The sequence below is a fragment of the Arachis hypogaea genome, chromosome 18 (assembly GCF_003086295.3).
Source record: "Arachis hypogaea cultivar Tifrunner chromosome 18, arahy.Tifrunner.gnm2.J5K5, whole genome shotgun sequence".
Lineage (NCBI taxonomy): Eukaryota > Viridiplantae > Streptophyta > Magnoliopsida > Fabales > Fabaceae > Arachis > Arachis hypogaea.
Genome location: NC_092053.1, coordinates 101,594,707 through 101,666,795, shown reverse-complemented (window position 1 = coordinate 101,666,795; position 72,089 = coordinate 101,594,707). Strand labels below are relative to the sequence as shown.

Below are 72,089 nucleotides of genomic sequence, written 5' to 3'. Positions count from 1 at the left end.
TAGAAAAAAAGTTATCTTCCAATATACTCTAATCCCTAAGATGAAGAACGAAATCAATCTTTGAATATAAATCATTGTATTAATAAAAGAGTAAAAGAACAAATAATATTAATCCATCAAGATAAATAGAGCTCCTAACCTTAACAATGGAGGTTTAATTCCTCATAGTGAAAATAAACCCTAGCAGAGAAATGTTGTAAAAAGTGCGTAAGAGAGAAGAGTGAGCCCAAAGGGCTGAATCTTTTCTCTTTTATATCTAACCTAATTAATGTAAAATATATTTTTTTAGAACTAAATAATATCTTTTCCTATTTGTAAATAAAATAAAGTTTTAATCAAAATAAAATAAAATCTTCGAATAGCGCTTGGAGGACGAAGGGGACCACTTGATTCTTCAAGGTTGGCGCCTAACTTGGGATGAGTGGTGCATGAAATTGTGATCATCAACAATGGCGCCAAAGACTTGTAGCTCTCAAACGTGAATCACACTTTGTCACAATTCCGCACAACTAACCAGCAAGTGCACTGGGTCGTCCAAGTAATACCTTATGTGAGTAAGGGTCGATCCCACGGAGATTGTCGGCTTGAAGCAAGCTATGGTTATCTTGTAACTCTTAGTCAGGATATCAATAATTCTCAGATTTAATTGTAAAAAGTAAAAGAACATGAAATAAATACTTGTTATGCAGTAATGAAGAACAGGTTGAGGCTTTGGAGATGCTTTGTCTTCTGAATCTCTGCTTTCCTACTATCTTCTTCTTCATGCACGCAAGGCTCCTTCCATGGCAAGCTTTATGTTAGGCATCACCGTTGTCAATGGCTACTTCCCGTCCTCTCAGTGAAAATGTTCCAAATGCGCTGTCACCGCACGGCTAATCATCTGTCGGTTCTCGATCATGTCGGAATAGAATCCATTGATCCTTTTGCGTCTGTCACTACGCCCAACACTCGCGAGTTTGAAGCTCGTCACAGTCATCCCTTCCCAGATCCTACTCAGAATACCACAGACAAGGTTTAGACGTTCCGGATCTCAGGAATGGCTGCCAATAATTCTAGCTTATACCACGAAGACTCTGATCTGAATCATGAGGCTAAGAGATATGCATTCAATCTAAGGTAGAACGGAGGTGGTTGTCAGGCACGCATTTATAGGTGAGAATGATGATGAGTGTCACGGATCATCACATTCATCAGGTTGAACTGCGAATGAATATCTTAGAATAGAAGCAAGCGTGATAGAATGGAAAACAGTAGTAATTGCATTAATTCATGAAGAACAGCAGAGCTCCTCACCCCCCAACAATGGGGTTTAGAGACTCATTCCATAGAGAATACAATATGAAACGTGTAAAGTGTCATGAGGTACAAGATGAATCACTAAAAGTAGTTTTTATAGTAAACTGGTGACCTAGGGTTACAGAAAATGAGTAAGCTAGGGTGTTTAGTGTAAAAATCCACTTCCGGGGCCCACTTGGTGTGTGCTTGGGCTGAGCATTGAAGCTTTCATGTGTAGAGAATTTTCTTGGAGTTAAACGTCAGCTTTTGTGCCAGTTCTGGAGTTAAACGCCAGAATTCTTGAGCTGACTTGGAACGCCTGTTTGGGCCATCAAATCTCAAGCAAAGTATGAACTATTATATATTTCTGGAAATCCCAGGATGTCTACTTTCCAACGCAATTGAGAGAGCGCCAATTGGGCTTCTGTAGCTCCTGAAAATCCACTTTGAGTGTAGGGAGGTCAGAATCCAATAGCATCTGCAGTCCTTTTTCAGCCTCTGAATCAGATTTTTGCTCAGGTCCCTCAATTTCAGCCAAAAAATACCTAAAATCACAGAAAAACACACAAACTCATAGTAAAGTCCAGAAAAGTGATTTTTATTTAAAAACTAATAAAAACATAATAAAAACTAACTAAAATATACTAAAAACATACTAAAAACAATGCCAAAAAGCGTATAAATTATCCGCTCATCACAACACCAAACTTAAATTGTTGCTTGTCCCCAAGCAACTAAAAATCAAATAGGATAAAAAGAAGAGAATATACAATAAATTCCAAAAATATCTATGAAGATCAGTATTAATTAGATGAGCGGGTCTTTTAGCTTTTTGCCTCTGAATAGTTTTGGCATCTCACTTTATCCTTTGAAGTTCAGAATGATTGGCTTCTATAGGAACTCAAAATCCAGATAGTGTTATTGATTCTCCTAGTTAAGTATGTTGATTCTTGAACACAGCTACTTTATGAGTCTTGGCCGTGACCCTAAGTATTTTGTTTTCCAGTATTACCACCGGATACATGAATGCCACAGACACATAACTGGGTGAACCTTTTCAGATTGTGACTCAGCTTTGCTAGAGTCCCCAATTAGAGGTGTCCAGAGCTCTTAAGCACACTCTTTTTGCTTTGGACCACGACTTTAACCACTCATTCTCAAGTTTTCACTTGACACCTTCACGCCACAAGCACATGGTTATGGACAGCTTGGTTTAGCCGCTTAGGCCAGGATTTTATTCATGTGGGCCCTCCTATCCACTGATGCTCAAAGCCTTGGATCCTTTTTATTACCCTTGCCTTTTGGTTTAAAGGGCTATTGGCTTTTTCTGCTTGCTCTCTTTTTTTTTTCTTTCTTTTTTTCGTATTTTTTTTTGCAAGCTTTCTATTCACTGCTTTTTCTTGCTTCAAGAATCAATTTTATGATTTTTCATATCATCAAATAACATTTCTCCTTTTTCATCATTCTTTCAAGAGCCAACAATTTTAACATTCATAAACAACAAATTCAAAAATATGCACTGTTCAAGCATTCATTCAAAAAACAAGAGTGTTACCACCACATCAAAATAATTAAACTGTTTTAAAATTCGAAATTCATGTACTTCTTTTTCTTTTTTTTTTCATTTAAGAAAGGTGATGGATTCATGGGACATTCATAGCTTTAAGACATAAACTTTAAATTTTATTGATTATAGACTAAAAAATAAATATAATTGAAAATCAGATGGAGTTGTCTTGCACTTGTCCTTCCATTGACTTCTTGGTGATTGGGTGTTCGATTGGGATGAATTCATCTACTCCCATCCTCACTCTAGCATCTTTACATAGCAGAGAAATTAAGCTTGGGTAGGCCAGTTTGGCTTCAGTGGAGTTCTTGTTTGCAATTGTGTAAATCTCACAAGAAATCAGATGATGAATCTCCACTTCTTTTCCCAGCATAATACAATGAATCATCACTGCTCTTTTGACAGTAACCTCAGAGCAGTTGCTAGTGGACAATATAGAATGCCCAATGAAATCCAACCAGCCTCTTGCAACTGGTTTGAGATCTCCCCTCTTGAGTTGGTTTGGGACACCTTTTGAATTGGTTATCCACTTAGTTTCAGGGAGGCATATGTCCTCTAGAACTTGATCCAACCCCTTATCTACTCTCACCATTCTCCTATTAAAGGATTCTGGATCATCTTGTAGTTGAGGCAGTTTGAAGACCTCTCTTATTTTGCCCAGATGGAAGTAAATAAGCCTCCCTCTAACCATAGTCGGTAGGTGTGAAAGGCGGTTCCAGTTATTCTCTGCTTATCTGTTAGCCACATATTTGAGTAGAATTCCTGAACCATGTTTCTTCCAACCTTTGTCTCAGGATTGGCTAGAATTTCCCATCCTCTGTTTCGAATTTGCTCTTGGATCTCCGGATATTCATCTTCTTTCAAATTGAATTTAACTTTCGGGATCACTGACCTCAGACCCATTATTTTGTGGTAATAGTCTGCATGCTCTTTGGTTAAGAACCTCGATTCCAAAGACTCTTTGGAGTATTCTCTTTCTTGCCTCTTGAATTGGTTTGTTTTCTCTTAGGTGCCATGATCTTGATGAGTCTTAGCTCAGTGATCACGGAAAAACACACCAAACTTAGAGGTTTGCTTGCCCTCAAGCAAAAGAAAGGAAAGGGGAGAGAGAAGATAAGATCCAAATTCGAATGGTGGAGAGCAGGGGATGGCCGAATGTATATTTATAGGAGGAGGGGAGGGATTTCGAAAAATTGGAAAGAGATATGACATAGAGATATGATTGATGGAAGAAAATAAAATCATGAAATGAAAAAGATGAGATTTGTAATTGAAAAAGATATAAAGATGTTAAATCTGAAATTTTGGTTATGCATCTAAGAAATAAGAGATGATATGATGAGTTGAAAAAGATTTGGAAAGAAATTAAGAGGATAATTGAGTTTTTGAAAAGATTTGGGAAGGATTTGAAAGAAAATTGAAAAGAGATTTAGAAAATTGTTGAATTTTGGAAAATTGAGGGTGAATGATGAAAGTTTGAAACATGTTTATGCAGAAAATTATGAGTCAAAACATGAAAATTTGAAAAAAATTGAAGTTGGGAACAAAATCTCCTCCCCCTGCCTTTCTGGCGTTAAACGCCTAGAATGGTATCCATTCTGGCATTTAACGCCCAATTGTTGGCCATTATGGGCGTTTAACGCCCAGCCAGGTACCCTGGCGTTAAATGCCAGAAACCGCTATGAAGAAAAATATATATCAAACTTCTACAAGTATTAATTAAAACAAATAACTTGCTAATGGCTGGGTTGCCTCCCAGCAAGCGCTTCTTTATTGTCTTTAGCTGGACCTTTACTGAGCTTCATTCAAGCCTCAGTTTTGAGCATTCTTGCTCAAAATTGCTTTCAAGATAATGTTTGATTCTCTGTCCATTAACAATGAACTTTTTGTCAGAATCAATATCTTGAAGCTCAACATATCCATATGGTGACACTCCTGTAAACACATATGGTCCCCTCCACCGAATTTTAATTTCCCGGGGAATAATCTGAGCCTAGAGTTCAACAGAAGAACTTTTTGTTCTGGCTCAAAGACTCTGGATGACAATTTCTTGTCATGCCACTTTTTTGCTTTTTCCTTATAAATTTTTGCATTTTCAAAAGCATTGAGTCTGAACTCCTCTAGCTCATTTAGCTGGAGCAATCTTTTCTCACCAGCTAACTTAGCATCCAGGTTTAGGAATCTGGTTGCCCAGTAGGCTTTATGTTCCAATTCCACGGGCAGATGACAGGCCTTGCCATACACAAGCTGGTATGGAGAGGTTCCTATAGGAGTCTTGAATGCTGTTCTGTATGCCCACAGAGCATCATCCAAGCTCTTTGCCCAATCCTTTCTACAGGCAATTACAGTCCGTTCCAAGATTCTCTTTAGTTCTCTATTAGAGACTTCAGCCTGCCCATTTGTCTGTGGATGATACGGAGTTACTACTTTGTGGCTAATTCCATATCGAACCATAGCAGAGTAAAGCTGTTTATTGCAGAAATGGGTGCCCCCATCACTGATTAGTACTCTGGGAACACTAAATCTGCTAAAAATATGTTTCTGGAGGAACTTCAGCACAGTCTTGGTATCATTAGTGGGTGTAGTAATTGCCTCCACCCATTTTGATACGTAGTCTACTGCCACCAGAATGTAAGTGTTTGAGTATGATGGTGGGAAAGGACCCATGAAGTCAATACCCCATACATCAAATAACTCAATCTCTAAGATCCCTTATTGAGGCATGGCATAACCATGAGGCAAGTTACCAGCTCTTTGGCAACTGTCACAGTTACACACAAACTCTCGGGCATCTCTATAGAGAGTAGGCCAATAGAAGCCACATTGGAGGACTTTAGTGGCTGTTCGCTCACTTTCGAAATGTCCTCCATTCTGTGATCCATGGCAATGCCACAGAATCTTCTGTGCCTCCTCTCTAGGGACGTATCTGCGGATCATTCCGTCTGCGCATCTCTTAAAGAGATATGGTTCATCCCATAAGTAGTACTTTGCATCAGAAATTAGTTTTTTCTTTTGCAACTTGCTGTACTCCTGGGGTATGAACCTTACAGCTTTATAATTTGCAATGTCTGCAAACTATGGTGCTTCCTGAATGGCAAAAAGTTGCTCATCCGTAAAGGTCTCAAAGATCTCAGTAGGAGGGTGGAACTCCCCTGCTACTGGTTCTATCCGGGACAGGTGATCAGCTACCTGGTTCTCTGTCCCTTTTCTGTCTCTTATTTCTATATCAAACTCTTGCAGAAGCAACACCCATCTTATGAGCCTGGGTTTTGAATCCTACTTTGTGAGTAGATATTTAAGAGCAGCATGGTTAGTATACACAATCACTTTTGAACCTACTAAATAGGATCTAAACTTGTCAATGGCATAAACCACTGCAAGTAACTCCTTTTCTGTGGTTGTGTAATTCTTCTGTGCGTCATTTAGAACACGACTGGCATAGTAAATGACGTGTAGAAGCTTGTTATGCCTTTGTCCCAACACTGCACCAATGGCATGGTCACTGGCATCACAAATTAATTTGAATGGTAATGTCCAGTCAGGTGCAGAGATGACTGGTGCTGTGACCAGCTTGGCTTTCAGGGTCTCAAACGCCTGCAGACATTCTGTGTCAAACACAAATGGCATGTCAGCAGCTAGCAGGTTGCTTAGAAGTTTTGCAATTTTTGAAAAATCCTTTATGAACCTCCTATAGAATCCCGCATGCCCCAGAAAGCTTCTGATTGCCTTAACATTGGCAGGTGGTGGTAATTTCTCAATTACCTCTACCTTCACTTGATCCACCTCTATCTCCTTGCTTGAAATTTTGTGCCCAAAGACAATTCCTTCAGTCACCATAAAATGACATTTTTCCCAGATTAAGACCAGGTTAGTCTCTTGGCACCTTTTCAGGATAAGTGCTAGATGATCAAGACAGAAGCTGAATGAGTCTCCAAATACTGAGAAGTCATCCATGAAGACTTTCAGGAACTTCTCTACCATATCAGAGAAGATAGAGAGCATGCACCTCTGAAAGGTTGCAGGTGCATTGCACAGACCAAAAGGCATTCTTCTGTAAGCAAATACTCCAGATGGACATGTGAATGCTGTTTTCTCTTGGTCTTAAGGATCCACTGTAATTTGGTTATAGCCTGAATAGCCATCCAAAAAGCAGTAGTATTCACGGCCTGCTAGTCTCTCTAGCATCTGGTCTATGAATGGTAAAGGAAAATGATCCTTTCTGGTGGCTGTATTGAGCCTTCTATAGTCAATACACATACGCCACCCTGTAACTGTTCTTGTGGGAACCAGTTCATTCTTTTTATTATGAACCACTGTCATGCCTCCCTTCTTGGGGATAACTTGGACAGGGCTCACCCAGGGGCTATCAAAAATAGGATAAATAATCCCAGCCTCTAGTAACTTAGTGACCTCTTTCTGCACCACTTCCTTCATGGCTGGATTTAGCCGCCTCTGTGGTTGAACCACTGGCTTAGCATCATCCTCCAATAGGATCTTGTGCATGTATCTTGCTGGGCTAATGCCCTTAAGATCACTTATGGACCACCCAAGAGCTGTCTTGTGTGTCCTTAGCACTTGAATTAGTGCTTTCTCTTCATGTGGATTTAAAGCAGAGCTTATGATCACTGGAAAAGTGTCACCCTCTCCCAGAAATGCATATTTCAGGGATGGTGGTAGTGGTTTGAGCTCTGGTTTAGGAGGTTTCTCCTCTTCCTGAGGGATTTTTAGAGGTTCTTTTATTTCCTCTGGTTCCTCCAAATCAAGCTGAACATCTTTAAAGATGTCCTCTAGTTCTGATTCAAGACTCTCAGTCATATTGATCTTTTCCACCAAAGAGTCAATAATATCAGTGCTCATGCAGTCATTTGATGTGTCTGGATGCTGCATAGCTTTGACAGCATTTAACTTGAACTCATCCTCATTGACTCTCAGGGTCACTTCCCCTTTTTGTACATCAATAAGAGTTCGTCCAGTTGCTAGGAAAGGTCTTCCTAGAATGAGAGTTGCACTCTTATGTTCCTCCATTTTCAGCACTACAAAGTCAGTGGGAAAGGCAAATGGCCCAACCTTAACAATCATGTCCTCAATGATGCCTGATGGATATTTAATGGAGCCATCAGCAAGTTGAAGACATATCCGGGTTGGTTTGACTTCTTCAGTCAACCCAAGCTTTCTGATAGTGGATGCAGGTATTAGGTTGATACTTGCTCCAAGGTCACATAGAGCTGTCTTGGTACAAGCACCCTCTAATGTGCATGGTATCATAAAGCTTCCTGGATCTTGAAGCTTTTCTGGTAAGCTTTTCAGAATGACTGCACTGCATTCTTCAGTGAGAAACACTCTTTCAGTTTCTCTCCAATCCTTCTTATGACTTAAGATCTCTTTCATGAACTTAGCATAAGAGGGTATTTGCTCAAGTGCCTCTGCAAACGGGATCTTTATTTCAAGAGTCCTGAGATAGTCTACAAAGCAGGCAAATTGTTTATCCTGTTTCGCTTGGCGGAGCTTCTGAGGATAAGGCATCTTGGCTTTATATTCTTCAACCTTAGTTGCTGCAGGTTTATTCCCTACAGAAGTGGTTGGAGAAGCCTTCTTAGAGGGGTTACTATCAGCACTTGCAGGTGTCTGATTCCTCATTGGCGTTTGAACGCCAGGATTGGGTGCTGGATGGGCGTTTAACGCCAGCTTCCCACCCTTTTCTAGCGTTTGAATGCCAGAACTGGACAAGGAATGGGCGTTTAACGCCAACTTTTCCCCCTTTTCTGGCGTTTGAACGCCAGAGTTATTCCTCTCTGGGCTCTTGATGTCCTCAGAGGGATTTTGGGTAGTGGTTTCGTCATCCTCTGTCATTTGTTCCTTTCTTGACTTTTTGCTACTTTGAGCTGAGTTATTCAATGTCTTCCCACTCCTTAGTTGGACAGCTTGGCATTCTTATGTTATATGTTTAGATAGCTGCTGTCTTGTCTGATTCAATTGTGCTTCTATATTCTTGTTATCATTTTTAGTGTCTTGGAGCATCTCTTTGAATTCTGCTAATTGATTTGTCATAAGGAGTAATTGCTGATTAAGTTCAACAATCTGTTCTTGAGGATTAGGATCAGTAGTTACTGCCATAGCCTCTTCTTTTATGGAGGACTCACTGTTTGAGTACAGATGTTGATTTCTAGCAACTGTATCTATGAGTTCTTAAGTCTCTTCAATTGTTTTTCTCATGTGTATAGATTCACCAACTGAGTGGTCTAGAGACATTTGAGCTCTTTCTGTAAGCCCATAGTAAAAGATGTCTAACTGTACCCACTCTGAAAATATTTCAGAGGGGCATTTCCTTAGCATCCCTCTATACCTCTCCCAGGCATTATAAAGGGATTCATGATCCTCTTGTTTAAAGTCTTGGATATCCAGCCTTAGCTGTGTCATCCTTTTTGGATGGTAAAATTGATTCAGGAATTTGTCTGATAACTGTCTCCATGTTTTTATGCTTGCTGTGGGTTGGTTATTTAACTACCTCTTAGCTTGATCTTTTACAGCAAATGGAAATAGTAATAATCTGTAGACATCCTGATCCACTTCTTTATCACGTACTGTGTCAGCAATTTGTAAGAACTGTGCCAGAAACTCAGTAGGTTCTTCCTGTGGAAGACCGGAATACTGGCAATTTTGTTGCACCATGATAATGAGCTGAGGATTTAGCTCAAAACTGCTTGCTTTGATGGGAGGTATTGACAAACCCCAATTTGACGGTTTGTTTTGCATTGAATTTAGAACATCTTGATAACCTTTTGTCACATTTAGCCTAAGAATTAGCATGGTTTTGTTATCTCTTCCATAATTGTGCTTAAGTGTAAAAACATGCTTTTTAAGCCTTATTTTGGTGAATTCTAGTTTCTGTTTGATTCCATAAGATGCCTTGATGTGTTTGCTAGTAACCTCAGGTTGAAATAGGCTAGGCATGGATCAGAGGAAGCAAGGAAGGAAGCATACAAGTAGAGAGAAGCATAAAAAGTCAAAGAAGCAAAGTCAGCCATGCACGCGCACGCGCACAAGGCGCTCGCGCGCACATTGCAGAATCGACCAGGGACGCGCACGCGTACCATGCGCGCACGCGCCGATGCTGGCACATGACCTCATTAATGCAACACGTGCCTGGCGATTTGAGAGGGTTTTTGAACCCATTTTTGGCGCCAAATTGCTAGGGGAAAGGGATAAAAGGATGAAGGATTAAGGGGAAATCATCATTCATTAATATAACATCACTTCCAACTAACTAATCACTTTAGTTTAGAGAGAGAAGCTCTCACTTCTCTCTAGAATTAGGATTAGGATTAGGTTTAGTTCTTAGGTCTAGATTTAGATTCATGTTATTCTACTTCTACATCTCAATTCCTTGTAATGACATTGATTCTGCTTCCATTCTTTTATTGCAATTTCCTTCATGTTGTTCTTATACTTTGTTGTAGATCTACTATTGTTCATTCCATTTTCTTTCAATTCAATAAGAGGTAATTCATAATAAATGTGCTTTCTTTGCTTTTCTATTGTTGATCTCTTGCTTTTGTAGTTGTAGATTCCTTTAATTCTTGCAATTAATAATGTTTACTTCTATTGCACTCTATGTGTTTGTTGAAATGCTTCTTTTAGTTTTAGTGTAGATTTTGTTCCTCTTGGCCTAGGTAGAGTAATTAGTGACTCTTGAGTTATCTAATTCCTTTGATTGATTGATAATTAGAAGTTGCTAATTGATTTGAATGCCTCTAAAACTAGCCATTCCTTAGGAGTTGATTAGGACTTGAGGAATCAAATTGATTCATCCACTTGACTCTCCTTTAATTAGTAAGGGTTAACTAAGTGGTAGCAATGAACAATTCTCATCACAATTGAGAAGGATAACTAGGATAGGACTTCTAGTTCTCATATCTTGCCAAGAGCTTTTATAGTTGTTAGTTTATTTTCATTGCCATTTACTTTTCATGCTTCTTATCCAAAACCCCAAAATAACTCACAACCAATAACAAGACACTTCATTGCAATTCCTAGGGAGAACGACCCGAGGTCCAATACTTCGGTTTATAAATTTTAGGGGTTTGTACTAGTGACAAACAACTTTTTGTATGAAAGGATTATTGCTTGGTTTAGAAACTATACTTTACAACGAGAATTCATTAGTGAATTTCTAAACCGTCAAAAATCCATTCGTCAAAATGGCGCCGTTGCCGGGGATGAGCAATGGTGTTATGTTATTGGTTATTGTACATATGTGAATAGTGTAAATAGCTTGTCTTTTGCTTGTTTACTAGATTTTGTTAGCTTTATTTTTGTTTTTCCATTATGAATTCTCACTTTGGCTATGAGTTTGGCTCTAATTGTGTTGTAGGGAATGTGAACTTCAATGCTAACATGTACCAAGGCTGGAACACTCCAAGATGGGAGGAGCCTCAAGGAATTGATCACTCCTATTGGCATCAACCTCCGGACACTTATAGGTATAATTTCCATCCTAATGCATGCCAATTTAATGGCTATGGTGGCTCCTTTTATGACAACCAACCATCACCATATGCCTATGACGCGTACCCACAACATGAACCTCAACCATTCTCACAAGCCTTTCATCACCAAACACCACCCTATGATCCATATCCATCATATAACCAATCATCCACACCATATCCTTATGGCCATTATGAGCAAGAACCCTTAGAACCACCACCCTATCAAGATCACTACCAAGAACCACCTCAAATCTCACCATCTCCATACCTTTACCAAGAAGAACCACCTTCCTACTATGAATCCTCTCTTCAAAATAATGAACCTCCATATTCACCCCAAGCCCCAATAGACGAGCCTCTCACTTTGTTACTCCAAGGACAAGAAGCCATGAAGCGGGATACACTTGAGTTTGTGACCAATTTGACCAAGGTGGTGCACACTTTAGCCCACCAATGCTTGAATACTCAAGGTACTTCCGTGACCACATGTGAAAAGTCAAAAGAAGAGCAAAGTGTGAAGGAGAAATTGGAAAATTCGGTGGAGAAGGAGGAGTCAAATTTTGTGTTGGAACAATTGGAGGAGCCTATGATCATTGAAGAAAAGGAAGAGGTGGTTGAAGATTTAGGAGATGTTGAAAGTCCAAGGGAATGTAGCATCATGGAGAACTCTTCCAAGAAGCTTGATATTGATGTTGAGGAGGGTGCGCAATCTCCAAGGCATATCATCGTTGGAGACTTGGAAGAAGTTTATCAAGAAATGGATTCAATCATAGATGAATTGCTCTCTACAATGGAATCCTCACCCGTTGGACATGGAGTTGAAATTATAGAAGAGTGTGCACAACCTCCCAAGGAAGATGAGAAGGGCATGGTGTATATTGAAATTGAAGGATATGAAGAGGTTGATCAAGAGATGACCTCATTCATCAATGAATTTCTATCCAAAATTGAATCGTCTCTCATTAAACAAGATGAAGTTCTTGAAGATAACACCAAGCCAAGAAAAAGGGAAAAGGTTGAAATTGAAGAAATTTGTCAAGAGGTGGAAATACACAAAGAAGAGCACAAGGAAGTAGACCTTGCATTGTCTAAGTGTGGGGAAGCCCCTCTTCCCAAGTCACCATTCAATACAACATTCAAGTGGGTAAAACTCTTATCCCTTAGCTTCAATTTCTCACTTGAATATGGTTTAATTGAAAATGATGGTCAACTTAGAGCTCTTTGTGGAGTTAAAAGTATAAGAGAGTTGTGCAGTGGTTGGAAACATCATTCTAAGCTCATGATGGTTGTAAGCTCAACATTCAAGAACAATGGTTGGTGTAGAACCAAATTGCATGGGTCTAGGAAGTTGTTTGGAAGCTTCTTTGAGAATTTTACATGTCAACCACCCGGAAAGAAAATGTATGAAGATCGAATCGAAGATGGGTGTGAAGATAAGATATGGGATCCCGGTTCGCTATGTAAAGACCAACTATGGGGACTCATATCTTGGGTGGAACTTTGCCCAAGTTTGATGAATATGGTTGGAAATTCTGTCAACCAATTGAGGAGCAAAGATCCTTGGAGATTCAAGGATGAGTACAAACATAAGCCACCATGACAATAAGCATCTCAAAATGTCCAACTTAAGGACTTAAACTAAAAGTGCTAGGTGGGAGACACCCCACCATGGTAAACCCTTTCCATTCCCTTTTAAATTTGCCTAATAAGTGATTTGAGTTACCATTGTAGGTAGATGTTTCATACAAATTTGTTTGTACAATTTAATTGTTAGCTTAGTCACATGCATATTGTGTTTAGTAGTAGATGAATAATATCAAAAATTGCATTTTTTTGTGAATTCTATGATGGTTGAGTGAATAAGAGTTGTGAACACTAAGGGGAGCACCCAGCAAAAAAAAAAAAAAAAAAAAGAGAAGAGGGGGAGCGCAGACGCGCACTACGTGCGGGCGCGCCGACTGTTAGATCCTGGAAGTTCGCGCGGACGCGCACCTGCCGCGTCCGCGCCGATTTGCTGCTACAAATGATTGGGCCAAACCCCAGAGAGTTAAGCCATTTCTGGGCTAGCTCTAGGCCCCAGGCCCAACCCCATCTGCGCGAGCGCACGCATCGCGCCAGCGCGCCATTTCACAAATTCGTCAATGTACGCGGACACTTGCCGCGTGCGCGTCCTTGCACGGTGCCACCAAACTAGGCCATGGACCAGAGAGTTGGGCGTGCCTCAAGCCCATTCTAAGCCTAAGGCCCAATCTCATGTACGCGTGCGCGCATGGTACGCGCACGCGCCCCTGCCTCATATGCCACCCCACGTTAGCGCGCACTGTACGCTCACGCGTGGATCTCCATCCCCCTCAATTCACGCGGACGCGTACATGCCGCGTGCGCGCAAACCTCGTGGCGCGACTCCCAGGCCATTCTCTAGAGAGTTAGGCCTGAGTTGGGCCAACTCTAAGCCCCTGGCCCAACTCCATGCACGCGTGCGCGCACGGTACGCGCACGCGTCCTTTCCTCTTTCTGCTCATCCCCGCTTAAGCGCGTTGTACGCGCACGCGTCGGGTCCACATTCTCTCAATGGGCGCGGACGCGCAAGGTGCGTGCGTGCGCCAATTCAAAAATCGGGATAACCCTAGCTCGCGAAGCACACTGCGCAGTCGCGCTACCCATCCCCCAACCTCCATCTTCTTCTTCTCCTCGCCCCAACTGTCATCGCAGCAGCAACACCGGCCGCCGCCGCGCCATCTTCACCGCCGGCGACTCGCCCTCCCTCATCATCACCTTCTCTTCCCCCTCTCACCACCACCCATTCTCTCTCTCTCTCACTCCTCTCTTCCTCCTCCCGGCCGAACTCCCACCGCGCCACCGCCTCCGCCTCCGCGCCACCCTCACCGCCTTCCTCTCTCTCTCTTCCCTTCTCTCTTACTCCTCTGACTGACTCACCCTCTCACCATCGTCGTCCCTCCGCCCTTCAGTTTCTCAAACCACCGCGCCACCGTTCACGGCGGTGCCAATCTGTCTCTGCTGCCCTATCGTCGTTTCCCCCCTTTTCCATTTTCAGTTTTTCCCGGCTCCCAGGTTCCTGCTCCATTTCTGTTAATTCTTTTCTATTTTTCCTTTTTATTTGTTCATTCATGTTCGTTCCTAGAATTGCATGTTAGTTAGCTAAATTCAAATGTTGTATGTTAGGATTAGTTAGAAATACTTGCGGTTAGGTAGCTAGGACTGGATAGAGGATTCTAGGCCTGATAAGTGCTCTGTATGTGCTTACTTGCTGTTTGTCTGTTTGAATGTTGTATGCTGATTTTGGACTGCTTTTTATGCACTTCTTGTTGCCTGAATGCTGTACCACTGCTGCTGTGCTTAATTGATGCTGCTTTTTTACTGTTTGTGCTATTCTGCTATCCGGGAACGTCCAATTTTAAGCCGGAATGCTGCCCGATTTTCAAGGAAATTAGTTTCATTTTGACCTTTATTTCAGTTTTGGGCAAATTTTCGTTTCCTTTTTGACTTCCCGGATTTGCACAATCATCATGAACATGAACCGCAATTTCTCATTCAATTGGGCCTATATATCATCATATCGCTAATCCACTTTTCTAACTCACTAATTTCTTTCACCATTTTACTTACACTCACTTTTAACCCTCTTTAACAATTCTTTCATGAATATGATGATATTAGTGCCTTTTGCATATGAGGTGTTACCTTTAATGAGGATTACGGTTTTGGTTCATTCACTTATGCCTACTTGTTCACTTTTACATATTCAGTGCAACATCATGATTGCTCTTTGATAATTGTATCCTGAACATGCTTTCTCGTTACATGCTACATGTTTTATATATTCTATCACATTTTTTTCAGGATGTCGGTTAAAGGCAAAGCCATAGCCACCGCCTCTAAAAAGATAAAACACTCTACCCCCTCCATTCCTTCCATCTACAAGAACTATGCTAGGAATCCATTGCAGGACGAGGATAAAGAGAATCAGCAGTTGCCTTCTACCAATCCTGGCAAATTCCCCAATCTCTACTGTGAGCTTCGGTTCTCTAGATATCGAACCACGAAGCTAAATATTGAGAAGAAGTTGCTCCTACCTAATGATGTGAGACGGCGCATTAATGGTCGGATCCTTGAGTTAGGTATTGACTTTGTTGACCGGGATTTGGGTGACATTAATATATCTTGGGTGAGGGAATTCTACTGCAACTTCTTCCGTCCGACCTTGGATTCAGTTCAGCTGAGGGGTAGAGAGATTATGCTCACCGAGGCCGCCATTGGGGAGGCATTACATTGCCGATACATTCCGCATGACCAGTGTGCCCATCATCAGGCTGAGATAGCCATCCATACCATGACTTTTGATTATGAGGCGCTTCGGCGCGTGATTGGGATACCGGAGGCTTCATGGGTTATGGATGCGGGCAACACCAAGCCAAAGGGGATGTTATTCACTCATTTGACTAGGGAGGCCAGGACTTGGCAGATGATCTTCGCCCACTACGTCCTGCCTACCACCCACTTTTCTGAGGTCCCCATGGAGATGCTTCTGCTGATCGGGTGTGTTATGGAAGGGAAGGATGTCTCCTTCCCTAGACTTATCCGACAGTGCATGTGGCGGGCGCATATTCGTGGCCTACTTCCGTTTCCTACATTGGTCACAAGTATGGCAGCCCTGGCTGATGTCCCGTGGTCAGATGATGATGTGCAACCACCACCAGCTGATGCAGATGACAGGGAGATTACTATCCCCTGGGGTGTTTGGGTGCACGAGAAGCCACCTGCTAGCCGCCGCTCTCGGGCTAGGGCTGTCATAGGGACACCTTCACCACCAGCCCCTGCAGCTGGCCCATCCTCTTCTACAGCCGCAGCTCCTTCACCATCTACAGACCCTCCAGCAGCACCTGAGCCTACCTATCTCCTGGTCCAGCGTCTCTTCCGGTTCTTAGAGCGAGAGCAACACCATGTCAGACGCCGTTTGGATCAGATGGACCAGGCCCTTATCTCTCTGGGCGCTGAGCTACCTCCGCTTCCCGATTCTCCGGCCTCCGATGAGCAGGATCATCAGGAGGAGGACGCGGAGGCACCAGCTCAGCAGGATGCCCCTGACACTACAGAGCCAGCACACATGGAGGCACCACCTCAGACACAGGAGACTCAGCCGGTCCCACAGCCACAGTTAGAGCCAGAGCCTATCGTTGTACCTCCCACTGATCCTCCGGTTTAGCATCGAGGACGATGCTTGGTTTTAAGTGTGGGGAGGGCACCGGTAGCATTATTTGGGAACCGGTGAACTTTTTTTCGGCCTAGTTATCTCATTTTGCACATCCTTGTATATATTTTGATGCATTTGCATTTCTAGTTTGCTTTGGATACTTTTATTGCTTATTTTGGATTTTAGACATTTTGATGCTTCTAGATATTATTGGATGCTTTTGGATATTTTTAGATCTTTTGGATGATAGATTCCGTACTTTTAGTGGATTCTTCTTTATACATTTTGTTTATCTTTGTTTTTAGTTTGCGGTTGTGATTAGAAATCATGTTTTAAGTAAAACTTAGGCACCCTTTTTGCATATTATATTGATTCTAAGTGAAAAAGAAAAGGGTGAACTAAGAAAATTTTTGAACTTTTCAATCACAACAATGCTTAGTCAAACATTGAGGTTTTTCAAGGAGTTAAATATAGGGCATTAACCCAATTGATTGAAAAAAGAATTTTTGAACTTGCTTGAATTTCATACCTTGTGAAGCATGTATTGAATTGAGAACACAAGCTTGTGAGACTTGAGCCTATTGATGTGGTTACATTTTATAACCACCTATTTTCCATTCTTGTGTGAAATTGTTCTCTTTCCATGATTGTGACCCTTAATTTGCTTGATTCTATATATCCGTTTAATTCTTGTGTTTGTGCATTTATATGATTGAGGCCATTATTTCATTTGCCACTTACCCAAATAGCCAACCTTTTACTCTCCATTGTAGCCAATTTTGAGCCTATGCTTAACCAACTTATTCTTATTTTAGCACACTACAAGCCCAAGGCGGAAAACCAATGAAAAGTCCTTGTTTGGATCCTTGATTGGCTTAGGCTAGTGAGAGTGTTTTATTATTCAAAGTTGGTGAGGCTTGGGAACATTGGATGGGATAAAAAGGGGCAATACACTTTTATGTTTAGGAATTGGGCACATGTTCATGTATTGATTAAATGTAGAGACCTTATGCATTGATGTTCTCGTATTTAGTTTGAAAGAAGAAAAAGAAAAAAAAATCATATATATAAAGAAAAAAAAATGATGATGAAAAGAAAAGAAAAAAAATGTGTATAGAAAAAAAAAAGAGAAAAGCAATAAAGGGGACAAAATGCCCCAAAGTGAAGCTCACTAAGAATCAATGCATAAGTATTGAGAAATGAAAAGAAAATGCATGAGTATGTAAGAAAAAGTGAAGAATGGGTAGTTAGAATAGCTCGCATTTGTATAGGTCATTAGATAGGTTGGGTGGGAAAGTCTATGCTAATCAAAGATTCAAATCCTAGCCCACTTGACCATAAATGATCCTACCTTGACCCTAACCCCATTACAACCTAAATGAAAGACCTCATGATGAATGTATGCATGCATTGAATAAATGTTGATTGTTAGAAGAAAATCAAATTTTGGAAAACATGATTAGAAGAGAATTGAGTGAATTAACCCTTAAACACTTGAGTGAATAGAGCGGATACACATCCGGTGAGGGTTCAAAAGTTCAATCACATGTGTTCACCCACATTATCTATATTCTTGCAAGTTTGAACTCTTTTTAACAATTCAATACAATTGTGGTTTGGACTTGGTCCTTATTACTTAGCTCTTATACTTACACATGCTCTCTTGGGAATTGATTTGTTTGAACTAAGAATTTCCAATTGATTTAGATAGTTGCATTTAGATAGGACTCATATAGTTTAGTTGCATTCAATAAATGCCATACCCCTTAGTTCCTTCTTATTTTAGCATGAGGACATGCTAAGGCTTAAGTGTGGGGAGGTTGACAAACCCCAATTTGACGGTTTGTTTTGCATTGAATTTAGAACATCTTGATAACCTTTTGTCACATTTAGCCTAAGAATTAGCATGGTTTTGTTATCTCTTCCATAATTGTGCTTAAGTGTAAAAACATGCTTTTTAAGCCTTATTTTGGTGAATTCTAGTTTCTGTTTGATTCCATAAGATGCCTTGATGTGTTTGCTAGTAACCTCAGGTTGAAATAGGCTAGGCATGGATCAGAGGAAGCAAGGAAGGAAGCATACAAGTGGAGAGAAGCATAAAAAGTCAAAGAAGCAAAGTCAGCCATGCACGCGCACGCGCACAAGGCGCTCGCGCGCACATTGCAGAATCGACCAGGGACGCGCACGCGTACCATGCGCGCACGCGCCGATGCTGGCACATGACCTCATTAATGCAACACGTGCCTGGCGATTTGAGAGGGTTTTTGAACCCATTTTTGGCGCCAAATTGCTAGGGGAAAGGGATAAAAGGATGAAGGATTAAGGGGAAATCATCATTCATTAATATAACATCACTTCCAACTAACTAATCACTTTAGTTTAGAGAGAGAAGCTCTCACTTCTCTCTAGAATTAGGATTAGGATTAGGTTTAGTTCTTAGGTCTAGATTTAGATTCATGTTATTCTACTTCTACATCTCAATTCCTTGTAATGACATTGATTCTGCTTCCATTCTTTTATTGCAATTTCCTTCATGTTGTTCTTATACTTTGTTGTAGATCTACTATTGTTCATTCCATTTTCTTTCAATTCAATAAGAGGTAATTCATAATAAATGTGCTTTCTTTGCTTTTCTATTGTTGATCTCTTGCTTTTGTAGTTGTAGATTCCTTTAATTCTTGCAATTAATAATGTTTACTTCTATTGCACTCTATGTGTTTGTTGAAATGCTTCTTTTAGTTTTAGTGTAGATTTTGTTCCTCTTGGCCTAGGTAGAGTAATTAGTGACTCTTGAGTTATCTAATTCCTTTGATTGATTGATAATTAGAAGTTGCTAATTGATTTGAATGCCTCTAAAACTAGCCATTCCTTAGGAGTTGATTAGGACTTGAGGAATCAAATTGATTCATCCACTTGACTTTCCTTTAATTAGTAAGGGCTAACTAAGTGGTAGCAATGAACAATTCTCATCACAATTGAGAAGGATAACTAGGATAGGACTTCTAGTTCTCATATCTTGCCAAGAGCTTTTATAGTTGTTAGTTTATTTTCATTGCCATTTACTTTTCATGCTTCTTATCCAAAACCCCAAAATAACTCACAACCAATAACGAGACACTTCATTGCAATTCCTAGGGAGAACGACCCGAGGTCCAATACTTCGGTTTATAAATTTTAGGGGTTTGTACTAGTGACAAACAACTTTTTGTATGAAAGGATTATTGCTTGGTTTAGAAACTATACTTTACAACGAGAATTCATTAGTGAATTTCTAAAACGTCAAAAATCCATTCGTCAGGTATACAGATGCTACTCCCAAATGCAGCTGTAATGGGGTTAGCATATGACCCCAGAGTCCTTCTGGACTGTTCATTTCTACTTATGTCCATGATGGAGAAAAGGGAATTGATATGAATTCCAAATAAATTATATTTTTTATTTTTTTATTTATTTAATTAAAAGTGACCGAAATTAAAATAGAATAAAATAAAATAAATGGAAAATAAAATAAAATAAAATTTCAAAAAAAAAAAAAGCAAATTGAAGACTAAATTAATTAATTAATTAAAAAGATTTTGAAATTAGCAATCAAAAAGATATGATTGAAAATTATTTTGAAAAAGATTTGATTGAGAAGATATGATTGCAATAAATTAAAAAGATTTAATTTTTGAAAAAGATTTGAAAAGATCAATTTTTGAAATTAGAATTTTGACTTGACTAAAAAGAAAAGATATGATTTTGAAAATCTTTGACTACTTTAATGCCAAATTTCGAAAATTATGAGTAAAATAAGGAAAAGATATTTTTTTATTTTTGAATTTTAATGAGGAAAGAGAAAAACAACAAAATGAAACTAAACTTAGAAATTTTAGATCAAAACAGAGAGGACAAACAAGAAAACTTTGAATGTCAAGGTGAACACCAAGAACACTTTGAAGATCAAGATGAACACCAAGAACAAATTTTTGAAAAATTTTTAAGTAAATAAAAGCACAAAAACACACCAAACTTAAAATTTTTAGAAAATCAAACACAAATTTTCGAAAAATTAAAGGAAAACACAAAAAAGACACCAAATTTAGAAATTTTTTTTTTAAAAATCAAGAAAGAACTAAGGACATGGAATTTCGAAAAATTAAAAGAAAATAAAAGCATGCAATTGACACCAAACTTAAAATATGAAACTAAACTCAAATAAAAGACTCTAAACCAACAAAAATAAAATATTCCTAATCTAAGCAACAAGATAAACCGTCAGTTGTCCAGACTCGAACAATCCCCGGCAACGGCGCCAAAAACTTGGTGCACGAAATTGTGATCATCAACAATGGTGCCAAAGACTTGTAGCTCTCAAACATGAATCACACTTTGTCACAATTCCGCACAACTAACCAGCAAGTGCACTGGGTCGTCCAAGTAATACCTTACGTGAGTAAGGGTCGATCCCACGGAGATTGTCGGCTTGAAGCAAGATATGGTTATCTTGTAACTCTTAGTCAGGATATCAATAATTCTCAGATTTAATTGTAAAAAGTAAAAGAACATGAAATAAATACTTGTTATGCAGTAATGAAGAATAGGTTGAGGCTTTGGAGATGCTTTGTCTTCTGAATCTCTGCTTTCCTACTATCTTCTTCTTCATGCACGCAAGGCTCCTTCCATGGCAAGATTTATGTTGGGCATCACCGTTGTCAATGGCTACTTCCCGTCTTCTCAGTGAAAATGTTCCAAATGCGCTGTCACCGCACGGCTAATCATCTGTCGGTTCTCGATCATGTCGGAATAGGATCCATTGATCCTTTTGCGTCTGTCACTACGCCCAACACTCGCGAGTTTGAAGCTCGTCACAGTTATCCCTTCCCAGATCCTACTCAGAATACCACAGACAAGGTTTAGACGTTTCGGATCTCAGGAATGGCCGCCAATAATTCTAGCTTATACCATGAAGACTCTGATCTGAATCATGAGGCTAAGAGATATGCATTCAATCTAAGGTAGAACGGAGGTGGTTGTCAGGCACGTGTTCATAGGTGAGAATGATGATGAGTGTCACGGATCATCACATTCATCAGGTTGAAGTGCGAATGAATATCTTAGAATAGAAGCAAGCGTGATAGAATGGAAAACAGTAGTAATTGCATTAATTCATGAAGAACAGCAGGGCTCCTCACCCCCAACAATGGGGTTTAGAGACTCATGTCGTAGAGAATACAATATGAAACGTGTAAAGTGTCATGAGGTACAAGATGAATCACTAAAAGTAGTTTTTATAGTAAACTGGTGACCTAGGGTTACAGAAAATGAGTAAGCTAGGGTGTTTAATGTAAAAATCCACTTCCGGGGCTCACTTGGTGTGTGCTTGGGCTGAGCATTGAAGCTTTCATGTGTAGAGACTTTTATTGGAGTTAAACGCCGGCTTTTGTGCCAGTTTGGGTGTTTAACTCCAGCTTTTGTGCCAGTTCTGGAGTTAAACGCCAGAATTCTTGAGCTGACTTGGAACGCCTGTTTGGGCCATCAAATCTCGGGCAAAGTATAAACTATTATATATTGCTGGAAAGCCCAGGATGTCTACTTTCCAACGCAATTGAGAGCGCACCAATTAGGCTTGTGTAGCTCCATAAAATCCACTTTGAGTACAGGGAGGTCAGAATCCAACAGCATCTGCAGTCCCTTTTCAGCCTCTGAATCAGATTTTTGCTCAGGTCCCTCAATTTCAGCCAGAAAATATCTGAAATCATAGAAAAATACAAAAACTCATAGTAAAGTCCAAAAAATTGATTTTTATTTAAAAACTAATAAAAACTAACTAAAATATACTAAAAACATACTAAAAATAATGCCAAAAAGCGTATAAATTATCCGTTCATCAATGAGCCAAGTTAGGCGCCACTATGGCTGTATTTCTTTGATAGCTTTTGCTTTATCTGGTGCCTAACTTGGAGAATCCCAAGTTAGGCGCCACCAAGGCCGCATGGGTTGGAGGCTTTTTCTTCATCTGGCACCTAACTTGGAGAATACTAAGTTAGGCGCCACCAAGGCTGTATGGTTTGGAGGAAAAGTATATACTATTATATATCGTTGGAAAACTCTAAAAGTTGGCTTTCCAATGCCACTAAAATCGTATCAATTGGACCTCTATAGCTCAAGTTATGTTCGATGGAGTACAAGGAGGTCAGGGTTGACAGCATCATTAACTTTCTTCCTTTTCTTCTACATGAACCCTGTCAAATCCATCCGAATGCTACCAAAAATAAACCAAATTATACACGACCCAAAGTAGCATTCATAGTAGCTCAAAAAATACTTAAATATTGATTAAACTTAACAAATTCAAATACAAATTCACTAGAAAAAGATAGGAAAGATGCTCACGCATAAGGAGCCAGCATCAATCTTATGCCACTTTCTTTTATGAGAAAGCTCCAAATTGATAAGGTAAAACTCACTCATATTTCTCTTCAACTTGTTAACTGTTCAATTAAATTTTCTCTTGGAGTTGTTGAGAATTTACTTGTGAAAATAGGACCATTTATTTTTCCTGCTGATTTTGTCATACTGGATATGGAAGAGGACAAAAATGCCTCTATTATTCTTGGGAGACCCGTTTTAGCTACAGGTAAAGCCCTTATTGACGTTCAAAAGGGTGAATTGACTTTAAGGGTCAATGAAGAAGAAGTTGTCCTTAATGTGCTTGAGGCTTTACAACACCCTAGTGATTCTGAGGTGTGTATGAGAGTTGATCTTATTGAACCTCTGATTCAAGAGGTATTTGAACCTGAAGAGTTTGAGGATATTCTGGAATCCCCTTCTGAGGATGATTTGCTTGAGATTGATGAGTCACCTCCACAGAAGGAAAACCATCACACGCTTAGTACAGAGGAAAGGACTCCGAAGCTTGAGTTGAATCCCTTGCCCACCCCCTCTTTGAAGTATACATTCCTAGGTGAGCATGATTCTTATCTAGTGATTATTAGCTCCTCTTTGAGGCATGAGGAGGAGGAGGCGTTACTTGAAGTGCTCAAGATTCATAAAACGGCTCTTGGGTGGACTATTAATGACTTGAAAGGGATTAGTCCGGCTAAGTGTATCCACAAGATCTTGTTTGAGGATGATGCTAAACCGGTTGTGAAACCATAAAGGCAACTAAATCCAACCATGAAAGAAGTGGTCCAAAAAGAGGTAATGAAGCTTTGGAAAGTCGGGATTATTTACCCAATTTCTGACAGTCCATGGGTGAGTCCTGTGCAAGTGGTTCCCAAGAAAGGAGGAATGACAGTGATCAAGAATGAGAAGAATGAGCTTGTTCCCACAAGGACCATCAAAGGGTGGCGTATGTGTATTGACTACAGGAGGCTCAATAATGCAACAAGAAAGGATTACTTTCCCTTGCCTTTCATTGATAAGATTGACATTAGGATTTTTGCCAGTAAAGAATTTCATAAAAACAGTCGCGTTGTAGATATAGTCTCTAAACCGACAGAAATCCCTTCGTACAAAGGTTTTGGTTGTCAAAAGTAACAAACCCCTTTGATATTGATAACCGAGTATTCAAACCTCGGGTTATCTTCTCAAGGAATTGCAGGGAGGTATGTTCTTATTATTGGTTATGAGTTTGTAAATTGGGGTTTTGGAAGTAAGGAGGGAATATGTTATATTGATGCACGGAAACTTGTCTCTCAATAATTTTCCTTTGGCAAGTATACCGAATTGTCGTCAAGTAAAAACTCACAATAGAGTGAGGTCGAATCCCACAGGGATTGATTGGTCAAGCAACTTTAATTAGAGGAATGTTCTAGTTGAGCGAAGCAGAATTTGATTTGAGGTTTGTAGAAAATTAAATGGTGGGAAAGTAAATAGCAGAAAATGTAAATTGCTGGAAATAAAGAGCTGAATCTAAATGGCGGAAAGTAAATTGCAGAATCTTAAATGGGAATGGGGAAGATGCTTATAAAAGTAAATTGCAGAAATTAAAGAGAATGGGTAAGATCAGAAATGGGGAATTCATTGGGCTTAGGAGATGTTGCATTCTCCGGATCAAGTTCATTTTCATCTCTTCCTCAATCAATGCGTTCATTGATCTCCTTGGCAATCTTAAGTGATCGAATTACAATTCCTTGTAATTCAATCTCTCAAATCTTGATCAATAGCCAATTCCTTGGTCAATTGCTCATGAGAAGAGATGAAGTATGGTCACTGATTATACCACATGCATTCCCAAATCAAGTGTTGGTAGAATTATAGTCACCATATCCATCCAACCCCAGGTTGGTCCAACATGAGAAAGTATTTCTAGCATGATCTCTTCATTCCTCTTCCAAGGTTCAAAAGAGATCCAAGTATGAATAGCTTCTTTTCCAAGATAACTACCCAATTGGATGAAGATTGAAAGCTTTCTAGTAAGATCAAGAGAAAAGATAGAAGAAGAATAATGAAAACTAATATTGATCCATCAAATTACAACAGAGCTCCCTAACCCAATGAAAGGGGTTTAGTTGTTCATAGCTCTGGAAATCGAAAACAAAGATGGAAAATACATTATGAAAAGTAAAACTAGAAGTGCAGAGAAAGTAAAATTATACAGAGAGTAGTTCTCCAATTTCCAACTCCCCCAAAAAGCTCTTTTCTAATTCAAAGCTACCCCTATATATACTACTCTTCTGATCTTCTAGTTGGTTCTTCAAGTCTTGGATATGGGCCTTTGTATCTTGAGTTTGAAGAATTTATCCTCTTCAGTGGGCTTAGCTTTACTTGCAGAGAGAAAGTGTGAAATAGGCAGGGTGTTTAGCTCAGGACGTTAGTGGCGTTAACGTTAAGTGAGAGTGTGGGTTCGAGAAAGTTAATGACAATCACCTTTTTCACTAACGTTCCTAACCCAGGGATGATCCACGTTAACTTCAACGTTAGTGGCACCAACGTGACCACTAACGTTGCCTCTTGGTCCTTCGCACACGTTATTGGGACTCACCTTTTCCAATAACGTTGAGAGTCCTCCCTTCCCCCTATGTTAGAGTCCACGTTAACTTAGTTAATGTGGCTCTTAACGTAGGCTTGCCAATCCTTCGAGAACGTTAGTGACACTTACCTTTGTCACTAACGTTCCAAGATGCCCCTACTTCCCACGTTAGAGTCCATGTTAATTAGGTTAACGTGGCTTCTAACGTGGTGTTGATAGCCATCTCCAACGTTAGTGACAAAGGTGAGTGTCACTAACGTTGGTTCATCATCTCCTTTATCCACGTTAGCTTCCACGTTAACTAAGTTAACGTTGGAGCTAATGTTGCTCATAGTGGCTTGTGGTGGTACATCCTAACGTTAGTGACAAAGGTAAGTGTCACTAACGTTGGCAATCACTTTCTTTCTCCACGTTAGCTTCCACGTTAACTAAGTTAACGTGGCAACTAACGTGGCTTATTGTGGCTTGGCCAACATTAGTGACAAAGGTGAGTGTCACTAACGTTGGCTTCTCTTTTGCTTCCCAATGTTAGAGTCCATGTTAACTGAGTTAACGTGGCTCTTAACGTGGCCACTTATGAGCTTTGTCCAACGTTAGTGACAAAGGTGAGTGTCACTAACGTTGGCCTTATTTCTTTCTTCCACGTTAGAGTTCACGTTAACTTAGTTAACGTGACTCTTAACGTGGGCTATTATGGCTTTCGAGGACGTTATTGGCGATTACTTTTCTCATTAACGTTGCAAGCTAGCTCCCATTCCACGTTAGTGGTCACGTTAGTTAGACTAACGTGGTTCTTCCTTGCTTCCTTTGTCCTGAAATTAAACAATAAAGTGCATCAAAGTTCTAATCCAAGTCATGAGACATGCATAATCCAATTTGTCATATAATTCATGCAAAATTCTCATGAAATCATGTAAAGTGCACCATGTTTGCTTGAATCAAGATGTAAGTGAAATTTTACCCAAAACTTGCTTATTTCCTAAGAAAATGCATGAAACTACCCTAAAACAATAAAGAAAAGGTCAGTGAAACTGGCCAAAATGCCCTGGCATCACAACACCAAACTTAAAGCTTGCTTGTCCCTAAGCAAGTACTGGAACAAGAGAATGATGAACGGAATGCCAAGAGAAATGAGTCATTATTGTGGAAGTCATGTCCTTCGTTTTATGGTGGTTTCATACATCGCAACTTAGGTTCATTCCTTCACTGGCTTTCAGACCTTTATCATGTCTTGGAATACCCACTTGACTGCACCTTGTGAGACTCTTATCCATTGATCCTTTTTGTCATTTCAGGGCTTATTTGTGTTCTTAGACTAGATGCTCTATGAGGGGGCGACTCTTTAAGATAAGCTTTCAGCCAGCACTCCCGAACCAGTTGGTTCAAGGTGCTAGGTGTTGAGACACCCCTACGGACTTACTCCCTCAAGTCTCTTTCCCCCACACATATACACCACAGGCACATGGTTTGTTATTTTCTTTCCTTGAGACCTTGGTGTCCAGCACCTCTTTGGGTTACTAAGTGTTCTGTAGCAAGGGTTACTCTTGATAGTGGACTTTCAGCTGATAATCCCGGGTTAGTTAACCCAAGTTACCAAGTGATAAGGCACTTCTAAAAGCTTATTCATCCAAGTAAATCCCTTATACAAGAGCACCACAGACACTTCCCTCAAGGTTCAAACCCTTGGTGCCTAGCCTTATTTCTTACTCTTTTTCTTTATTCTTTAACTTCCATTTTTCTTTCCCTTTTTCTTATTGGGATTTTGTCATTCAGCTAGTCTCATGGGGTGTATTTCAAGCATATGATTCAGGACAGATAGTTGCCTTCCCACCTTATTGGTGAACCAACTTAGCTAATCTATTATCACACCATAAAATTAGGAACTTACTCCATAACTTGAACTCCCCTCTGGTCTTTGATAACACACATTCTCTTTTTATTTGATTAAAAAGGAGACAAGCATACAAGTAGGCAAGGTGAAGATGCAGTGACATGAAGACTAGCAAGCATAGACCTAAGTAATGAAAAACTTAAAGGCATAATTCAAAATCCTAACTATCATGGAACATGTTCTATTTCATACATAATTTTTCTTATTTAAAGCTTGAAAAATATGGATCAAAGAGGGAACTCCACCACCTTTTATTCATGGGGTTGCCCATGCTCTTCCTCTTGCTTGTCTTCTTGGTGTTTTTCTTGAGTGCTTGTACTCCCACTTCCCTTGCCTTTCCAATCAACTTCTTCCAAAAACCAGCATCTTCCATCTTCTTTTTCAGTATTTCCTTCTGCTGTTTCACCTTCCTTTCCTCTTGTTCTGTGAAGTCTTTTTGGACCTCATCATACCTAGGGATTGCAGAGTGTAGATTATGCATATGACTAGATATATAGTTCAACTTAGCTTGAGTGTTTATGTTGAACTCCTCCCTATGTAGTTGCCGTCCTTCATTAAGTACACTGAACTCATTGAATGCCTTCGTCTGAGCTAGCTGGCGTTGGTTGAGTTCTTGAAGGCGTTTATCTTGACGCTCTTGCCTTTCAGACACTTGATTGATGGCTTGAGTAAGCTGGGAATAATGTTCTATTTGCTGTTTCTGCCACCCCCTTGTTGATTCATCCAATTAGAAAGGAGCTCTTCTTGACGATCCATCCTTTGAGCTTAAATGTGCAGTTATTGTTCTTGTCCCTCCATATAACTCCTTGCTAGTTCCTCAATGGCTCCATGAATGTGATTCAGGTTAATGTTGGTTGGGTCATAATATTCTCTTTGTTGGTGTTCTTCCTAATGAGACTCTTCTTGGTGAGCTCCTCCTTTTGGTTTTGGCTTTCCTATGTGAGGTCTTCTTTGTTGTTGGGCTGGTGTCACATGAGTTAGACGCTGAAACGTAATTAGCCTCCCAGGATTTAACCAATCTGGGTTGCTATCCTCGAAGATAACCTTGGCCTTCGTGCACAGTCTGAGGATGGTGCTGGGGTACCAAAGCCTGGCATCCGAATCAATCTTCTCAGCTGACTCTTGAATTCCCTCAGCTATAAGTTCGTGCACATTGATATCTCCACCTTGTACTAAGCAATGTACCATAGTGGCTCGAGTGACGTTGACCTCGGAATTATTCGCTGCTGGGAGGATAGATCTCCTCACGAGTTTAAACCATCCCTTGGCTTCAGGGCTGAGGTCTCCTCTCTTGATGAACCTAGGTCTCTTATCCGCATACCTTTCCCAGTCAGCTCCTATAACACATATGTCATTCATAATTTGTTTGAGTTCATCATCGTCAGTGCTCTTGCTTACTCTTGCTTGATAATCAAGCTCATCAAAATGTGGTGATTTGAACTGAAGGATTTTTGTTATAGAATTGGGGCTGAAGTTCACCTCTCTCCCTCTTACGTAACTTTTGAAGGTAGGAGCCTTGGTTTTGTCTTCTTGACCACATTTGCATAGAACTCTTTGATGAGGTTTGCATTTATCTTCCCCTCTGGGTTCGTAAGCCTTTGCCAACCCCTTTGTTCAATCTTCTCTCGAATCTGTGGGCACTCATCCTCGTCAATTTGGAATGTTAACTCAGGCAGTATCTTCTTGAGCTTTATCCGTTCAAATTCGAGTTCATGGAATGCAGTTTTGAATCTCTTCTCATCGAAAGGAATACTCTCCACTGGTTCCTTCCTCTTTTGCCTCTTGGAGCTTGATGATGCCATGAGTTTGAGTTGATGTGTGAAGAGGGTGGAAGGTACGGAGAGATGAGGAATTCGGTTGGTTAGGACAAGGTGCGATGAAGAGATTTGGATGACGAAGGTGTGAAGTGTGAGAAAGGGAAATTGGGATGTGAAGGGGAAGTACGGACTAGGACTCATTTATATAGGAAAGTGATGAGGGAATGAAAGGTGTGGATTGATGGGGTAATTGTTTGATGGACGGTTAGGGTTTTGCATGGGGTGAGCACAAGGATCACCAACTTTATGAATGGATTGGTTCAGTTCCCAAGCTTGTTCTTCTTCTAATGTTGCATGGCAACCATTCCCAATGCATTCCCCCTTGAGACACGTGTGAAATACTCCCCTTTTGTGGTGGACGAATCTTCCTTTCAATTGTCCATCAATTTTCCTACAAAACAAGAAAAAGTGTAATTATTAATTGTGTGGATAGTGGCGGCAAAATAAAAATGGGAACAACTACCACTTTTTTTTTTAGTTTTTGTTTATAACTAACTAAGTAGTATTCATGAATGCCAACCAACTGATTAACTGAATATCCATGCATGCAACATTGGCAACACCAAACTTAGTTTGGTGCCATGTGGTGTAAAAGATTTGTTCAAGGCCCCTAAGAGTGACATGATGTGGGTTACATTCATGTTCTCTTAGTGTGCCTTGAACACCAAACTTGTTCCTCACTATATGTTGCACACAATGATTCATTCAAGTGCATATCAAGTTGATTTGAATTTCATGAACCTTGATTTATTAACTATTTTTAAAAGCATGTAAAACATGGGTTGCCTCCCATGAAGCACTTCTTTAGCTTCACTAGCTTGACGTTCTGCCTTTATCAGGGTGGTTGGTAGTGCTTTAAGTCCTCCCCCCTTGCAATAAATCTATCTCCATTGGCTTCATCAAGGATCTCCACATGTTCCAAGGAGAGGACTCTATTGATGGTAAAAACTTTAGGTAGCTGAGATGGGATGGTGGGGAGATCGGGGGGATGGCTGGGAAGTAAGCTGAGATTACTTTATCCCCTGGAGAGAAGTCCTCTGTAGGGATCTTCTTGTTCCTCCACCTCCTTCGTACCTTCTTCTTTGTTCCTTTTGCCTTGCTCTTTGTGACCTCCTCTTCCAAATAGGTTTTGTTACTGGTCTCATATAGCTCTGGTGGTTTAGGTTCCTCTTGATTTTCTTTGAGCTGTGACAACTGCTGATTGCCTTGTTCCTCAACTAAGGAGATTCCCAGATGTGCTGGTTGTGCTTCAGTACTTATTTCTTCCTTCAGTATCTTACTGTGATCTTTGCTTGGTTCTTTGTTCTCTTGATCTGTTTCTTGTGAGGGCTTGAAAATATTGAAGGTGAGTTGTTCATCATGGATCCTCAAAATTAGCTTCCCTCGCTCCACATTTATAAGTTCTCTGGCTGTAGCCAGGAATGGTCTTCCCAATATGATTGGGTGCATGTGACTCTCTTCCATGTCCAAGATGACAAAGTCTGTGGGCAGGAAGTATTTTCCAACCTTCACTAGCACATTTTCAACCACTCCTACTGCTTGTTTTTTAGTTTTGTCAGCTAGCCTAATAACTACATCTGTGGGTATTATCTCATTGATCTGTAGCCTTTTCATAAGTGATAAAGGCATTAAGTTGATGCTTGCTCCCAGATCGCAAAGTCCTTTATCAAGCATTGTTTCTCCTATGGCACAGGGGATGTAGAAACTCCCTGGGTCCTTCCTCTTTGTAGGCAGCTCTGGTTGAATGAGAGCACTGCACTCCTTATTCATCACTATGGTTTGTCCTCCCTTGAGTGAGCTTTTCTTGGTCAGCAGTTCCTTCACATACTTAATGTATGAGGGCATTTGTTGGAGGGCCTTGATGAATGGTATGTTTATATGGAGAGATGCAAACATGTCAAGAAACCTTGAGTATAGTCTCTTCTCTACACAACCATTTAGTAATTGGGGAAATGGTGCATAGAGTCTCAACAGCTCCTTCTGTGTCAGCTCTTTCTATGTAATTATGGTTTCTTGATGATTCTCCCCATGCTTTCCTGCTGAAGTGTCTTCAGGTTGTTCTAATGGGTTGTTCAGCTCTTCCTCGGTCTCCTTATCACTTATAGTAACTATCTTGCAATCTTCCCATCTGACTTTCTTTGCTTCACCTCTCAGATTTTTCTCTGTGTCACTTGGGAAGCTATCAGTAGGTTTGGGGATCTTCTCAGATAAGTATCCCACTTGAAATTCCAGCCTCTTGATGGTTTCTCCCTGGTTCTTGATATTGGCTCGCACCTCCTCTTTGAACACCTTGTTATCTTGAATATCTTTGCATATGCTTTCAAGTATATTCTCAATTCTGGAGAGTCTATCTTCAGATGATGGTGAGTTGAGAGTGGATGGGTGAGTTGGGTTATTTTGGTTTTGGTATGGATGTGGAGAGGTGTTGTTAGGGTGGTGTTGATATGATCCCTGTTTGGAATGTTGGTGAGCTGCATGGTTGTTGGGGTTGTGACGTCTCTGATCTTGGCTTTGATCTTGTTGATTTCTCCACCCAAAGTTTGGGTGATTCCTCCAACCAGGGTTGTAGGTCTTGGAGTATGGATCATGGGTCTGCCTGGGTGAGTTTCCAATGTAGTTAGCTTGTTCTTGCTCATCCTCTGCCTCTGCATTCACTCCCTCTTGGGTTGCTGATGAGGTGGTGATTGCTGCTACTTGGTTCCTCTCCATCTTCTTGGTGAGGTCAGCCAGCTGCTTGGTGATAAGTTTGTTTTGGGCCAGCAGTGCATCCACATTGTTTAGCTCCATCACTCCTCTAGTGTTGCCTCTTTCAGAAGCATAGAAATAGTCATTCTCTGCTACAGTCTTAATGACATCTATGGCTTCTTCGATGGTCTTCTTCTTGTTCAGAGATCCCCCTGATGAGTAGTCTACTGCCTTCTTTGATTCATAAGAAAGGCCTTCATAGAAAATGTGTAGTTGCACCTATTCATTGAACATATCTGGTGGACACCTTCTTGTCAGGTCCTTAAACCTTTCCCATGCTTCATATAGAGTCTTACCATCTTGCTGCCTGAAGGTTTGCACCTCAGCTCTCAGCCTGTTGATCCATTGAGGAGGATAGAATCTTGCCAAGAATTTGTTTACCACGTCTTCCCATGTTGCTAAACTCTCCTTTGGGAAAGATTCCAGCCATTTAGATGCCATGTCCTTGAGTGAGAAAGGGAACAGAAGTAGTCTATAGGTGTCAGGATGAACACCATTAGACTTCACAGTATCACATATCCTCAGGAAGGTGGTTAGATATTGATTGGGGTCTTCTTGGACACCTCCTCCGAATGAACAATTATTCTGAACAAGGGTGATGAGCTGTGGCTTTAGTTCAAAGTTGTTGGCATGTATGGTTGGCCTTTGGATGCTGCTTCCACAATTTCCTGGGTTTGGGTTGATGTAAGAACCCAGAACCCTTCTCTCTTGCCCAGCATGATTTGCTAGACCTTCTCTGCCATGGTTGTGAGCCTCTTCTTCATGATGGTTCTCCATATTCTCGTCCATATCTGGTTCAAAGTACTCCTCCTCTTCCTCAGCACCAACAACTCTCTTTCCTCTTGCTTCCCTCCTTAATCTAAGGAAGGTCCTCTCAGGTTCAGAATCAAACGAAGTTGAAGCCCCGCTTCTTCTCCCTGTCATACAACCAACAAGGCACAAGCAAGGAAATAGATGTAGAAAGTAATTTCTACAGAAATGCTGTTAGTGTGAGTGATGCAATATATCAAACAGTTAGTGGGTTAGTGGACTGAATTGTAAACAACTAAGAAAATGGGTAGGGGAAGGGAAGAAAATAACTGAACAGAAAGTAAATTACTCAAATAAACTTAAGTCAAACAAAAGAAAAAAATTCTCAATCTAGTTATCCTCCAATTTAATCATTGTTGATACAAAATCAATCCCCGGCAACGGCGCCATAAACTTGATGCACGGAAACTTGTCTCTCAACAATTTTCCTTCGGCAAGTATACTGAATTGTCGTCAAGTAAAAACTCACAATAGAGTGAGGTCGAATCCCACAGGGATTGATTGGTCAAGCAACTTTAATTAGAGGAATGTTCTAATTGAGCGAAGCAGAATTTGATTTGAGGTTTGCAGAAAATTAAATGGCGAAAAAGTAAATAGCAGAAAATGTAAATTGCTGGAAATAAAGAGCTGAATGTAAATAGCGGAAAGTAAATTGCAGAATCTTAAATGGGAATGGAAAAGATGCTCATAAAAGTAAATTGCAGAAATTAAAGAGAATGGGTAAGATCAGAAATGGGGAATTCATTGGGCTTAGGAGATGTTGCATTCTCCGGATCAAGTTCATTTTCATCTCTTCCTCAATCAATGCGTTCATTGATCTCCTTGGCAATCTTAAGTGATCGAATTACAATTCCTTGTAATTCAATATCTCAAATCTTGATCAATAGCCAATTCCTTGGTCAATTGCTCATGAGAAGAGATGAAGTATGGTCACTGATTATACCACATGCATTCCCAAATCAAGTGTTGGTAGAATTATAGTCACCATATCCATCCAACCCCAGGTTGGTCCAACATGAGAAAGTATTTCTAGCATGATCTCTTCATTCCTCTTCCAAGGTTCAAAAGAGATCCAAGTATGAATAGCTTCTTTTCCAAGATAACTACCCAATTGGATGAAGATTGAAAGCTTTCTAGTAAGATCAAGAGAAAAGATAGAAGAAGAATAATGAAAACTAATATTGATCCATCAAATTACAACAGAGCTCCCTAACCCAATGAAAGGGGTTTAGTTGTTCATAGCTCTGGAAATCGAAAACAAAGATGGAAAATACATTATGAAAAGTAAAACTAGAAGTGCAGAGAAAGTAAAATTATACAGAGAGTAGTTCTCCAATTTCCAACTCCCCCAAAAAGCTCTTTTCTAATTCAAAGCTACCCCTATATATACTACTCTTCTGATCTTCTAGTTGGTTCTTCAAGTCTTGGATATGGGCCTTTGGATCTTGAGTTTGAAGCAGTTATCCTCTTCAGTGGGCTTAGCTTTACTTGCAGAGAGAAAGTGTGAAGTAGGCAGGGTGTTTAGCTCAGGACGTTAGTGGCGTTAACGTTAAGTGAGAGTGTGGGTTCGAGAAAGTTAGTGACAATCACCTTTTTCACTAACGTTCCTAACCCAGGGATGATCCACGTTAACTTCAACGTTAGTGGCACCAACGTGACCACTAACGTTGCCTCTTGGTCCTTCGCACACGTTATTGGGACTCACCTTTTCCAATAACGTTGAGAGTCCTCCCTTCCCCCTACGTTAGAGTCCACGTTAACTTAGTTAACGTGGCTCTTAACGTAGGCTTGCCAATCCTTCGAGAACGTTAGTGACACTTACCTTTGTCACTAATGTTCCAAGATGCCCCTACTGCCCACGTTAGAGTCCACGTTAATTAGGTTAATGTGGCTTCTAACGTGGTGTTGATAGCCATCTCCAACATTAGTGACAAAAGTGAGTGTCACTAACGTTGGCTCATCATCTCCTTTATCCACGTTAGCTTCCACGTTAACTAAGTTAACGTTGGAGCTAACGTTGCTCATAGTGGCTTGTGGTGGTACATCCCAACGTTAGTGACAAAGGTAAGTGTCACTAACGTTGGCGATCACTTGCTTTCTCCACGTTAGCTTCCACGTTAACTAAGTTAACGTGGCAACTAACGTGGCTTATTGTGGCTTGGCCAACGTTAGTGACAAAGGTGAGTGTCACTAACGTTGGCTTCTCTTTTGCTTCCCAACATTAGAGTCCATGTTAACTGAGTTAACGTGGCTCTTAACGTGGCCACTTATGAGCTTGGTCCAACGTTAGTGACAAAAGTGAGTGTCACTAACGTTGGCCTTATTTCTTTCTTCCACGTTAGAGTTCACGTTAACTTAGTTAACGTGACTCTTAACGTGGGCTATTATGGCTTTCGAGGACGTTATTGGCGATTACTTTTCTCATTAACGTTGCAAGCTAGCTCCCATTCCACGTTAGTGGTCATGTTAGTTAGACTAACGTGGCTGCTAACGTGGTTCTTCCTTGCTTCTTTTGTCCTGAAATCAAACAATAAAGTGCATCAAAGTTCTAATCCAAGTCATGAGACATGCATCATCCAATTTGTCATATAATTCATGCAAAATTCTCATGAAATCATGTAAAGTGCACCATGTTTGCTTGAATCAAGATGTAAGTGAAATTTTACCCAAAACTTGCTTATTTCCTAAGAAAATGCATGAAACTACCCTAAAACAGTAAAGAAAAGGTCAATGAAACTGGCCAAAATGCCCTAGCATCATATATGACAAGTAAAATAACAATAAAATATCTTGGCAAGGTATAAGAATTGGAATTCCTATCCTAGTTATCCTTATCAAGTGTGAAGAGAATTGGGTTTTAATCCCACTTGGTAAGCCTTTATTAAACAAAGGAAGGTTAAGTGGACTGATTAGCTTGATTCTCAAGTCCTAGTCAACTCCTGTGGAGAGACTAGTGTTAGAGCAATCCTAGCTCAATCAGAATCTGCCAATTTCAATCACTTGTTGAGTTTGATAACTCAAGTACTACCAATCACTTGACCAAAGCCAAAAGGGAGAACAATATCTAAATTAAATTAAAAGCATCAATATAAATAAAGCAAAGCAATCTTAAATCTGAAAATACCTCGAATCGCATTAACAAAAGAAATTAAATATGGCATAGATGTTCATAAATTAAATTGAGAAAATAAATAAAAAGAACATTGAACCTGGGATCGAGAGTCACTCCTAAAACTAAGAGAAATCCTAATCCTAATCCTAAGAGAGAGGAGAGAACCTCTCTCTCTCTAAAAACTACATCTAAATCCTAAAATTGTGAATATTGAGCCTGATTATGAATGGATGCATTCTCCCACTTTATAGCCTCTAATCTGTGTTTTCTGGGCCGCAAACTGGGTCGGAAACAGCCTAGAATTCGCTGGTTGCGAATTCAAACACGCTGATTTTCGTCATTGCGACGCGTCCGTATGGAGCACGCGGTCGCGTCGCCTAGCGTTAGGGAAACTATAGCATATTATATATCAAATCGAAGCCCCGGACGTTAGCTTTCCAACGTAACTAGAAACGCGTCGTTTAAACCTCTGTAGCTCAAGTTATAGCTGTTTGAGTGCGAAGAGGTCAGGCTGGATAGCTTAGCAATTTCTCCAACTTCTTGTATTCCTTCCACTTTTGCATGCTTCCTTTCCATCCTCTGAGCCATTCCTGCCCTGTAATTTCTGAAATCACTTAACACACATATCAAGGCATCTAATGGTAATAAGAGAGGATTAATAATAAGCAAATATAAGATCAAAGAAGCATGTTTTCAATCATAGCACATAATTAGGAAGGAAAATGTAAAACATGCGAATAGTATGAATAAGTGGGTAAAGAGTTGATAAAATCCACTCAATTGAGCACAAGATAAACCATAAAATAGTGGTTTATCAAATATGCTTGAGAGGTTAATCGGTCATGCTTTTTACTGTTTCTTAGATGGATATTTTGGCTATAATCAGATTACAGTGGACCCTCAAGATCAAGAGAAGACGGCTTTCACATGCCCCTTTGGAGTATTTGCTTACCGAAGGATGCCGTTTGGACTGTGTAATGCCCCAACAACTTTTCAGAGGTGCATGCTTTCCATATTTTTTAACATGGTTGAAAAGTTTATTGAGGTATCTATGGATGACTTTTCTATATTTGGTAATTCTTTTGACTCTTGCCTTAAGCATCTTTCCTTGGTCTTGAAACGGTGCCAAGAAATAAACCTTGTTTTAAATTGGAAAAAAATGTCACTTTATGGTCACTGAAGATATTGTTCTTGGGCATCGGATTTCAAGTAAGGGAATTGAGATTGATAAAGCTAAGGTAGAGGTAATTAAAAAATTACCACCATCCACTAATGCTAAGGCAATCCGGAGTTTCTTGGGACATGCAGGATTTTATAGGAGATTTATAAAGGATTTTTCTAAGATTGCTAAACCTTTGAGCAATCTCTTGGTGGTGGACATTCCTTTTAATTTTGGTCATGATTATTTGCATGCCTTTGAAACTCTGAAAGCTAGGCTTGTCTCTGCTCCCATCATAGTTCCTCCCAACTGAGATTTACCATTTGAATTTATGTGTGATGCCAGTGACTATGCTATTGGAGCCGTCTTGGGACAAAGACAAGACAAGCTTATGCATGTCATTTACTATGCTATCCGTGTATTGAATGACGCGCAAAAGAATTACACAACTACAGAAAAAGAATTACTAGCTGTAGTTTGTCCTTTCAAAAAGTTTAGGTCATATTTAATTGATTCCAAAGTTATTATTTTTACTTATCATACTGCTCTTAAATACCTTTTAGCCAAGCAAAATTTTAAACCAAGGTTGATTAGGTGGGTGCTCCTTCTTCAGGTTTTTGATATTGAGATTAGAGACAGAAAAAGATCAGAGAATCAAGTGACTGACTGATGAGCGGATATTTTATATGCTTTTTGGCATCATTTTCATATAGTTTTTAGTATGTTTTATTTAGTTTTTATTAACTTTTTTAGGTTTTAGTGTTAAATTCGCATTTTTGGATTCTACAATGTGTTTTTGTGCAATTTCAAGTATTTTCTAGCTGAAATTGAGGAGTTGGAGCAAAAGTCTAATTCAGAGACAGAGAAAGCACTACAGATGCTGTTTAGATCTGACCTCCTTGTATTCGGAAGAGCTTTTCTAGAGCTACAGAAATCCAAATGGAGTGCTCTCAATGGCTATGGAAAGCTGACTTCTAGAGCTTTCCAATAATATATAATAGCCTATACTTTGCTTCGGATTAGAATGCCCAAAACTGGCATCCAACGCCAGCTTCCTGCCCCCTTCCAGGCGTCCAGCGCCCAAAGAGTAGAGACCAGTATCCAAACGCCCAGAGAGGACCCCGTAGCTAGTGTTCAACACCCTAGGAGCCTCATAGCACATGGATCTCATCAAAGCTCAGCCCAAACACTCACCAAGTGGGTCCCAGAAGTGGATTTTAGCACTAAAAATATCGTTTTACCCTTTTCTATGTAATCCCTAGTTATTAGTTTAGTATTTAAAGTACTTTTACATTCTGCATCAAGGAGGATGCAGACCATACACGTTTTCACCATTGTATTTTACATTAGTATGAGTTTCTAAACCTCCTAGGTTGAGGGAAGGAGCCCTGCTGAGTCCTATGAATTAATAAAAGTGTTAATGTTTCTTCTTTGATCAGTGTTTGATTAATTCTAAGATATGTATTCGTACTTCAACGTGGTGGATAGGAAGATCAGTTTCAATCTGCTCTATTCATTACATTAAGATGTACGTGCCTGACAAACACATGCGTCTACTTGGGTTTTTGTGAATACTTCAGTGGAAAGCACACACCACTAGCTTGAATCATACATCTCTCAGACGGCTAATCCATGACTTCGTTGGGGACTTCTCGAGACACCAGTTCAGCCGATTTACGGGGAGATTAGGGTCTCTGTGATAGAGGCTAGAACCCAATGATGTAGCATTCTCTGATCCGGAAGATCCGACCTTGTTTGTGGCATTTTGAGTAGGATCATTAAGGAGAATGGACTGTACGTGCTTCATCCTCAAGCAGAGATGGATCCACACTAACCCTGAGGTTTAGATCTGGAGGAGTATTGACGACCTCTCAATAAAGGTGCCAATTACTTACAGCCTGCCATTGAAGAGATCACTCACAAGCAAAGAGGACAGTAATATCGGAGTTAATTCAGAAAGACAAAGCAACTCCAATCCTTTACCTTATTCTTATTACTGATTCCATTTAATTTACAGAGTATCTTTATTAGTTATATGTCTTCATAGTTTCAGATCTCATAAATCCAACAACCTTCTGATCTGCCTGACTAAGACCTGTAAGATAACCATAGCTTTCTTCAAACTACAATCCTCGTGGGATCAACCCTAACTCGCTCAGGTATTACTTGGATGACTTAGTACACTTGCTGGTTTAACAGTACGAAGGTGTGGGGATTCGTGCTACCATTGACCATCTTTCCAAAATTGAGCCTGAAGAAGGGATGCATCAACCCACTCCTGTGACTGAGACATTCTTGGATGAGAAAATCTTTATGATTCAAAGGGTTTCGTGGTTTGCAGATATTGCAAACTACAAAGCCATGAGGTTCATCCCCAAGGATTACACTAAACAACAAGTTAAAAATCTTTTAAATGATGCTAAGTACTACTTGTAGGAAGAATCTTACCTTTTTTAAGAGATGCTTAGATGGTATAATTTGGCGTTGTGTCTCAGATGAGGAATCACAGTAGATTCTCTGACATTGTCATGGTTTTGAGTACGAAAGCCAATTTGGTGGTGAACGGACGGCTACTAAGGTCCTTTAGAGCGATTTTTATTGGCCGACTCTCTTTAGAGACTTTTGAGAATTCGTGAGGAACTATGACAAGTGCCAGAGGGTGGGGAATCTTCCCCACAATCATGAAATGGCACAGTAAGAAATTTTAGAGATTGAGTTGTTTGATGTGTGGGGCATTGATTTCATGGGTCCTTTTCCACCCTCATACTCAAACACTTACATCTTGGTGGCAGTAGATTATGTGTCCAAGTGGGTGGAGGCAGTGGCTTTACCTACTAACGATGCCAAAGTGGTAATGAGCTTTCTTCAGAGATATATTTTCAACCAGTTTGGCGTCGCAAGGACAGTAATTATTGATGGAAGAAGACACTTTTGAAACAAACAACTGGACTCACTTCTGTAGAGATATGAAGTCCGTCATAAGGTGGCAACCCTCTATCATCCACTGACAAGTGGACAAGTTGAGGTCTCCAACAAAAAACTCAAGCGTATTCTAGAGAAGACTGTTAGCACTTCACAGAAGGACTGGGCTAGGCAGCTTGATAATGCTCTCTGGGCTTATCGGATGGCATTCAAGACTCCTATCGGCATGTCCCCATATTAGCTGGTCTATAGTAAAGCCTGTCACTTGACAGTTGAGTTAGAGTACAAAGCATATTGGGTAACAAAGTTCCTGAACTTTGATGCCAAGGCTGCAGGAGACAAGAGGCTCCTTCAACTGAATGAGCTTGATGAATTCAGAAATTTTGCTTATGAGAATATCAAGCTCTGTAATGAGAAGACCAAGTTGTGGCATGACAAGAGAATAGCCACAAGAACATTTGAGCCAGGCTAGAAAGTCTTACTATTCAACTCAAGGCTCAAGCTCTTTTCCGGAAAGCTGAAGTCCCGGTGGTCAGGATTGTTTGTAGTGACCAGAGTGTCTTAGTTTGGTCATGTGAAACAACAGGAAGAAAACTCAGATAGAAGGTTCACTGTCAATGGCCAGAGGCTGAAGCACTGTCTTGGAGGCGAGATTGATTGTTAGAGGTCCACTCATTTGCTGACTTAGCAAAGCTGACCGTCAAGCTAGTGACATTAAAGAAGCGCATTTAGTTCCTCTAGAAAGAAGGAAGGAGAAGGTCCCAATGATCGGTCTTTTTGATGCAAATCGGTTCAGTTCCAAGGTCTACGAGGACCACTTTCATGAGATCACTTCGTGGAAGAAGGTGATTTTGGAGGTTCAATTTGATCTTAAACCGGACGAGTATCCAGAGATACAGGCTGAGATTCAGAGGAGGGGATGGGGCACATTGTGCAACCCAGTTATTGAGGTGGGCCAGTTGATGGTCCAAGAATTTTATGCCAATACTTGGGTGACTTACAAGCATGTGAAGGGCGTAAACCCCAGCCCCAAGAACTGGAGGACTATGGTGCGAAGGCGAGTCATTGACTTTGGACCACAGAGTGTGAAAGAGACACTCCACCTACCACAGACCGGGGATGAGGATGATGATGAGTCCTATACTGAGAGGGTCAATAGAGACAAGAGGCCGGAGCAGATACTCACGGACATATGCCTTCTGGGAGCCTAGTAAAGGCTTAATTCTGAGAGGCAGCCTTACTAGTTGTGCTGGCACGATCTGAAGCCGGTTGCTAGAGGATGGTTAGAGTTCATTCAGTACTCCATCATCCCTATAAGCAACCAATCTGAGGTTACCATAGACCGAGCAGTGATGATTCACTGTATCATGCTCGGTCATAAAGTAGAGGTGGAGCGGGTGATTCTGCAGGAGATATACAGCATTGCTTCCAATGCCTCCACCCAGCTAAGTTGGTGTTCCCGCACTTGATTTACCACCTCTGTGAGGCTGCTAGGGTGTGGATCGACCATGACACTCTTATCCCCATCGAGCAGCCCATCTCCAAGAAGACTATGAAGTACGCTCGGGAGTATGCTAGAGCCCCAAGAGAGGAGCCGGCTCCCGCACCTCAGCCTCAACATCCTGAGATACCTCAGGGATATTATTTCCCTCTGCAGGATTACTGGGATCAATTGACATCATCCATTGGACATCTGGCATCATCCGTTGATCAGTTGTGGATGGACCATGAGGGCCAATCCACCCTCCTTCAGCAGTTAGTGGAGTAGCAGCAGAGACAGAGGCGGGAGATGGAGCATCTGAGGCGTGACTTTGGAACTCAGCGAGGATTTCCAAGAGGAGGCAGTAACCAGGACTGAGGTGGTTGAGTTTCTTTATTGATATTTCCCTTATTTCTGTTTTCAGTTATTATATTTTATTTCCTATTTCTATTATTTAGTTCTCAATCCTTTGCATGATTAGTAGTGTTGTTAGTTCTTCTAGTTTAGTTTATTAATTTAGTATTTTATGCTTATTTTAAAAAGTTGTCTCATGTATTGCTCACCGAGCTTGAAAAAAAAAAGAGAAAAGTGATAGAATGCATGAGAACTTAAGTTTATATATTCTGAGTTGTCTTATTTATCTTAATCTGGTGGTATTTATCTGTGGTTCTGAATGTATAAAAAGAACAATGCATAGTTGATATTGGAGTTAAGATTGTTGATTCTTGAGGTACATGAATTTAGAGAAGTATTATGAATTCCCTAAATTAAACAAAAAAATTAATCCTTAAAGTAAAAGAAACAGTAAAAAGAAAAAAAGAAAATACAAAGCGAGGTCTAAGACTTTGAGCATCAATGGCTAGAAAGGTCAAATATGATTAAAAGATGAAAGAGTTATTTTCCTAGCCATATGCTTGTGGTGTAAATGTGTCAAGAAATTCTTGAGATAGAGCACTAAGAGTCGAGACCAAGTGCAAGTAAAGAGTATGCCAAAGGCTCTGAGCACCACTAAATAGGAAAAATAAAAAGAAAAATCAAAACTCAAAGAGTTCTCCAGCTAAGTGCTTATGGTGTTTCTGTGTCAAGTAAATCTTGAGACAAAACATTTAAAGTCACGGCTAGGGTGAAGGTGCAAAGCACTAAAGAAAAGAACAAAAGAAAATGTTGTGTTCAAAGATTAATCAGAGGATAAAAGGGAAGAGAATTCATAATATTATCTGAGTTCTAGTTCTGAAGGACATTGACATTTCTAAGTTTCAAAGAATAGTGAGATGCCGAAACTATTCAAGATGACAGTATCGTTAACCCCACTTAGAGGAGAGACAGGAGCTTAATTGAACACTCAATTCTCGGGCAGACCCACAACTCAGATTCAGGTTATTTTTGGTTGCTTTAGGACAAGTAATAATTTAAGTTTGGTGTTGAGATACGTGAGCATCTTTCCTATATTTTCTTACTATTTTAGATGTGAATTTATTGAGTTTTATTGAGATCTTAGTGCTTGAAGCCTATTTTGATGCTACTTTGAGGCGCATTGTGGTTTTATTTATTTGTGGAAAAATCTGGGCTTGTTTGGTAGAATTTGTGCAGAAGAAAAAGGAAGAAATTTGATGCTGCCACGCTGGTGCCAAACGCCGCTACCTGGTGTTTGGTGCCAAGCGCCTCGTACTACGTGCAAGCTCTCTATTGAGCTGGTGCTAAACACCTCGACCTGGCATTTAGTGCAGAAGACCTCGTAAAGCGCTCATAGAATCTCACGCTATTGGCTCTAAATGCTGAACCTGGCGTTTAGTGCCAGGAAGACAGCAAGACCAGAAACTTCTCTGCCTCAGCGGCGCCTGGCGTTTAGCGCTAGTAGCGCAAATATGATTTTTAAAGAAGGCTCTGTTGGCTTAGATTTTTTATTAATAATTTATTTTATTTTATTTTATTTTCATTATTATTATTATTTCAAAACACAATCTTTTAAGTTTTGAATTTATTATTCTATTTTATTTTCAAATCAAATTAGGTTAGATATAAAAGGGAAAAGATTTAGCCCTCGAGGCTCTCTTCTCTTCTACCTCATTCTACACTCTACACACTTTTGAACCCTAGTTTTTTTCTCTGAGCCACGAGCAACTAAACCCCCGTTGTTAAGATTAGGAGCTCTGTTTATTCTATGAATTAATACTATTGTCACTCTATTTTAATTATTGTATTGATTTAAATTCAAGGATTACTTTCGTTCTTCATCTTATGAATTTGAATGTATTGGAAAATAACTCTTGTTCTACATGAATTCTTGTTGATTCTTGGAAAAGTTAACTCACTTGAATACTAGCTTGAAAGTAATTCCTCCTAAATTACTAATTACCTGGACTTAACTGGATATGTGACATATAATTCTCTTATATTTGAGTAATTAGGATTTTTATGGCTAATAAACGAGAATTGGATTTAACCTTTTAATCTACATTAAGTGACCAAGAAATTAGCAGTTGATTAGGTTAGAGGAGACTAAATTACTAAGGAATTAGGGTTTAGTCAATTAGGGCTTGTCATGAATTGGATCTTGCATGATAAAAATAGTTGGTAAGAAATATTAATCTGGAAAAATAAATAACTCTGAAACCTTAACTGTTCTCTCACAAAACTTTCACATCCAATTTATTACTTGCTTTCTAAATTTCTGATTTACTGTTTAATACAATTTGAACCCCAAAACACACTTTTCTGCTTGTTTAACAAAGTGAATCCTTCAACCATTGTTGCTTGATCCATCAATCCTTGTGGGATCGACACTCACTCACCTGAAGTATTACTTGGTATGACCCGGTGCACTTGCTGGTTCAGTTGTGGTATTCTAATTCCGCACCAACAAAACCGCAGAACTAGCCAGATCTATGGAAAATCGAAGCCGGCTAGTTGGCAGGCATTATGAATACCAAGCCACATAAGAAGTTTAATTTTCTGTAGAACTCGCAACCGCCACAACCAGAGATAATTATCAGTACGATTGCAAGCAATTTTCTATTGCAAAATCCAACAATAACAACTCTTAGTCGAAAAGTCCTTATTATTGGAACTATACCAAATCCATCCAGATCGGTTGCACCATGCCACACAGAGAAGATATTAGACAACTTCATTTTAAAATCTTCATTAATAGGAGTGTATAGAACATTCCAATTCCAATAGTCAAGAGACTAAACATCCTCCACCTTTAAGATTGTGTCTGTAATATGAACAAAAGGAACAAAACTATCGAGACAGCCGTTTGGGTGCCAAGAATCGAACCAAAAGGATTGATCAAGAGAACCAATACTCCAGGCCAGCCTACCCTGCATCACTCTCTTAGTATTCATGATTCTTGAAATTCCAGAAGCATGATTCGGAATCCTTGTCTCTAGAATAAAATCATGCAATACATATTTATGAATCAAAACTCTGACCCAAAGCTTATGAGAGCTATGAAGGAGTTGCCGCAAAAGCTTAACCATTAAGGCCAGGTTCGCACATCTCATATCTCTAATACCCAGGCCACCAAACTTGCGGGGGGTAATAACTGTATCCCACTTAACAAGATTTAAGAACCTTTCATCAATTTTTCTTTCCAAAGAAAAGTCCTTATTGCAGCATTAATTTTCTTTCAAAAAGAGGTAGGAAAAAAAGAGACTTGCATTTCATAAATATGTAATGTAGAAGCCACAAATTTAATCTGACAAAGTCTACCTGCTCTATTGAGAAAGCCACCCTTCCAATTCGCCAATCTATAGACTTGATTCTATTCAAAGAATCTGCAAATCTGGCTCTAGAAGTTTTGGGATGCCCAATGTTTATCCCTAAGTATTTTCCCAAATTATTAGTCAACCAAGTCTGAGAAACTCTGGTCAAGACCTCTCTTCGACTATTAGAGACATTCTTGGAACATAAAGTTTTTTATTTCTCAAGATTTACCTTCATACCTGAAGTCTTATAAAAAGTTCTATAAATCACATGATGTTCTGAACTTGAGACCTGCTGGCCTTGCAAAACAAGAGAAGATCATCTGCGAACATGAGATGAAACGTCCGAGGACTGCCCCGAGAGATGGCCATAGCTTCCCAATCACTAGAACTAACTTAGGATTCAATAAAAGTAGCCAAAACCTATACATACAGATGACAAAGAGGTAGAGTGACATGGGATATCCTTGTCTAAGACCCATCCGAGGATGAAATCCCTCTAGTTTAACACCATTCCATAAGATGGACAGATTTGAGCCCTTCACACAATTCATAATCAAGTTGATGATAGTCTAGGAGAACCCAAAAACAGGAAGAGAATCCTCAAGAAAACTCCAATCAACTCTGTCATACGCCTTCTCCAAGTCAATCTTAAAGGCAATGGCACCTTTCTTTGACTTAGTCCTCTTAAGAAAATGAAGCATCTCTTGAGCCAGAATAATATTATCCAGAGCTCCCCTACCATGAATGAAGCCCTTTTGAGTTTGGCTAATTATCTCCTAAAAACGGTTGCAATCTGTTAACTAGAACCTTGGTGATAATCTTGTATATGACATTACAGAGACTAATAGGGTGAAAATCCTTGAAGGCACAAGGTGTCTCACACTCTGAGATAAGAATAATAAGCATTTTCACCAAGGAGTCACTCAAGAAACCATCAAGAAAAGCACTCTAAACAAACCTCCAAACTTCTTGCCCTACAACATCCTAGTAATGCTTGAAGAAGAATGCCTAGAAACCATCCGCGCTAGGAGCTTTCAAAGCGCTCATACTATCCACAACTTGCTTGACTTCCAGAAAAGATATTAGTTGAGTAAGGCAATCACAAGCAGTCTGATAAAGCCTAGGCGAAGGAATTTCTCACATGCACTAAAGATCAATTTGCTCAGTAAAGCAAAAGAGATTTTTAAAAAATTTTAGAACTTCACACTGCAAAACATCTTGATCTGTGGCCCAAGAACCGTCACTAGTTAGAAGACCATGAATCTTGTTTGCTTTTCTTCGGAGAATGGTTCGCATGAGAAAAAATTGTGTATTACAGTCCCTATATCTCATCCACTACTCTCTGGATTTCTAAAACCAGAAAAATTTGTCTTGTGCTAAAATGGTGTTAAGTGCCATCCTAATCCCTTCTTCCTTCTGCCTAAGCTCAACATCATCAAAAACCTCCATACTTTTCTGAACTTCTTCCAACTGAGCTTCAAGCTTATGCTTATTGACAAAAATATTGCCAAAAGTATTAGAATTGAATTCCAAGAAGCTTTTGGATTAGAAATAATTTCCATTAGATGCACCCACCTGAGGAATTAGACCCCCAAATTTTCTTGACTAGAGGTTTATATTCCGGATGAGATGCCCAAGTAGCTTGGAATCTAAAAGGCCGGTCACCCCTCCTCAAAGGAGCTCCGAGGCACCTAACCAAAAGGGGACAATGATCTGAATGTATACAACACAACACTTCAGCATATTCTTCGAGAAAAACCAGTCTCCACTCCCCATTACTACACACTCTATCTAGTTTTTTTGCAATATCCTTGGAACCTTGAATTCTCCTAAACAGGGTGAATTCTCTACCTGAAGTTGCCAAATAAAAAAGATTACTAAAATTTAGAGCGTTTGACAAATTAGAACTACGAGAGAAATAAAAGTTATCCCTCTCTAACCTCTATAGAGCACACAATCTCATTGAAGTCTGCCAGAATAACCGAAGGTTCCATTAAACTCAGAGAAATAGCATGTATATGATTTTACAATAAGACACGTCTAGAGTATTAAGGACCCCTATAAACTGCACTACAAACCCAAAAATTTCTTCCTCTGCCCACTTTAACAGTTACACATTGCTCAGTGTTTCGAAGAACCAAATAAGGAAAAGAAGGATCAGAAGACAAAAACAAAATACCCGTTTTGTGCCCACTAACTTCAGATATACTCATAAAAAAATTCCAAAGTATACCAAAAACCCCTCATATGATCAAAACTAACATGCGTTTCTAGTAGAATGAAGAAAGAAGACTTGAATTTTCTTACCAATTCTTACAGTGTATCCAGGACATCTTGTTGGATGCCCCTTGATGTTCCAGCTTATTATATTCAATTGATCCATAAAAAAATCACAGATGAAGAAGCTGGAACATGAACAAAAGAATTACATGGTGGGTCCTCTATCCCCAAGATTCTGGGTGTTATCCATCGCTTCAGCATAAAAGTATTGCTTATCGCCACCCCGAGTACGAATAAGAGCTTCAACAAGGGATCCTTTTAGCAACGCTGGTCTCTGGCGCATGTGGTTGGAGACAACACTCCCAGCTTGGCGTGACAAGAAAGCTTCATTGTTTTTATCCAAAAGGCCCCAATTTTGTGCTTCAAAAGGGAATTCACTGGAGTATTAGGAATTTTTCCAAGCCCATCATGAGTAGGCCCATGTTTCGTTCCCCCAACCTTATTCAAAGTGGACCTTTCCTTGGTTGGGCCAGTTTTTGAGGAATGTGACATCTTTCCTTTTTCCTTTCTATTAAATGGGACCCACCCGTCATTATTTGCATGGATTGAGGCTTCATTTAGAAGATCATGCAATGTCCTAGGCTCAAGAATCGGGCTTTCTATATTCAACGCCTCCTTTCCAAGAATGTTACCAAATTCAAATTGCACTGCTTTTACCGTTTCAAGAACTGAATTACTAATCAGTGATGGCTCTACTGTCAGCGTGTTACCACTCAACCCATTATCCTTACTCTCAGTTCTTACACTAGCCTCGTGTTTTTGGCACTCCTTCGTGGCATTACAATAGCAACCACATGACGAACATATCAAATAGAGGTGTTCATATTCCACCTCATATATTTCATTATCCACACCAATTTTCTTGACCACTGGCTAGTCAAGATTAATTTGCACACATGCCTTTGCAAACTTGGCTCTCTTCGCTATTGGTTGTCAAATTTATACGGATTGACGTTCCAATGGTATCCGTAATGCAACGCATGACTTCCTCATCATAGTACTATATGTTAAGACTAGAGATCCTAACCCACACCAATATTGAACCAAAGAAATTCTCAGAGGGTTGAAAAGAGGTGCTATATGGTTTAACAACGATATAAGGATCAACGATCATCCACGGACCTTCCAATAGCACCCGATCTCTATCCTCTAACAAATCAAACTTCAATTAAAAGTAACCAAAACCTACATATAAAACCTCATATCCTCTTTTTATTCTCTATAAATTTTAAGTTTGTGGGTGACGGTTGCGTAATTGAAACGTTTTCTGAAAATCGTGGTCACAACAGCATCTTGTAAGGTTCAATTTGGACTTCTTGTGCTTCAAACGTAAACCGGAACCCAAGAGATATCTGAATCATTTTGCCACATTGTTATGGTTGCCATCTTGTTCCCAACCAGGGGGCGGAGCTAGATGAAAGATTAGAGGGGGGCCAAAAATATTTATATAATAAAATAAGACTAAAATAAAATTTTAAGGGGAGGCTAAACTAAAATTTACATATAATTTACATGTAAAAAATTAAAATTAAGGGGCCATTGCCCCCCCCCTTTGCTACAATGTAGCTCCGCCCCTGTTTCCAACTAGATTCTCCAAAATCGTTAGAGTTCTAGCAATTGAGGATCCCACTACTTTGTCCTTTAAGGAGATCTTTAAGGATCTACCTTTACCAAACCTAGCACCTCCTGCGTCGTAGCCATTTCCTCTTTCATTGACACTTGAGACACCTATACCCACACTCTCCATTGTTTCCACCGCCGGCATCGCCAGAAATCTCACCGTGTTTTCCATTCTCAAAAGGTTCCCCATCCCTGCTCTCATCGTTCTTTCTACTCTCTCCCATATTTATGCTCATGTGTGTGAGTGTATAAAAAAAAATAATATTTGTTAGTCATGTAGTATTGCACATAAAAAGAATATGGGAAATAAATTGAGCAAAAATTACTTAGGACTGCACATGACGTGGTAATTATCCGTATCCGATCCGAATTTCACAGATGTTATTTGATCCGCACTATGGTAGGATCGGATTGTGGATTTGATAGTAATATCCGTGGATCCAATCTGTAAATCCGCATATCCACACGTCTCATATAAATAGTATAGTTTATAATATCTTGTTTTTAATTTTTTATGTTATACTTCAACTTAGAATAATTAAACTTAGATCTTGTGTTATTATTATTTTTTTGTTATTGAAAAAAATTTTATTAATAAAATTTTAAGAATAAATAGACTTAAACTAATAAAAAAATAAATTTTTTGAACATTTTTTTTGTTTCTTTGTAAAAACATCCAATCCGTGTAGAGCCTAAAATTACTCACAAAATTTTACGAGCTGTCCAGGGAAAAAGTTGCTCACTAGCAGAGCTGAAATTCTCACCGTCACGGAATAAGCTAGCACTGCTAGTATTGCAGGCACGGCAGAATCTGCTACTTTCTTTCTCCCCTTCCTCCGCTCACCATCATCAACCACTGCGATTTAGGGTTTCCATTGCACCTACAACCAGCAATGCCATCCGCAACTTTCCTTCGCCGCATTCACTAAAACCACGCCCTCTCTCTCCCTCCCTCTCTTTCTGCAAAGGTAACTCGTTCTTCCATTTACTTCGCTCATTCCCTTCTAAAATAAAATAAAAAAATTTCCTTCTTTTTCTATATTATTTTCTTATTCCTCTCGAAAATTGTGTTACTTTCCGATATAATTCTTTCTTTGTGATCTTTTGTTGTCTCAGTTTATTTTATTTCGGATCAAAACGATGTCGTCTGGGAGGAGCCGTGGCCAACAACAACACCTTCCAATGAAAGGCGCTTCACATCATCCGCCGCCGCACACAGCCTTGTCACCGCCAATCCATGACCCACTCTTTGGGGCCCGGGGCTTAGGCCCGGTACCCCCGCCACACCCGGCTCTCCTCGAAGAGTTGCGGGAATCGCAGATGGGCCTGGGCGTCCGGTCCATTCCACTCCACCCGGCTGCAATCATCGAGGAGCGTCTGGCTGCACAGCACCAGGATATTCAGGGTCTGCTGGGTGACAACCAGCGGCTGGCCGCCACTCACGTTGCCCTCAAGCAGGAGCTGGAGGCCGCGCAGCACGAGCTGCAACGGATGGCGCACTACAGGGAATCCCTGCGGGCCGACACTGATGCGAGGATGAGGGAATTGTACGACAAGTCGGTTCATCTGGAGGCCGACCTACGCGGCGCGGAGGCCATGAGGGTGGAGCTTCTTCAGGTTCATACTGATATTAAGGAGCTTACCGCTGTGAGGCAGGAACTCACTGGGCAGGTTCAGGCCATGACACAGGACCTGGCCAGGATGAATGCGGACTTGAAGCGAATGCCAGCTCTGAAGGCCGATGTGGAGGCTATGAAACAGGAATTACAATGTGCAAGGTGGTTAGCATTGTAGCATAGTAATTAGTTGTTTTTAAATCAAGTATCAGGTGTTGAGTATATTGCTCTAGGGTTGGTCTTTATTTTTACAAGTTTACATTCTCTCCGTTTGTTCACTAGTAGAAATGGTTGTAACTTGAAGCCAACTTGTAACTTGGGCTTATGATCATTCATATTTAAGCAAAGTTTCTCTGAATTATGATTATGATTTTTTAAATTATGATTGTTGTGTAATTTTGCATCTTGGTTTGTAGGGCTGCTATTGAATATGAGAAGAAAGGGTTTGCAGAAAACTATGAACATGGTCAAGTGATGGAGAAGAAATTAATCTCGATGGCTCGTGAGATGGAGAAGCTTCGTGCTGAGATCGCAAATGCAGAGAAAAGGCAGCGTGCAGCTGCTAATCCAGGTATATGCAAGCCTACGCATGTCTGTATTTGGTAATTATTTGGGTTGTTTTAATGAGCTGGGTAATTGGAGTTAGTGAAGTTATGAGGCTTTGCTGATAAATTGACCAAATGCTTGATTACTTCCATGTAATCTAAGTCTATCATTACTCTAATTCTGTTTCCTATCCGTTGCTTTTTATTTATTTATTTTTTATTTTTTAAATTTGTATTTGCATTTGGTAGGTCCAGGCTATAATGCAAATTATGGCAATGCTGAGGCTGGATATGCTGGAAATCCCTACCCTGCCATTTATGGCATGAATCCTGTAAGTTGTCATATTCCAAATGTATTCCAGCACAGTTTCCTCTTGAAGAAGTTAATGATTTTGCAACTTAGGGTAGGAAAATAATGCATAAATAATTTTTATTATGATATTTTAATGAACTAGTTTATGGATCGATGGTCTCGTCGATGATCTATTTGATTTCGATTAGTGACTCGTCTGCATCCATAGTTCTCGATGGCAGATGGTGTCTCATGGTAGAACAGCAAAAAACCACCATCAAGTTATCACAGATGGCGTTCCGGTAAATGGTAGAAATTGCAGATACATTAGATTAGAAAAATATGATTGTATACAAATTAACACTAAATTATATGAAACTATTTATTCATGATATAACAACAAATATTAAAAACTAAAACTATTAACAAGTTGGCATAAATAATAAAATAATATAAAGTAAGCAGCAGCAGAAGCCAATTGAGGGTTTAGAATAGAAAAAAAAAATTGAGGGGTAAGAATAGAAAGAAATGGGAATAAGAATGGAAAGCCAAAAATTTTATGGTTCAAAACAAGAAAAAAGAGTTCAAAATATAAGGATAAAAGGAAGCATATTCGAGAAGCAGATCTGCAAACAACAGAGAACTTCTGTCTTCCTTTGCAGAACGACAAAGAGGGAACAAAAAAGAGAAGGGCCGGCCAACTGGCAGTGGTGCACGGTGAGGATGCACTGGGATGGTGGCAGGAAGGCACACTTGACTGGGGAGGGAGGGAGGGAGAGCGGAGAGGGAAGACATTTTCTGGTTGAGTGGGATTGTGACTTAGTGTAGAGTGGGAAAGGAAAGAGGGAGAAGTTCAGCTTGGTAAGGTAAACTGTTAGGGTTTTTGAAAAGTAAAAAACAGCCCTCAAATGCAACAAAAAAGAGTACACTCAAACCTACCATTTCCGCCATTCTCATTGTGGACCGCCACAACGTTCTGGCCATTGCGACTGCCATTGTAGCTCCCATGATTTCCGTGATGTTGCGCCACCATAACGTCACTCATATGGTGGCGGGCCCAAAATTTTATACATCTGTTTCACACTCCTATTCACTTTTCTTACTTTTGTTCTGTGCCACTATACTCATCTTTTCTGCCTATCCTCATTTCTAGATATCTTACCCTAAACAGAGCTTTGTAGTCTGCCTTCTTCCCGGTTCAGCTAAGTTAGGCTGTCTTCTTTGTTTGTTTGGTCTAAGATTGTCATGCCCATCTTCGACACCTTTTCTTATTAACTTATTTTTTCTGTTATCTCTGGAGTTTCCATGAGAATTGAGCTTTTCCACCTTCTTTGATGACCACTAATGAAAGTTGTGGTAGTGTCATATTGGGGACCCTTGCTGTTTTCTTAAGTGAGTTTTTGTCTTAAACATCAAATATTGAAGTACTTATTTTATATCTGGACCTTTATTTTCTCTATAGGAATTCTTTCCACAAGCAATAAATGCTTGAATTTGTTGGTTTTGGGCTATTGTGGTGGCTCTTCATAACTTGCACCTATCCGGTCTCGGACAATGTCACGTACTCACATTTGATCTTTTTTCTTGTCAGTTTTAATTGATCAGTTGGTTGACTTGTTGAAATACTGTATGTATCACTTGCAAGCAACATAGCTCATTCATGTCCACTGGTATAATTTGTTGCATTTGGATGTTTTCTGTGCGGTATATGGTCATGTAGTTGACTTTTGCCACCTTTGGGTTAATCTGGATAATGTTTTAAGCTAATGGTGGCAAATTTCAGGTACAACCTGGTATGGAGAATTTTCCTCAGTATGGGTCTGGACCTGCTGCTTGGGTTGCATATGAGATGCAGCGTGCACAAGGACACAGATAGATTCTTCTATCCCATTGAGCAATCTTATATCTGGTATCTTGGGCTACAACTTTCTAGATGATTCGTTCAGGGTCTTAGTAAACACTAAACTGTCTGTTAAATGTATACTAAAGTCGTAGTTATGTTAAAATGCTCATATTAGGTTGATGATGAATGATGGTTGTGTCAAGTAATGGATACTTTGCTATTATAGTTTCTTCTTGAAATCTGTTGTTTACAATCTTTCTTTTTGTCTTTGGCTAAGTGTTTTTGTTATTACTATCTCCTGTGGGAAACAGGGGTGCTGCTTGTCAAAATTGTGCACCTTTCAGTTGGATTTCTTGTAAATAATTAAATATCATTTTCTTGGTAACCGTGACTGCTCCTGAGGAAAACAGTAAAAGGAAAATTTGTTCTTGTATCCCTTCACTTTTTTAGGCTTATAGGAAGTGCTATGAAATTGTTCAACATATACAATCTACGATGGAGCTGTTGCTTTTGAAGAAAAGCTGAAAATAGTTAGATTTTATGTTATTAGATACATGCCAGTGATGATCCGCATCCCCAAGTAAACAAGAAAAAAATATATGATGTTCTTATATCCTTCATTTGCTCATAGTAGGTTTTCTACGAAGTAATATGAAATTCTCAAAAAGTATGCAATATTGGTGCGATATTTACATAATCTTTGATAAAATACTATAATGGGTCATGTATTTGTCCCCATATAGAGGAAATAAGATGTGGTTGTAGTTATAAAATCCAAACCCCCTCCCCGGGCTCTCCCGACCGCACGTGCGGGAGGAGGTTTTTTGTTTTTTTTTTTGGGGGGGGGGGGTGTTAGGTAAAAGTATGAGATTATGTTGTATGATATATCTTGTGAAAAAAGCACTATGAATTTTTTATAAATATGCAGAAATATGACCATCAATCTAAAGAAGGGCAACAACGTTCACAGGGTTTTGAGAAACTTATAATAATTGTATATCATTAGTGTAAAGTGCTTTTGCTTGTATCTAAATAGCTTCACAAGGGACGTGCACGAAAAATATGTTTAATTGAAGAGTGGATGTGTTCTTGATAAGGTCATAGAGTTGGGCATCAATCTTAATCTACTTTGGACTGTCGATGTTATTAATTTCTGCAGTCCTTTTGGTGAGATGTTCTGGATTATCATAGCCACAACTTAATATTAGATGGCCAAGAATCATAATTACTTCCAACAAGTTTGTTAGTGGTAAGAGATACACTAACATAATCAGTGAAAGTAGAGTTTAGAGCCATTAGCACTAGCAGAAATAGCAGTAATCATGGAGACTAGAAAGAAACAGAGAAATAACAAGCAACACAAAGGACTAAACAAAGTAGGAAATGCTTCAGGGCAAAAAGGAAAAATTGCATAGAACTGCAGATGGAATTTTGTTGACTGAACTTCAAAAATGGACCAAAGTCAAGTTTCCACCTTCAAATGTTCTAAAGAGGCAAAATGTTTATCTCAAAAATGCAAACCTATGTAAAGTTGTGTGTTTTATCTCCAGCGCATTAATAAGCATGCTCAACAAGCTAAATTGTTTGAAAAAGCTTCACTTTCCTCTACTATGCTATGCACCGAGATTACCAAAAATGAGAATAATTTTCTACGCGAAAAACAAACCTTTTCAGGGTCTTGGAAATTTTTAGAATTCAATTTCTGAGTTTGAAACAAAAATAAATAAATTAGTTTAGATAGATTCAATTCAATTTTATTATTTCCTCTCAATTAATTCTAATCCAAATAGGTTCGATTTGAAATTTTATGATATTTATATAAAATTTTAAAGTTAAAAAAAATAAAAGATTTATTTATTATGTCTATGTTTATTATGAATTTTTTTATTTTAAAATTATTTTATTTTAAAATATTATATATAATTTTAAAGAATTTGAAAAAAGAAATTATTTTTCGTTATAAATATGTTTATTATAATTTTTTTAATTTTTAAAAGCTATTTTACCAACACAATTGTGGTGCTTGTGTTTATTAAAGGTCATTTTTAATTTGATTTTATCAAATACAAGTGCTGTAGCTTTTAAAAAGCTGTATTTTAAAAGACAGCTTTTATAAGCTACTTTCGAAAACTAAAAGTTTTATCAAACCAAATCTAAATTATGTTATAGTAATATATTTGACTTCCATGTACTTAGCATAATAATTTCTCTTTGTGAACATACTAGCAAACTTGCCTTGGACATAAGTGCTTCAAATATACCGAGATGAAAATATGTGTATTAAAAAATATGCAAAAGAAAGCAAAAACACAAATCTATACCACCCACAAAATTCAAATAGCATATAGTTGACTCAAAAATAAGCAAAATACACTAAAAATTAGGCGATTAGACCAGTCACAAACAATCAAAAGCACTAACACAAGAGATACCATCCATATAGCTACATAAATCGAGGCTTGTTCCTCCTTCATGTAGCTTTTTTCATTTAAAATAAGCAAGTAACAAACATCAACTCCAGCTCTAATAGCAGTCAAAGAGAAAAAATCAATAGTATTATGTGAAAACAATAAATCATCCAGTTAAAACAGAACATAAATGGTGCGTTGTATTGTTTAGTTTATTATGTATGCTTATTCTTATTTTTTATTGTTATTTTATTTTTAAAATAATTTTAAATTTGAAAAATAGGTTCATATTTTTTACATAACTGATAGTTTGCTCTGTTTCAGTGTATTATATAGGATAACATATAATAGATATTTACTTCATTCTTAATTTTTTATTTGTTATTCTTATTTTGGTGGTGGTTAGTATGATTGAACAGGAAATTAATGGTATTCAACCATTGTTCATTGCGAAAGAAGGAAAAATTATTTTCTTAGAAGAAGATTTCATGTGTTTAATTAGGAAATGTACTGTTGAGGAGCTTCAAGATAATAATGAGGTGTATTTAGTTCTAACATAGCAGAACATTTTTTGAAAGAAGATATACTATTTTGTTTTTTTTTATGATACTAATTGAATTTTATGTTTGCGAAAACTTTAGAAAGGGCTATTTATGATATTTGAGGTGGAGATAGCTATTGTTGATGAAGGATCTTGATGGTATTCAATTTGTGTATGTGGCTGTTCATCCTTAAGTCGGTGCTTACTACTGTGACATTTGTAATCATCATGTAATCAATCAAATTCCAAAGTTTATTTTTATTATTTTCTTTCCAAAGATTTTATTTCTATTTTTGTATGAAGTTCTTTTGTAAAAAACACTATTGTATTTCTTTTCTTTTTATTATTGTTTATTGTTTATTCAACCTTAAGTCGGTGTCTGCTTTTGTATGAAGTCATCAATTCCTCATCTTTTTAACCAATATTTTATTAATGTATTTTATTTGCTAGTTTGTCAGATATAGAATTAAAATAACAGTTGAGGATGGGAATAGAGATGGTATCTTAGTCTTGGTTGCCGAGGTTTATAAAGGTGCAAATGTATGTTGTAGTTATATGTGTTTTTTGTGTTGTTATTTCATTTTAGTTTATTCTTGTATGTGTAAAAAATTGTTCTGTGTATTTATTATTTCAAATTTAATCAAGTGTTTCATTTTGTTGCAATAGGTTGTAGGTGGAGATAGTTATCTTGTTCTTCTTCAAAAGTTGATTAGAAAGAAGTTCTTGCTAAAGGTAGATACTAAAAATATTGGTGCAGGCAAATATTTGGGACTTTTCTTGTGAAAACGGTCTGCGATGAAGGTTTGATTTTATTACGAGTCAAATTTTTTGATTGTTTGTAATATGTTTTTATTATATTATAGTTGGTTTATAATTTGGTTGGTCTGTTGTGCAGGATAAATCTTTGGAAAAATCTAAGTTCATTAGATTTGAACGTTTCCCTTTTAAGAAGGAATCATCAAATTTTTTGGAAAAATGTATTTTTCGAAAGGGGGAATGTTCAAATGTGAGAAAGAAGCCTCCAATATTAATAGACTTCTTTGCTGAAAAAGATTCTCAAGTAGCTAGACAAGAGGATACGCATGCTGATGTTGATGTGTTGAAAAGAAAAATGAATGGAACGGATGTGACTGATAGATTTGACGAGGAGTTTCATGCTGAAATTGAAATGTTACTATATTCACCTATTAAAGAAACCACGGTAATGTTTTGTTATGATTGAAATTGATATAAGTTGTTATGATGGTAGTTTTATTCTATATGTTTGATTTATTACAAAGATGGAATAAGATTAATTAATTTATGTGTAGTTTTTATGTTTTCAATGTATAATTGCATATTATGTAAATATATAAATATCTAAATATAAATAAAACCTTTTCTGTTTTTGTTTTATAGGAAGTACTATTCAGTGTTCTTGATGGGTCCCAGAGTCGTCAAGAAAGAAGTTACTGAGAATATTTGTAAAGGTTTGAAGATTAAAATAAACTTGAATGGAGACTTAAAAAAGTTGGCTGAGGATGGGATTGGTCCCAACTCAAAGATTCTCAAGATTGTTGATATGTGAAGTAGTTGTCTTCTGAGCTGCTGATATTATGGTAGTTTATTTTATAAGATGTAATATATGTGTAAGGTAGTTAGAGGCATTAAAATCTACAATAGAATCTTCATGCAGACATGCTAAGTTGATGTTACAAAGATTTCTACTTTTTAAGATGTGTAAAAAAATTGCATCGTATAGTGAAGTTATGCTTTTTTCTGTGATATTTGACACATAAGTTCTCAGTTGCCTATTATTAAACTTGAATTGAATGTTGGGCTATGTTAGGTTATCTTTTTTTTGTAAGTAGTTTTCTTTTTTAATGGCTATTATGCTAGTGAGTAGATATAGTGTCACGTGCATGAGGCATTTGACTTAGATTGTAGATTTTATGTTAGCCTCCAAAGTTATGTAAGATATATTGATCTATATGTGTATGTAAGTATGTGAATGATGAATAAAATGCAGCAGCTACGTCTTTTATTATATTATAGTTTATAGTTTAAAATCACGGTTTCAAATTTAATTTTTCTTCATTTTGACATTATTTGTTTCTCTGTTGCTTTTTTTCTTATTTCTTTATTTTTGTTTATGTATGTTATCTCTTTTTATGACAATATTGGTAAAAAGAATAAAAGAAAATGAATAAAGTCATCTTATTACGAATGATTGAAATAGTGATGTTATTTATGGTAAGTGAATTGACAGGATCGTAGCTATTATACTATGCTTATATTGATGCCTAATAGCTATTTGTTGTGTAGGTCAATTGTTACTGAAAAATATAGGTGATTTGTTATTTCAAACTTTTGAGTTTTGATTAGATATGTTGAACTATATATATATATATATATATATATATATATATATATATATATATATATATATAAAAGATATTCTCATTTTTGAATTGGTTCTTTGTTGAGGAGTTCATCATTTGCTTTATGACCAAATGATTGCAGTCGAAGCTGAGAAGAAAATACTCTTTGTTTTATCACTTAAGTTCATTATTTATTTTTCTTATGATACAAGTATTATTGAGATGTCTTAGTTATGTTAAGCTGTAAGTTTATATAGAAAAGAGTATTTACAAAGAAAACGAAGACATGTTATCAAATTAGATATGCTTAGTAAGATTTATTTATGTCCATGTTATTTATTTTTTATTAATATTTATGTTTTATATAAATTTGATGGATGAATTAATGGAAATAGTATTACTTAAAATTATTATCCTTTTATCATTTTGTCTAATTTTGTATAAATTATTCTTGAGTTATTGACAAATAATTTATAATTTATTTACCCTTATTTGATGTTATTTATATTTTATTTTGCAAAAAAAAAATATCAATTTTCTCTCTTCTATTTATGTTAATGGTGTAAATGTTTTAGGATGTCTCTCTCACCCGTATTTTATTATGCTTGGTTTTGTCTTATGTGTTAGTAGGAGAATTAAATATAACAAAACATGCTGATGGTTTAACAAATAATGGTATACTATCAAGTATTATTATATTATTATGAGTTAATATATTTGTTGTTTAGCAAATCATTTATATCATTTGATAATGTTAATAATAGTAACATATTAGAAAAAATAAAATTATTTCATATTAAAGTTTATATTGCAAGAAAAAATGTTTGTCTTTTATACTCTTTTTAATTTCGATCTCAATATTTTTCATATTTGTAGATATTAATAAGGTTTGAGTAATCTTTTTTATTATATGAATTAGATATTAGATTTATATCATTATAATTTATATTGGTTTGGTTGCTTTAAGATACCTTTTTTTACTCTTTTTTTTTTCTTTTATTTTTAGCTAGTATTGTTAGTAAATGTTAGTATTTTTTGTATTTGAGTATTATATTGGTAATTGGTTATTATAATATAGTAACAATTTTCTTATTTATGACAAAAAAATGAGATGAATTAGAAATACATGATCCTTTTATAAATGATTCCAACAGTTTTGGGTCTCCTATTGATCATCCACTTTTCATTCAAAGTGAAGTATAAGGTGTTCTTTTTAATTGTAATGATTTATGAGTGATAGTGATTTTGTTTTTTATGTAAATACCTCATTTGATATTTTGTTATCATTATTATATAAATAAATCTAAATAAGATAATCAGATGTTACTGTTTCATTTTATTTACTTTTTGGTTATAATTTTTTTTCCTAGTATATAATTATCATAGTTATAAAAATCGAACCGGACCAACTAGTTCGATCGGATTAATCAGAAATCGGTTATCTGGCCAGTCCGGTTAAAAATCGTTTAGCGAAAATTCGGTCTAAATGTCAGCCAAACCAACAGCTAATCGGTGAACCGCTAGAACTGGCCTATTTTTTAAGGATTATTGGTTCGGTGGTAAACCGCTCTAAAATGGCACTGTTTTGATTTACACCCATCCTCTCTCTCTCTCTCTCTCTCTCTCTCTCTCTCTCTCTCTCTCTCTCTCTCTCTCTCTCTCTCTCTCTCTCTCTCTCTCTCTCTCTCTCTCTCTCTCTCTCTCTCTCTCTCTCTCTCTCTGAACTCAAACCCAACCTTAATAGCAACCACTTTCTCCATCCCTAAACTCCTTTCCTCCGCTAAAGGGTGTCGTTGCTGCCGTCCTCTTCTGCTCCAACCTTTGTTCTCTTTCTGTTTTCCAATCGTAGCTTCCTCCTCTGCTCCTTCTGGTGACATTTCTCTCTTATCTAGTCAATGCCATCCTCTATTGCTCTTCCATTGCCCTCTTGAAGCTCCATTTCTCCCTTTGTCATGTAGCCTCCAGTCTCGCCTCTAGTTGTGCTGCCTCCAGCCACGATTTGTCCCTGCTTCTAGCCCTTATTTCTCCCTCCAGCCTTGGTCACCTCTGTTAGGTACATGGCTCTCTCTTTATTTTTTTGATTTTGAGTTTTGAAAACACATTTTATTGATGATTGCTCAACTGTTGTGTTGTGAAACTGTGGAAGGTTGTTCTTGCTTCTTTATTTTTTTCTTTAATTTTATTTAGTTCATTTTTGTCATGATCTTGGTTTCTTACTGTGCGGTGGAATTGCTTTTTCTTGTTCAAATTGGAGACTACAATGATTTTTCATCCTGTTCAATTTGTTGAGTTAATAATACTATTTTTGTTAATTTTTACATTTTTTGAGTTGCTGATTTTCTGAAATAATGGTTGAATTAGATGACTCTATTGAATATTTTCTACTTCCCAAAGGTGTGCACGCTGCTCATTGAAGTGTTATATATTTTTGCCGAATATTTTCATGTACTATTAGAACTTATATTTTCTTTCTAGTTGTCTCATGGCAAATGTAGAAGCTTCGGCTAGTTTTACCAATTGAGTTCAAATTCTTGTAATCAACTCGTATTCTTAGTTGATCATAGTAAATTTTTTCTCCTGTTTTTTGGTATGTGGATGTAGGATTGTAGTTCATTTTAGGTTGCACAATTTTATCATTACTTTTTATGAAGAAATATGGTGGTTACAAATAACGATATGTTATTTTGATAAGTTACAAAAGCTTCTACACTATGTTTGTCTTCTTTAGATTTTATTACCCGATAAAATTTTTTGTGTTTGCATTTGATGCTAAGATAAATGTAATTGATTCTGATGAAGTCTATTTTGCTTAATTTTGCTCAACTTTTGTTATAGCAACATGCCCAAACAATAAGTCAACAATTAACTCAAAAAATAAATAAGTTAAGGTTAAGTCAGATAATTAACAACAATCAACTAATTAACTCAAATAATAATTAACTTAGAAAATTAACAACAATAAATAATAAGTTAATATTTAACTCAGAAAATAAATAAGTTAAGACTAACTCAGATAATTAACAATAATCAACTAATTAACTCAAAAAATAATTTACTCAGATAATAATAAACTTAGAAAATTAACAACAATAAACAATATGTCCATAATTAACTCAGAAAATAAACAAGTTAAGATTAACTCAGACAATTAACAACAATCAACTATTTAACTCAGAAAATAATTAACTCAAAATAAACTTAGAAAATTAACAACAATAAACAATAAGTCAATAATTAACTTGGAAAATAAACAAGTTAAGATTAACTCAGACAATTAACAACAATAACTCAGACAATTAATAACAATCAACTGATTAACTCAAAAAATAATTAACTTAAATAATAATAAACTTAGAAAACTAACAACAATAAACAAATTAAAAAAAAAACCCTAAATCAAAACAAACTTAAAAAAACCTAAATCTAAACTAATACATGAACTAAATATGAAAAATAGTTAAATCTCTAATACAAACATCCTAATTGCAAATTTTCTAATACATAACAAATTAAAATTAGATAAATTAGGTTTAGGGTTAGCGAATGGCTGTAATGACCCAACCTCTAGTACGTCATGATCATGCTAAAAGTAGGGCGTCAATGACCTGCTTTTCTTTATTATCTATTTAATGTTTAGCTTTACGATGTTAACTTGTTACCCGTTATAAGAGAAGCCAATTTTTTTTATCAAAGTACAAAATATGTATCCAAACAATATACTCACATAACTATTAATAATACATTATAGATATTAAATAAATTCAGATACAATACCTGCCCCTCTATAAAAGAACAAAAACCTCAAATAACAAAGGCGAGGAAAAAATAAATTCTACGAAAACAACTTGAATCGTAAACAAACACTTATTGTAACACCTTGATTTTTCATAACTAAACGACGTTTTGATGTTTCAGTAGTTAGTTTTTTTTTTTTGATGAGTCATTTCCGAACCTTGCAAATAAAATAAATGATAATATAATTTTATTATTATGTTTTATTTATTTTATGTGCTATAACCATAATAGAGTTTAAATAATAATATAATTATTATTATCGAGTTCGATATTCGCCGATATAAGTAAATATCAGTACTCCTTGATGAACTTAGAATTGCTAATGCTTCGTCATATATTTTTATTTATTTTAATCATTATGTTGCAAATGTCATTTATATTAGTAACTTATATATAGTAATTTCCATGTATTATTACTTGTGTTTTAATACATTTATATTGGTAATTATCTGTTTAAGATATTTATAATTTGAACCGCCCCAAATCATGACACCTAAACCTCCTTGTGTCACCTTTCCCCTAAACCATCATCATTAGCACCTAATTAGCCATGCATATGTTCATTTTCAATAAAAAAGAAAAGAGAATAGAGAGAGAGAAAGGAAGAAACCGTGAAACCCCCGAATCTTTGGCGTTCAATTTCTTGAAATCTGTAACTCCAATAAAAATTCTGTACATGTTCGTATCTTCCTCCTCTTCACGTTGAAGCCATTTTTGTTCGAAAGAAGTTGACAGTGAACTTGTTGTCCCTCCATGCATGTTCGGCCAAGTGAGCCCAGAGGTGGAGTAGCAAATCTTTAATGTTTTCTTCTCAAATTTCTCGGTCAAAAAGTTTCTCTGGTACTTCGGTTGTGAGGACAGCTGTAACACGCTTACTATTAGAATATCATGCTTCCAGCTACGCCACTCTGATGGCAAGAAGTGTTACGGCGACTTCATATATTTAATAATAAAATATGAGCCTTTGACTCGAAATCATTTTGTTGTTTTCTTAAAAAAATAGAAATATTTTTTTGTTGAAATCAAACAAGCAAATACATATATATACAAAACTTCTTACTCAAGCAACTTACAAATATTATATACATACATGTCATTACAGTACGACTCGTATCCTCTTACAAGAATATAATAATGAAGGCGAGAAAAATCTATAACATATGTATACAAATAGAAATAGCATATCTAAGAACTTAACAAAACTCTGCAAGCTTCGTCATCCATCTTGAAAAGGGAAAGTCTGTAGGGGGTGAGAAAGTCATCCTCGCAGGTTCTCAGTAGAGGATTTTTAAGAATTGTCATAAAAAGATATTTTAAATAAAACTATTTTTAATTTCACTGATCGTCAGTTTATTATCCAAATTTAAAATTCATATTTTTATTATAAATAATTTCATGCAAAATAACATTCTATACATTTCACCGCTTACTAAGAAACCATTTTAACTAAAACTTACCACTGATCCAACCAACCACGGTCTCTGGTTCAAATCAAATCAACTCGGCCTCCAATTCCCAAATTAAATTGTCTCTAGGTTGCACATCCCAAGAGGAACACAAATGAAGGAGAGTGCATTTCCATCTTCTCCTGGATGAATTACAAAGGAGAGTGCCTTTTCACATTGAAGGAGTGTGCCTTTTCACCTTACAACGAGAGAAAGATGTGGGGAAAAATAATACAAAGGAGAATGCCTTTCCACCTTTCCCACATCCATACCACGACAAGAGAGGGAATTTTTCATCCTCAATTTGCCAAATTCTTAAGCGAGACAAAACCACTGTCCTCACAACATCCATCATAATCTCATTCCATTCACATTCACCATCAAACATAATCGAATCGGAATTAAAACCAAGTCATGTAAACCAAAACCAAATCATTTAAACCAAAACCAATTTCATTTTCATTATTATTTAAAACATTGCCAAGAGGCTCGGAAATCATTCCATTTCTCGAAATCAAATTCAAATACTTCATCTTCTCTAAAACGTCTCAAAACGTTTCATCAAAGACTCAAAAACTCCTCCATTCTTAAATACACATTTACATCACTTTATTTGTTTCATTAAAAAATACTCAAAATATCATTCTTGAATTTATATGAATTCAATAAAATCATTTCCAATCAATCGAATACCCAAAACATAATTCTTCCATCAAAAAACAAAAAAAAAACCTGTAATTACTTATAAAAATTTTGGCAGCATCTCTTCTAAAACTAGGACTTTTGCCACCCTTTAAGGGTCCCAATCAAACCATTTTCAAATCTCAAATTCTTTTTCAAAATCAAATAAAATTCAAACTTCTAAATATCAACTCATTGTCAATTCTCAAAATCATTTCTAATAAATCAACAAAACCAATTCTAATATCAAAACATTTACAAATCTCAAATTATTTTAGCAACCACCAATTTAACAAAATAAATTAATAAATCAGAATTCTCAGTGAGTCTAACGCAATCAAGAAACCGATATAACCATCAACCGAACACTTCAACAATAACCAACCAGGCAAGCAATTACATTTTTCACATTAATATCAACTTGTAAAAATTCTTGAAAATAAAATGACTTTAAGAAATCGCTCCTACCTTGAATAGTCGAATCCAAAAGCTATAAAATATGCAAAACACCTTTATACTGGCCCGCAGCAACAACAGCCGCAACCACTGCCCCCACAGCAACAGTAATAACTTAAATCGCAACAAGCAATAACCAGAACTCGACCTTAGATTACCAACATCTCAAATTTTCTAACGGATTATAACAGACACTGATTTCAAAAGTTCTAGAATGAAAATGCTTACCAAAAAGAAAACAGGGGCTCCAACAGTGGTTTTTCGGCGGCCAGAGGCGCGACAACAACTACGACAGTGGCTCAGTGCAAGCTTGATGACAGAGCATCTTATACCCTTTTTCATTGCATTTTTAGGGTGTTTTTACTAGTATTTTATTTTAGTTTAAATATGTTTTAGTGCAAAATTCACCTTTTAGATAGTACTTTGAGTTTGTGTTTTTCTTATGATTTCAGGTGATTTTTGGGTGAAATTGGCAACTTTTGGCAAAGTCTGATTCAGAGGCAAAGAAAGGATAGCAGATGCTGTCAAATCCTGACCTCCGTGCATTTCAACGAGCATATCGTGAGCTACAGAGGTCCAATTGATGCGCTCTCAACGGCGTTGAAAAGATAACTTCCAGGAATTTTCAGTAATATATAACGGTTTATACTTTTCTTTGGAAATGACTGCCCAAAACGGGCGTTGAACACCCAACTTACCCCCTTTCTAGCGTTCAACACCCAAGAAGGACCAAGGCCAGCGTTGAACACCCAAAACCGGTGTTCAACACCACTATGGGAGCGCAAGGCAGCGTGGACAACCCCTAGTGGGCGTTCAACGCCCACTCATCCAAGTTGGACGCCAAACTCAGCCCAAACACTCACTAAGTGGGCCCAAAAATGGATTTTCGCACCTTTCTGCTTGGCTTATCTCATTTTTATAAATTTTAATTATTAGATTAGTATATATAGGAGTATATCACTCATGTTTAGGATCTTCACCCTCTCAAAACTTATCACACATTATTTCTGTAAAGTATGAGCAGCTAAACATTCTGAGTTAAGGATAGGAGCTCTGCTCATTCCTACGAATTAATATCGTTACCTCTTATGCTTTAATATATGTTTGATTCTATTCTATGATGCATTTTAATTCTTCATCCTTATGAATCTGGGGTGGAATGGAAGTATGAGCCCTTATTCTACATGAGTTCTTGCAAGTCCCTGAGAGGATAGTGTTGAGCTGCAGCTTGAGAATGCATCACAGGTTCCAATAGAGTTTCTGGGCTAATTGGGATAAGTGACATAAAGTCTCGTTAGTCATGGATAATTGAGGTTTCTGTGGCACTAAGGCCAGAATCCTGAGCTTCATTCTCCGATCTGAAAGATCTGACCTTATCTATGGTGTTTTGAGTAGGATCATCAGAGATTGAATTGCGTGAGCTTCACCCTTATTCAGGTCGAATGACCACTGACCTTGGCATTTGGTGTGGATCAGAAGAGATTAATGACCACTGACCCTGGCTTTAATCACTTACAATTTTGCCATTGAATGAATCACTCATTGTTAAAGTAGTCAGTAAGAAGTATTAATCCGGAAGAATAAGCATCTCCAAGGCCTTAACTGATTTCCCACCATTGTTTCTACACCAATTCGGTATTGCTTTCTTTATTATTCTGTTTCATGCATTTACAACAACAACTATTTCTTCTATTCGCCTAAATAAGTCCAGCAAGAAAACTATTACTTTCTCAATTCGACAATCCTCGTGGGATCGACCCTCAATCACCTGAGGTATTTCTTGGACGACCCGATGCACTTGCTGATTCAGTTGTGTAAGTTCTAATTTTGTGCACTAAAGCTCCATCGTGTCTCTCTCTCTTTGTGCAAGTCATCTCCTTCTTGGTGCGTCACAACAGAGAAGACAAACCTAACGGTGACACATGGCTCGCCGGCAACCTCAATCGGCATCAGCGACGACTGCGGAAGCTCCGACGATAGCTCCTACTCCCTTCACCATTGCGTTCTGCTCTCAACAATGGCCCTCCATTAACGGTGATGAAGACCTTGATGATGGTGCATGCAGTTTGGCAATGGCTGGTAGTGACAAGCGTGGATGGCGGTGATGTTGGAGTCTTCTTAAACAGCGAGAACGAACGGCGACTGGCGATGGGCACGGCAGCCAGAGGCGTGACAACCACCATGACAGCGGCTCAGTGCAAGCTTTATTGTGTCTCTTTCTCTCTTTGCGCGACTCATCTCCTTCTCGGCGTGTAAGAATCGCGAATTAATTAACCGATTAATTAACGTAAAATAATAATAATTTAATTGCCCGAAATATGTTCAAAATTTTAGAATATTAATTATAAAATATAAATATGATATTTGGACTCAGTAGATTTTTCTGAGTTGAAAAATGTAATTTTCTTTGGAAAATTACATAAAAAACGCGTACCGGAAAATTAATCGGCAATACCGACTTAAATCTATCTGGTACTGTGCGAGAATGATAAAAACAGTAGAAAAAGTTAGGAAATAAATTAAAGTTGAAAATCGGGCACTACTTTTAAAGGTTTTGTCCAAAGTTGGGTCAAACGAGCCAAAAATGCTAACGGGTTGGACCGGACCCAAATTGAGCCCAAGCCCAACATATATATATATATATATATATATATATATATATATTCTTAAGTGAAGCTCATTCAGCCTCATAACCCTCATAAACACTAACCTAGTAGCTGCAAGTGAGAAGAGAGAGTGTACTATTCAGATACAACTTCCGGTGGCCATAACTCGAGCTACGGTACTCCGATTCGCGTGTCATCAGTGGCTACGCAAAGTTCTTTCTGAGCACGTCACTTCTAGCTAGGTATTGTGGTAAGATTTTCGAAAATTCATGTCCAATTTTCAGCCCTTAAGAATTTCGAAAATTTGGCTCTAGTTGTTGAGTGATTTTTGTGATTTTAGGTGTTTAGGTACACTCTAAGACTTGATTCCTATTGGGTTTTAACCCAATCAACATTGGGTAAGGTGAGCATACTTGGTCTCTTGTAGTTTTGTGTATATATGAAACCCTAGGTTTGATTTATTGAATTTGTGTAATTTTTACCTTGAATTGGTGCTGTGTGGAGTATGTTGGTCACTTAAATTGCTTGAAAGTGGACTTGGTGGCTGGACTTGTTGATCTTGGTTGAGGATTTGGTGTTTTTCACATATTGAAAATTGGCTAAAGTATGGTTTCGGTTTTCTCTATGTAATATATAATATTTCTGGACACTTAGGCTAGTAGACCTTAGGATAGGATTGATTTGGTTGTTGATGATTGTTGATATATGATGATTATGATGATTGTGATGATTTTAATGATGATGATGTTGATTTATGATATGGGGCGGATAATGAACATTATGAGGTTTGATAATGAATTATGAGGCTTGTGGATGTTGATAAATGTGAGGAAGGTAAAAAAGATGGTTTATGATGTTAAACTATTGAGCTTTGAGTTTTATACGTGGGATTTGGTGTATGAAATGGATGATAATATAGATTGCTAAGTTGTGAATTGATGAGAAGGTGTACGTATATAAATTAGGTGCATTAGAACTGTTTTGGACATGAAATAGGTGGTTTGAATTGAGAGTTTTGGCAAAATTGAGTTTTTAATGTTTTTGGTAAAAATGGATTTTGGCTAACTTTGACGGATCATATCTTGAGCTACAGTTTTTGAAATTGATTAAATTTTATACTAAATTAAAGATAATTCAAAGAACTTTAAAACGGTATAGAATTTGTGAAAATAAAAATTTTGTAAAAAAAGATATGATCGTCAGAAATTAGTGTTAAAAATCTGAATTCTGTGATGTTGTAGAATTTGTGATTTTTGGTTTGTGTGCGCACGCGCACTACTGTGCGCGTGCTCTGAACAGAGGTTTTATTTTGACTTGTGCGTACGCACAGACTTGTGCGCACCCACACCTTGTGAATTAATAAACCACTATTTTATGGTTTATCTTGTGCTCAATTGAGTGGATTTTGTCAATCTTTCATACATTTATTCATACAATTCGCATGTTTTACGTTTTCCTTCCTGATTTTGTGCTATGATTGAAAACATGCTCCTTTGGCCTTTAAATTGCTTATTATTAATCCTCTCTTATTACCATTCGATGCCTTGATATGTGTGTTAAGTGTTTTCAGAGATTATAGGACAGGAATGGCTTAGAGGATGGAAAGGAAGCATGCAAAACTGGAAGGAATACAAGAAACTAAAGGAACTGCTAAAGCTGTCCAGCCTGACCTCTTGGTACTAATTCGACCATAACTTGAGCTACAGAGGTCCAAATGATGCGGTTCCAGTTGCTTGGAAAGCTAATATCTGGGACTTCGCAACGATATATAATTTTCCATAGCTTCCCCGAAGCCAGGCGACACGAACGCGTGGATCACGCGGACGCGTGGCCTGGCAAAAACTCAATCCGCGCGAGTGCGTGGACGACGCTTCCGCGTGACTTTGCAGCGACCTGTACGTACCAGAAATTGCTGGGGGCAATTTTTGGGCTGTTTTTGACCCAGTTTTTGGCCCAGAAAACACATATTAGAGGCTATAAAGTGGGGGAATCAATCCATTCATTAAAAACAACAATTCATACAACATTCATAATACAATTTTTAGGTTTTAGATGTAGTTTTTTAGAGAGAGAGGCTCTCTCCTCTCTCTTAGGATTTAGGATTTCTATTATGATTAGACTACTTCTCTTCATACCAGGTTCAATGTTCCTTTAATTTATTTTCTACTTTTATTTATTCTATTACTTTAATTGTTATTTGTCTTTTCAATTTGGTTTATGAACTCCATGTTAGGATTAATTTTCTTAATTAATATATATTGAGGTATTTTAGATTTAAGATTGCTTTCTTTTATTTATATTATTGATGCTTCCAATCTGAAGACATTTTTATTCAAGTAGATTTTCTCCCCTTTTGGCTTTGGTTAAGTAATTGGCAACACTTGAGTTATCAAACTCAGCAGTTGATTGAGATTTGGGAATTGCTGATTGATTTGGATCGCTCTAAAGCTAGTGTTTCCACAAGAGTTGACTAGGACTTAAGGATTAAATTAATTAATTTGCTTGACTTTCCTTTATTTAGTAAGGGTTAACTAAGTGGGAGCAAAATCCAATTCTCATCACACCTGATAAGGATAACTAGGATATGATTTTCAGTTCTTATACCTTGCCAAGAGATCTTCTAATTATTAATTTAATTTTCTTGTCATTTAAATTACTTGTTCCCTATTTCAAAAACCCAAAAATATATCTTTTTCCATAACTAATAATAAACACACCTCCCTGCAATTCCTTGAGAGACAACCCGAGGTTTCAATACTTCGGTTATCAATTTTATTGGGTTTGCTTTAGTGACAACCAAAATTTTGTACGAAAGGATTCTCTGTTGGTTTAGAAACTATACTTACAACGCGATTATTTTTATAAAATTTCTTTACCGACAGAAAATCCGATCGTCGTGAATTTTTGAAAACGTGCGTACGCACACTCTAGTGCGCACGCACACACATGGGTGTGCCTACTGTTGGGAGCGCTAGCACACTATGGTGCGCACACACACCCTACAAAATTTGCAAGTTGTGCGTATGCACAACCTCGTGCGCACGCACATGCTGGGAGGTGCATTCTGTTGAGGGCATTCGCACGTATCTGTGCGTGTACGCAGAATGAAAACTTTTACTTACTGTGCGTACGCACACCTCTATGTGTACGCACATTTTTAGAAAACTCTTTGGGGGAGTGCGTACGCACAACCCTATGCGTATGCACACTATCCTGTTTTTTAATGAAAACCTTATTTTTCACTATTTTACCTTCCCGGCAAGCTTGTAAACTTCCGTAACACTTATCTAGGATTCTTTAGCTTGTTTTTAAACGTCAAAACATAAAGGATGCTTTAGGTAAGTTTAATTAGGTATTTTCTGGAAAACTGCTTAGAAGACGGAGCTTAAGTTTCTAAAGTTTGCGAGTGGACCGTTGGAGTATTATGTTGATGATGATTATGGTAAACTGTGCTAGTAAGAATAAATAATGGTTGAGAGGAGTCTGGGACTTGGCATGGACTAAATAATGAAAATGATTTCTGAAAAAAATTGAATTACTGTTTTACACTGATATTGTTGAGACGCTTTGGCCTGGCAGGGACGGCGGTTGGATCTCGCCTGTCGAGGTCGCGGTGACAGCGTAAGGGCGGTGGTTCGTCCTGCTTATGTTGAGATGTGAGGTCTGTGGCAAGAGTATCCCGCTTGCATCCTTTCGGAATCACTATAGTGTGCAGGCACTGACATCCTGGACCTTGATCCGGGCACTGATATCACAGCCAAATAGGACAGACATTCATGATGTGCATCTTCTATCTATTTGTTTGCTTTGCCGACTTAAATTAGTTGCCTAATTGTATAACATGCTTAATTGTTTCTTGAATTTCTTGAGATACATGATATACTTGTGTTTTACTTGCATTATTATTACTTGTGTTTTCTACTGGGATTGAGGAGGGTTGGAAGGCGGTGGCGATGGGATCACATGGCGGTTAGGCTGGTGAAGGCTGTGGGACAGCGGTGAACTGATAGTTAGAAATCCCTTAAGTTAGTTTACCCTATTTTATAAAGGTTTTAAAGTTATGGTTTTATATCTTACATTACTGGGCACTATTACCATACTGAGAACCTCCGGTTCTCGTTCCATACTTTGTTGTTATTTTTCAGAAGTAGGTTGTAACCCACCTCGGTGAGTTACGTGATAGTGACAGAGCGGAGGACCTTTATCCCATTTTGGAGTCTTTTGATTTCTTTTGTTTAGAATTCTCTCACTTTTGTATTTACTTTTGCCTTAGAGGTTTATTTTGAGAGAGATATTTGTATTTGCTGTTTTAACTTTTAAAACTCTGTATGTCAGTATTTAACTAGTCGGCCTAAACTCTGCAGGCTTAGACTAGTATCTTATGATTATTATACTCTTATATATCTACATACATCTTGTTATCTTACATAGTGTATCTTGTCTTTTATGTTTGTAG

At 38.0% G+C, this 72,089-nt stretch overlaps 2 protein-coding genes and 1 long non-coding RNA gene across 4 annotated transcripts; 2 read left to right on the top strand and 1 right to left on the bottom strand.

Annotated features, from left to right (window-relative positions):
* Positions 1-33,917: 33,917 nt before the first annotated feature.
* On the bottom strand, positions 33,918-47,734 carry LOC140181700 (uncharacterized). The gene is made up of 2 exons (XR_011876783.1): positions 47,453-47,734; positions 33,918-35,279 (listed from the first exon to the last, which is right to left on the bottom strand). It is a non-coding gene; the product is annotated as an uncharacterized lncRNA (long non-coding RNA).
* A 1,956-nt stretch (positions 47,735-49,690) lies between these two features.
* On the top strand, positions 49,691-53,726 carry LOC112770814 (protein FLX-like 1). 2 transcript variants are annotated; one of them, XM_025815223.3, is made up of 5 exons: positions 49,691-50,013; positions 50,162-50,823; positions 51,078-51,232; positions 51,456-51,538; positions 53,282-53,726. In XM_025815223.3, the coding sequence occupies exons 2-5, from the start codon at positions 50,186-50,188 to the stop codon at positions 53,372-53,374; spliced, it is 969 nt and encodes a 322-aa protein (XP_025671008.1). In that variant the 5' UTR covers positions 49,691-50,013; positions 50,162-50,185; the 3' UTR covers positions 53,375-53,726. The 2 variants fall into 2 exon arrangements, with proteins under 2 accessions (XP_025671008.1, XP_025671007.1); XM_025815222.3 differs by having other exon boundaries at positions 49,729-50,013; positions 50,162-50,826.
* A 3,230-nt stretch (positions 53,727-56,956) lies between these two features.
* On the top strand, positions 56,957-58,065 carry LOC114925873 (uncharacterized). The gene is made up of 3 exons (XM_029295325.2): positions 56,957-57,091; positions 57,186-57,491; positions 57,689-58,065. Exons 1-3 carry the CDS (start codon positions 57,086-57,088, stop codon positions 57,743-57,745), a joined length of 369 nt encoding a protein of 122 aa, XP_029151158.1. The 5' UTR covers positions 56,957-57,085; the 3' UTR covers positions 57,746-58,065.
* The last annotated feature ends 14,024 nt before the right edge of the window (positions 58,066-72,089 follow it).

What these genes read in the sequence shown, in the direction of transcription:
- LOC112770814 (XM_025815222.3), top strand. Translation starts at nt 50,186, where the DNA reads ATGTCGTCTGGGAGGAGCCGTGGCCAACAACAACACCTTCCAATGAAA. An exon ending in GCGTGCAGCTGCTAATCCAG is followed by an intron (nt 51,233 to 51,455) that starts GTATATGCAAGC and finishes TGCATTTGGTAG; the next exon opens with GTCCAGGCTATAATGCAAAT. An exon ending in CCATTTATGGCATGAATCCT is followed by an intron (nt 51,539 to 53,281) that starts GTAAGTTGTCAT and finishes GGCAAATTTCAG; the next exon opens with GTACAACCTGGTATGGAGAA.
- LOC114925873 (XM_029295325.2), top strand. An exon ending in CACCTATTAAAGAAACCACG is followed by an intron (nt 57,492 to 57,688) that starts GTAATGTTTTGT and finishes TTTGTTTTATAG; the next exon opens with GAAGTACTATTCAGTGTTCT.